The 72089-nt window shown below is 43.5% G+C and overlaps 2 protein-coding genes across 4 annotated transcripts; both read right to left on the bottom strand.

Moving 5' to 3' along the window:
• Positions 1–12956: 12956 nt before the first annotated feature.
• Positions 12957–47530, bottom strand: LOC139392456 (syndecan-2-A-like). The gene is made up of 5 exons (XM_071140450.1): positions 46804–47530; positions 22285–22399; positions 21633–21802; positions 19835–19964; positions 12957–15301 (listed from the first exon to the last, which is right to left on the bottom strand). Exons 1-5 carry the CDS (start codon positions 46861–46863, stop codon positions 15138–15140), a joined length of 639 nt encoding a protein of 212 aa, XP_070996551.1. The 5' UTR covers positions 46864–47530; the 3' UTR covers positions 12957–15137.
• An 18590-nt stretch (positions 47531–66120) lies between these two features.
• Positions 66121–69556, bottom strand: LOC139392454 (probable thiopurine S-methyltransferase). 3 transcript variants are annotated; one of them, XR_011629679.1, is made up of 10 exons: positions 69279–69374; positions 68306–68422; positions 68059–68151; positions 67797–67929; positions 67333–67385; positions 67161–67235; positions 66963–67048; positions 66793–66837; positions 66413–66638; positions 66121–66259 (listed from the first exon to the last, which is right to left on the bottom strand). XR_011629679.1 is itself a non-coding variant. In XM_071140449.1 (9 exons), exons 2-9 carry the CDS (start codon positions 68401–68403, stop codon positions 66520–66522), a joined length of 702 nt encoding a protein of 233 aa, XP_070996550.1. In that variant the 5' UTR covers positions 68404–68422; positions 69363–69556; the 3' UTR covers positions 66348–66519. The 3 variants fall into 3 exon arrangements, 2 of the variants coding, with proteins under 2 accessions (XP_070996550.1, XP_070996548.1); XM_071140449.1 differs by lacking the exon at positions 66121–66259 and having other exon boundaries at positions 66348–66638; positions 69363–69556; XM_071140447.1 differs by lacking the exon at positions 66121–66259 and having other exon boundaries at positions 66348–66638.
• Positions 69557–72089: the final 2533 nt, after the last annotated feature.

Genomic DNA, 72089 nt, shown 5'->3' with positions numbered 1-72089 from the left:
GTTTCTCAAACTAGACACTCCAATGTACTTGTCTTCTTGCTCAGTTGTGCACCAGGGCCTCTCACTCCTCTTTCTATTCTGGTTAGAGCCAGTTTGCGCTGTTCTGTGAAGGGAGTAGTACTCAGTGTTGTACGAGATCTTCGGTTTCTTGGCAATTTCTCACATGAAATAGCCTTCATTTTTCAGAACAAGAATAGACTGACGAGTTTCAGAAGAAAGTTCTTTGTTTCTGGCCATTTTGAGCCAGTAATCGAACCCACAAATGCTGATGCTCCAGGTACTCAACTAGTCTAAAGAAGGCCAGTTTTATTGCTGCTTTAATCAGCACAACAGTTTGCAGCTGTGCTAACATAATTGCAAAATGGTTTTCTAATGATCAATTAGCCTTTTCAAGTGATAAACTTGGATTAGTTAACACAACGTGCCATTGGAACACAGGAGTGACGGTTGCTGATAATGGGCCTCTGTACGTCTATGTAGATATTCCATTAAAAATCAACCGTTTCCAGCTGCAATAGTCATTTACAACATTAACAATGTCTACACTGTATTTCTGATCAATTTGATGTTATTTTAATGGACAAAAAAGTGTGATTTTCTTTCAAAAACATGGACATTTCTAAATGGCCCCAAACTTTTGAACGGTAGTGTGCGTACCCACAAGTTTTATCAACACTGCTTTCTAACTTTATTTGACTGTTTTTCTACATAATTGCTTTATCTCAACAGACCAGAGTGTAAATAGACAATCAAGTGTTTTATTTTTCATTAATTTACCTTTCAAAAGACAGTCAACAAAAAAATCCCTTCAGTCTTTTGGAATGCACCAAAGCAAGCCTGTTAAATGTATACTGTTACATGTATATTACCAATCATAGTTCAAATGTAAAACATTTTTTTTTACAAATTTTATGCCGAACTGCTCATTTGATGAATACATCATTTAAAACGGTCGGACCCTAAAAATATGACTCAATAAATCATTTACGGGGTAACTATCGGGCCTGTTCGCAAGGCATATGGCAGCTCCACAGGACTTAAAAACCTTTGAAATTGCTTTGGCAAGCCGCTCAAGGGAAGGAGCAATAGAAAGGGGGAATAAGTCATTACGGGACGCTCTGCTATACTCCGTCTGAAAACACTTTGGAGCAGCCTTTTTTTCTCTCCACACTGCCTATATGGAATAAGTGTTGATCTCAGTCATTATTGACTCGCCCAGCCATCTCATAACCTAGCTATTGACTGAGCTATTTGGTGCAGCAAATTATACTGCTCCCACAGAACAGCTTTATATTCTAGCACTAGCCATGTGAGTACAACTACTTGGGAAAAGACTAGAGTTACAGAATAGGGTTTTTGATTAAATGAAGAAGTGCTAGTTGTAGCAGTTGGACAGAGGCAATATGGGAATAATAGACCTATCTAGGGACAACCTCTATATATTTGCATACGGTGTACGAGTGCAATATTGCAATGTGGTTATGAATGCATACTTTATGTTTATCACAATTATCACCATCATCATATAATACAGTATGAATGCCGAGATATCCCTTTCTTATACAGTTCTCCTGTGAAACGTTCTCACGTTCTCCCCTCTCTGACTGGACGTTGAGTCAGATTGTTTGTTCAGTGTTCCTGGATAGCTGGGAAGTGTGAGGTGTTCCAAGCGAGTGCCTGAAACCTTCTGTTCGACCACCCGTGGAAAAACACCTCGTACACAGAGTCACGGTGCTGACTTCATTGTGTCTACGCAGCAGCGGAGAGGGGAGGGGAGGGGAGGAATAGGGAAAGGGGAGAGAGCGAGAGAGCGATGTAAAGAGGTGAGACTAAACCATGCTGCTGCACTAGTGTTTTCTTTCAAGTCATTAATCTCTCAGTGGGTGCCCAACAAACACCAGGGCCGGGATGAGAGGGGCCTAGAATCACACAGACCAGTCTTGGCTCGAACCCTGCACAATCTCCCTTCCAAACAATGCAACCAAGTGTTAAATGTACGCATGCCAGCCCCAGCCAGTTTAACACAACATCACATGACAATACGTGGAGCCTCGATGGAGAACAAAAACTCACAGAATACATTATTCATTGAATTTATTGTATAATTCCATAGATATGCATTACATAGTTACATATACTGTATAGCCTGTCATTGATTACAAATGTTTCCCTCAGTTCTAATAAATATTGAATCTATAGTATTAAAAATGAATATTTTTCTCCCCCTTTTTTTCTCTCCCCAATTTCATGGTATCCAATTGGTAGTAGTTACAGTCTTGTCTCATCGCTGCAACTCCCGTACGGACTCGGGAGAGGCGAAGGTCGAGATCCACACAACACAGCCAAGCCGCACTGCTTATTGACACCAAAGGAAGAGGGAAGTGATGGAGAGAGGAGGAGAAAGAAGAGGAGGAAGAGGGGAGTGATGGAGAGAGGAGAAGAAAGAGGAGGAGGAAGAGGGGAGTGATGGAGAAAGGAGGAGGAAGAGGGGAGTGATGGAGAGAGGAGCAGAAGGAGGAGGAAGAGGGGAGTGGTGGAGAAAGGAGGAGGAGGGGAGTGATGGAGAGAGGAGGAGGAGTGATGGAGAGAGGAGGAGGAGTGATGGAGAGAGGAGGAGGAGTGATGGAGAGAGGAGGAGGAGTGTGATGGAGGAGGAGGAGGAGTGATGGAGAGAGGAGGAGGAGTGATGGAGAGAGGAGGAGGAGTGATGGAGAGAGGAGGAGGAGGAGGAGTGATGGAGAGAGGAGGAGGAGGAGTGAGGGAGAGAGGAGGAGGAAGAGGGTAGTGATGGAAAAAGGAGGAGGAGGAGTGATGGAGAGAGGAGGAGGAAGAGGGGAGTGATGGAGAGAGGAGCAGAAGGAGGAGGAAGAGGGGAGTGGTGGAGAAAGGAGGAGGAGGGGAGTGATGGAGAGAGGAGGAGGAGTGATGGAGAGAGGAGGAGGAGTGATGGAGAGAGGAGGATGGGAGTGATGGAGAGAGGAGAAGGGGAGTGATGGAGAGAGGAGGAGGGGAGTGATGGAGAGAGGAGGATGGGAGTGATGGAAGAGGAGGGCGGGAGTGATGGAGAGGATGAGGAGGGGAGTGATGGAGAGAGGAGGACGAGGGGAGTGATGGAGAGGAGGAGGAGGGGAGTGATGAAGAGAGGAGGAGGAGGAGGGGAGTGATGGAGAGAGGAGGAGGGGAGTGATGGAGAGAGGAGTAGGGGAGTGATGGAGGAGGAGGGCGGGAGTGATGGAGAGAAGGAGGAGGGGAGTGATGGAGAGAGGAGGAGGGGAGTGATGGAGAGAGGAGGAGGGGAGTGATGGAGAGGAGGAGGAGGGGAGTGATGGAGAGGAGGAGGAGGGGAGTGATGGAGAGAGGAGGAGGGGAGTGATGGAGGAGGACGGCGGGAGTGATGGAGAGGAGGGTGAGGGGAGTGATGGAGAGGAGGAGGAGGGGAGTGATGGAGAGAGGAGGAGGGGAGTGATGGAGGAGGACGGCGGGAGTGATGGAGAGGAGGGGGAGGGGAGTGATGGAGAGAAGAGGAGGGGAGTGATGGAGAGAGGAGGAGCGGAGTGATGGAGGAGGAGGGCGGGAGTGATGGAGAGGAGGAGGAGGTGAGTGATGGAGAGAGGAGGAGGGGAGTGATGGAGGAGGAGGGCGGGAGTGATGGAGAGGAGGAGGAGGGGAGTGATGGAGAGAGGTGGAGGGGAGTGATGGAGAGAGGAGGAGGGGAGTGATGGAGGAGGAGGGCGGGAGTGATGGAGAGGAGGAGGAGGGGAGTGATGGAGAGAGGAGGAGGGGAGTGATGGAGGAGGAGAGCGGGAGTGATGGAGAGGAGGAGGAGGGGAGTGATGGAGAGAGGAGGAGGGGAGTGAAGGAGAGAGGAGGTTTTTCTGTAAAATAGCCCATGGACCCACTTTGTTAAGATAACAGAGTGCCACTGCCGCAGCGCTATCACCTGGGGCAACAGCCAATCGGCAGCACTTTTCCAGAATCCTATAGGGGTTCCATCTCTCTTTTCTGACCCCCCCCCCCCCCCCCCCTGTAGGTAATGAGATGGGTCCTGCATGCCTAGTTAAGTGTGCACATTATCCATAACCTGATCATGGAGAGATGGAGATAGAGAGAGGGAAAGAAGGGTGGAGAGAGAGAGAGAGTGAGACGGAGTGAGATAGAGCAGGGTGGGAAGAGGAGAGAAAGCATTTCGGGGAGACGTGGGGCCTTTTTGAAGAGGACACGGGCGCTGCACAATCATGGCATACTTCAAACAGCCTTCATTAAAACATTGCCTGGAGACCAGAAACCCCCGCTCCTTCTCTCCACTTTTCTCTCCCTCTTTTCTTCTCTCTCCCTCTTTCTCTCCTCTCCTCAGCTGCAGTGACAGCAGGTAAAGAGGGAGTGAAGGAGGGAGGGACAAAGAGGAGAGAGAGAGGGAGATAAGAGAGAGATCAGCGAGGCAACAAAACGGGGTCTTTGGAGTGGATAATGTATTTTCTTAGGGACTGTTTTCTCTTGTGGTTGCTCATGTATGCCCAGGAATCCTTTCTGATCCTATTTTGTTCTTCTCTATGGTGAGGTTACAGAGAGAACAATATGTGTGCATGTGCTTGAGTGAAGAATTCAAATGGGACCAATGCCAATGGCTAAGGATTGTCGGAGCCTACTGTAGCTTGTCTGGTCCGAGTGTAAAAAAGAACTCCTGCTCTTTCCATGACATAGGCCGACCAGGTGAATCCAGGTGAAAGCTATGATCCCTTATTGATGTCACTAGCTACATTAGTGTGGATGAAGGGGAGGAGAACCGGTGAAAGAATGATTTTTAAGCCTGGAGACAATTGAGACATGGATTGTGTATGTGGGCCATTCAGAGGGTGAATTGGCGAGACAAAAGGCGCATGCATGTGCCTTTGAAGGGGGTATGGTAGTAGGTGCCAGAGAGAATAAGGGTTAGCTTCAGGATAATGTTATGACCATGCACTATACAAGAGGACAGTAAAGTATCGTCCACAAACAGTACAATATTAATAACTCCTTAATCCACACTACTCATAGTATAAAAACCTTTCCTACCATCATCGGGTTCAACATTATATCTGATGAATATCTCATGAATATAGCATTATAACTTGAATGCCTGTTCTACTATTCCTGACAGCAGTCTTCAGATGTATATCGCCACGGGTTAGATCAGTTGAAATTATAATCGGCATGAAAAACGTCGTTTCATTTTCCATTATTTGTTAGCAGGCATTTTGCTTCTCATCGCGACGGAGGTGTACTCCTGAGAGTTGGGGGAAGATCAGTGACTCGGTCCATTGGTAATTCATCAGAGTACAGCAGACTTGATTAGACGTTTGGACGTGGACATGGGCCAGAGGGAGGTAATGAAAGCAGGAGTAGCTCGTCACTTAGCGGCACACGGATATTTGTCACCACTCGATGATACGGCCGAATTGTCGAACGCGATGAAAACAGCTTGGTGACAAAAGTCAGTTAAAAAGTGTCACGACAGCTTCATTCGTCTCATAAATTGACGTGTGGAAGAGAAAACGAATGACACTTCGAATCACCTTTTATCCTTCTTTTTACATGATTAATAAGGCAGAAGAATATTGAAAATGTTTTAAAAGTTTGTTTAAAAAAAAAAAACCAATGTTAATGTCTCTGGGCAGTAGATAACGTGTCCTTTGTGAGAATGAAGATGCATTTTCCGATGTCTTAGGAGAGAAATTTCTTGTTGCTAAGGTAATGAGATCTCCAGGGGTCCGGAGCTCACAAAAACTGTTTGTGATGAATAGATAATTATACATGGGGAGAAACGAAGCAAAGATGGGATCAGCATGTTACACTTATCCCGCTCATTGCATTGCCTCTGTGAGGGGGGTCGACACTATAAAGTTTATCTGATGCAGCTTTGATTCTCCTTCCCCTTCATCTCTATCGGCAGCACAAAACGTACAATATGTAACAAATTTGCAAAACGACAACAATTTGTTGTGGCTGTCATTAGCCAGGTGGCTAATGCTAATGTTAGCTCACTCTAGGGGTTAGGGTTTAAGGTCAGGATTAAGGTTAGGAGTTAGGTTAAATCACTCATTCCACGGAGGGCCGAGTGTCTACGGGTTTTCGCTCAACCCTTGTACTTAATTGATGAACTAAGGTCACTAATTAGTAAGGAACTCCCCTCACCTGGTTGTCAAGGTCTTAATTGGAAGGAAAAAACAGTTAAGGTTAGGGGAAGGGTTAGCTAACATGCTAAGTAGTTGCAAAGTAATTCAAATGTAGTAGCTATGTTGTTGCAAAGGTGTTAACCTTTCACTTGTGAGTTCCAAATATCTCTTACAGTCACCACCAGCGTGACGGAGAGTTTCCAAAATGTGATTGTTACGCAACAGGACAGTTAACCCAAGCCGCCTTCAAACCAAGGCACACTGCCTGCGAATTATATATAGTCTATGTTGCAACTAACAACAGTTTGAATTGAGGTGTGCTTCACATAGAAGGAACCCGGACAAACATCTCTCTTCGACAAGAGCCCAAGCACTTCTCCAGTGTTTCCCCAGATCAAGTATGTAGACATTTGAGCATCTCCTGTCAGAGCAGAACCTGCACAAACTGTGTCCCAATGGCACATTTTCAGTCTGTCGCCCGCATTGCCTTCGTTGTTGTTTTCCTTATTAATAATAACTTTGGACATGTGTGTGTTCCTATCAAAGTAAGTACCTTATTATGTTTTCATTATTGTTTCTGTATATTGGGTTGTCATTTCTACTGTAGCATAACGGCACTGTATGTATGCATGGAGCATAATATATTTACTGTTTTATTCACATTTTCAAGTACTGGTGACAAATCATGCATTCCGCTTTGTGCATAGATTGTAATGGACACATATGATGTGTGTAAAATACTTTTTGGAAGATTGTACTGATTATGATGAGCTAAATGCCAGCTATGTGTGGCGCCATGTTTGTTGATATTACACAATGCATTCCGGTTGTCACGTAAACGTCTGTCAGACCAAAGATGTTCTAACAAAACGAGGTGAAGGGATGGTTCACTTGACTGACTTAGATTGTAACTGTTGTTCCTCAGGGTTGCCAGATAATACTCCAGGGGTATTATTTTTGTTTAACTTGTAAACTTCTCCTGTATTTGGCCCATATTTATTGATGAATCCCCCCACAATACCTTCCCCCATTTCCACCCAACAGTGCTGTTTAGGCGCGTTTGTTGCATCACACATTCTGTTGCTATTGTTCCAATCACATGTTTGCGGTCAACAACGGTCACCTATATGTGATCGTTTACATCAAAGGGTTAATTAGCTAAAATGCTCAAGTTGTCCGTGATGAGATTCAAACACGCAACAATTTGGCTTGCGAGACATTTGTGTTCTACACCTACTCATCCACCCGACCAACTACCCTCCTTTCGTTTTTGCCTAAGTTACCTATCATACTAATTGGAGTGTCTCAGATTGATGTTTACTATGTTATGTCTAGTCTATGAGACCAGTCTGCATGCTGCGGTTACCGAGAACCAGAGTCGAAGAACACGGTACAGCATAGTTCCAATATTGCTTCAGATACCAGAACTAGAGGCCCGTAACTTTACTAAACCCTGATGACAAAATGACCAAGTGTGACTTCTACCATTACCTCTACATATTTTCCTTGTAGCCCTGGATAAACACACCTCGTTCAACTCATTGAGGGCTTGATGATTAGTTGACGAGTTGAATCAGGTATGCTTGTTCAGGGTTACAATAAAAAACGTGTACTGTTTGGTGTACTCGAGGACCAGCGTTAGGAAAACACTGATTTATACAACGAATTTCCATGGGCTCAAAGCTCAAATCCATGACTCTTTCTCTCTCCTGAGCATCCAACTTAATTAGAATATAATGATTATAAACGGTCCTATCAGAAAGGCCTTAATCAAAACAAAACTTTCATTTTTCAAAATAGGCCTCCAATGAGCTGGTGGTATTAAAATTAAGCACACTATCGTGTTCCTTGGTGGAGGGAAGAGGAGAATGCTGCCGTGATGATTTCTAAATCCTATCAGGGGGTACTACGGTGGCACATTGGCATTTATTATCAGTCAGTGTTTAATCAAGCGCCGGAGTGATTAAGTAGCGAATTGAGGAGCTTGTCATTTCTCAAAATTGAGTTTGTTGTGTGTGTGAGCAAGGGATATTATTCGTTATCATCTCACAGCCATTTAATGAGTAAGATTCTAATTCTGTTATTTTTACAAAACTAAATTCTTTTTTTACCATTTTGTTTGACATTTGAACTAACTTTGATTGCCAGATTTACGGCTTTGCTCAAACTGAGACACCGTTTAAAGCTGCATTATGTAACTGTTTGGGCGACCCAACCAAATGCACATAGAAATGTGAGTTATAGATCTGTCATTCTCATTGAAAGCAAGTCTAAGAAGTGTTAGATATGTTCTATATGTGCAATTTCTACGCATCCTGTTCCTATGTTGTTTGCGTCTTTTACTTCCGGTTTTGTACACCAGCTTCAAATAGCTGAAAATACAATATTTTGGGTTATTGAAAATACAATTGAAGTTGGAAGTTTACATACACCTTAGCCAAATACATTTAAACTCAGTTTTTCACAATTCCTGACATTTAATCCTAGTAAAAATTCCCTGTTTTAGGTCAGTTAGGATCACCACTTCATTTTAAGAATGTGAAATGAATAATGGTAGAGAGAATGATTTATTTCAGCTTTTATTAAAAAAATCTAAAACTTGAAAGAGTAGGTGTGTCCAAACGTTTGACTGGCACTGTATGTGTTATATTAATTGTTGTGCAACCTTAGAAGACAACATTCACCGTATCCATACATTTCTTGTGCCTCGTTGGTACAATCAACAGGGAGGAAACAGTAGTTCACCTCCCCACAGGGGCCAATTACAGTATCAGGCCATTTTGCGGGGTGAGACTGCTTTTCTTTTCCTTTTCACTTCCTCGCCTGTCAAAACTTGAATCCAATAAAGTGTCTTCAACAAATGAACAGCTCTTTGAATGACTTTCTCGCAATCCTGAGAATGAAGAAAAGTGGGCAATCGAGAGAAACATGCTGACCGCATGAGTGATGTAGCGGCAACAACAACAGAAAAGGGTGGGTAAAATAGTGTTTACGCGAGAGCATTGCAAACGTGTTATCTGACCTTTAGGGTACTTGTTGTGGCGTGAAGCAAGAAGTGGGGAGTTTGAAGGTGTACCGGAGGCGGTATTGTTGGGAGTTTAGGCCAGAAGAAAACTATTTGGTACATAAATTGTAGGGGCCTTAGTTGTCTTGGTGCGCTTTATAGGGCGGCTGTGGTGCAGTCACACTTCATTACACCATGTTCAGCTGACTTTGGTCTTAGATCTGTCTGGTCAATTCGGATGAAGTATCTGTAACGGCTGGCGTAGGTGGAAGAAGGCGAGGACCAAGGTGCAGCGTTGTACGCGTTCATCCGTTTAATAATGGCACTGAACACTCATTAACAAAAACACAGAGAACAACCGAAACAGTTCTGTCTGGTGCAGACACAAAAACAGAAAGCAACCACCCACAACCAAAATGGGGAAAACAGGCTACCTAAGTATGATTCTCAATCAGAGACAACGAACGACACCTGCCTCTGATTGAGAACCATTCTAGGCCAAACACATACAGTGCCTTGCGAAAGTATTCGGCCCCCTTGAACTTTGCGACCTTTTGCCACATTTCAGGCTTCAAACATAAAGATATAAAACTGTATTTTTTTGTGAAGAATCAACAACAAGTGGGACACAATCATAAAGTGGAACGACATTTATTGGATATTTCAAACTTTTTTAACAAATCAAAAACTGAAAAATTGGGCGTGCAAAATTATTCAGCCCCTTTACTTTCAGTGCAGCAAACTCTCTCCAGAAGTTCAGTGAGGATCTCTGAATGATCCAATGTTGACCTAAATGACTAATGATGATAAATACAATCCACCTGTGTGTAATCAAGTCTCCGTATAAATGCACCTGCACTGTGATAGTCTCAGAGGTCCGTCAAAAGCGCAGAGAGCATCATGAAGAACAAGGAACACACCAGGCAGGTCCGAGATACTGTTGTGAAGAAGTTTAAAGCCGGATTTGGATACAAAAAGATTTCCCAAGCTTTAAACATCCCAAGGAGCACTGTGCAAGCGATAATATTGAAATGGAAGGAGTATCAGACCACTGCAAATCTACCAAGACCTGGCCGTCCCTCTAAACTTTCAGCTCATACAAGGAGAAGACTGATCAGAGATGCAGCCAAGAGGCCCATGATCACTCTGGATGAAATGCAGAGATCTACAGCTGAGGTGGGAGACTCTGTCCATAGGACAACAATCAGTCGTATACTGCACAAATCTGGCCTTTATGGAAGAGTGGCAAGAAGAAAGCTATTTCTTAAAGATATCAATAAAAAGTGTTGTTTAAAGTTTGCCACAAGCCACCTGGGAGACACACCAAACATGTGGAAGAAGGTGCTCTGGTCAGATGAAACCAAAATTGAACTTTTTGGCAACAATGCAAAACGTTATGTTTGGCGTAAAAGCAACACAGCTCATCACCCTGAACACACCATGCCCACTGTCAAACATGGTGGTGGCAGCATCATGGTTTGGGCCTGCTTTTCTTCAGCAGGGACAGGAAAGATGGTTAAAATTGATGGGAAGATGGATGGAGCCAAATACAGGACCATTCTGGAAGAAAACCTGATGGAGTCTGCAAAAGACCTGAGACTGGGATAGAGATTTGTCTTCCAACAAGACAATGATCCAAAACATAAAGCAAAATCTACAATGGAATGGTTCAAAAATAAACATATCCAGGTGTTAGAATGGCCAAGTCAAAGTCCAGACCTGAATCCAATCGAGAATCTGTGGAAAGAACTGAAAACTGCTGTTCACAAATGCTCTCCATCCAACCTCACTGAGCTTGAGCTGTTTTGCAAGGAGGAATGGGAAAAAATTTCAGTCTCTCGATGTGCAAAACTGATAGAGACATACCCCAAGCGACTTACAGCTGTAATCGCAGCAAAAGGTGGCGCTACAAAGTATTAACTTAAGGGGGCTGAATAATTTTGCACGCCCAATTTTTCAGTTTTTGATTTGTTAAAAAAGTTTGAAATATCCAATAAATGTCGTTCCACTTCATGATTGTGTCCCACTTGTTGTTGATTCTTCACAAAATTACAGTTTTATATATTTATGTTTGAAGCCTGAAATGTGGCAAAAGGTCGCAAAGTTCAAGGGGGCCGAATACTTTCGCAAGGCACTGTAGAAATATAACATAGAAAAAAGAACATAGACTACCCACCCCAACTCACGCCCTGACCAACCTAACACAAAGACATAAAAAAGGAACTAAGGTCAGAACGTGACAGTAATGTCCAGAAATGCAGTCATTTAGCTACCTTGCAATTTTGCACAGAACTGCTTAGAACTAAGCTCTTTCCACTGATGCCTAATAATACCATCCATCCATCCATACAACCATTCTAACCACCTCTTCTTGGCACAGATGTTTGGCAATGATAGGTGTTGTCCAGTAAGGTTCCTGTGGTGTTTGACCCCGTTTGTGGCCATACAGATGACTGTATAGTACAGTGCAGTGGCCCAGTGGTGTGTCAGTTGGCTCTGTTTGGTTCACTGAGGTGCTATGGGTCCACACCGGCCCTGGCTTAGCCTCCAGCCATGAGTCCTTATGAGGCTTGACAGCGTGTTTACTTTGGACGCCATTTCCTAGAAGTTTCTGCATGGTTTGGCGCTCACTAACAGTTGATGGCCAGCCTCTTTATTGAATTAGTTCTGTGTCAGAGCGTGAGAGTGAGAGAGGGAGAGAGATAGAGAGAGACGGAGTGGCTTTTGTCCTCTTTCGACATCCACCCAAACCCCTTTCCCTACTCTCTCTCCTACTGAGAGGGTCATGAATATATGTTCCACACTCTGACATATGCACACGGACACTAACCCCAACACAAACATCAACAGAGTCAACCATTCAGGGGGTTATACATTGTGGTCGCACACAAACAGAAGTGGGGAAACTGGATGGATGCGTCGGAGATCCTATTGGATCTCTGCTTTATTCTATTGAGATGCCTCTCTTTGGGATGTGTTGTACATGTATCGCTTTCAGGGCAAATATCACATACTGACGTATAACGACCTTGTCCTGTATAGAGAAGCGTATACGTACAGCGAAACGACCCGTGCTTCAACCAGTGATAGCATGTCTTCCTTGACCCATTGATCAAGCAAGAAAAGACACACAAACTCACATACGGTACTCTCCCACGCTACCAACTATAGCACACCCACATCCCGCATCCTCCCACTTCTTCAAAGAGAATACAAATGGCTTCTTCAATCCCAACACTTTGAAGCATGGAGGTCCTCGCAGCCATTATTCAACTGGAGCGTGAGCAGCCCCATTCTGAATGAACTAACCTTGATCGCATGCTAGTTGTAGTGCGCTGGCACTCTAAGCCAAGATTTCAGATGCTCTTTAACCTGTCATCTATGACGGATCCGGAAGCCTCAGGAGCACTATGTCACTACTGTAACAGATATGGAAACCAAATGCAGGATAATCCCCCAGTTAGGACTTTACATCACCATTATCCTAATCTCAATCCAGAGCCCATTCAGATCAGTTCAGTAAAATGATAATGCTCCGTCCATCGCTCATAAAGATTAGTCATCACACTGATAATCCCAAATCGAAGCCAAATGGTTATTTATCGGTTATTGGGTGGCAATATATGTGCTGACGGGTAAGTAATGTATGTGTTTATGGTATATAGTTGATGTTATTCATTACCTAGATGTCAGCATCTGTAAAAAGGCGTCTTGGGGAAACCAGTATACAGTATTCCTCGGTCATTGATTGTGGCCTGAGGGAGGAAAAACAGTGAAGAGAAAAGACACTGAGATCGATATTAGGCCACAATGTTTATTCAGTAGTGTTGTTTCAACGTATAGGTACAATACTGTCTGCTTTTGTAAGACAAAAAAAAAAAAATGCCAGTCATTATCATCACCCCCCTGGTGTAATGTACGCACCTCCCTATTCTCTCCAAGAGAGCGAGTACATTTCCAAATGGTAGGCACTTTGAAGGTTTAAAACATTGGTGAATATACATTTGTGTATATATAATATATCTTTTCATATACTAATAAGCAATTGGACTCAATGGTCAGAGCTCTAATAGAAATAAAAATATATATTTTTTTAAAACAAAGAAAGAAATGTGGCCATAATGGGAATATGTATAGTGATGGTGAGAATACCGTCTTTGGGTTTTGTTTATGCAGTTCAGTACCTTCCTTTCTATGATAAGCTGAGAGAGAGGGGGGGGGGGGGGGTTGCAGGTAGAGGGCAGAAGCTTGAGGGTATAGCAGAGTGGGGAAGGAGGAGGAGGAAGGGTTGCATGGAGGAGGATGGCCTCAGATTGGTGGTAGGAGTTCAGATGACAACGTCTATTTCACATTACCGTACAGCTCAGCATCTCAAAAGGCAACTTCACTATCTGTTGTACCTTTCTCCTCGTTGCAGGTTCATGCAGAGGGGACCGTTTTAATGAGAAAGGGTGACGGCAACAACAGGTCAATCCTGTACCTTTGTACCTTTGTCGGTACATGTTTTGTGCTTGGTAACCAACCTCACACTGTCTGATAATCGCTCTCAGGAAAGCTCTTCCCCGGTAAACAGAGCAATTCTGCGGACCAGCACCTGTATTGGGATTAGCTCAAATCGAGATGCATTGACTGACCACAACACTTGAAGCTTTAGAAAAAGGATCCAAAGTTCCATTTCACTCTTAACAACTGGTACTGAACCACTGGGAACATCGCCGCCATCCGCACAGAGCTGACTCATTTCAATTGGCAGCTGGTGCGTGTCCAGTAGTACATAACAGGCCGCCAGAAAGGATCTCCTGACTAAACCAGCGACACGGGGAGACAAAAACACTGGGCGCGCTGGCAACACAGTGGAGTGAGACAAAGGGGAGGGGCCGACAGGTCCATTGGCTCTGGTCCAATCTGATTACCATGAGGAGATGGAGAGAGTGCTGGGGGTGAGAGTCAGAGGTGGTACAGGCAAAGTAAACTAGGGGGAAATATTGGGGGTGGAAGGGAGCCAACGCCCCTGAGCCAAATTTAACCCCAAATATACTAAACGCTCTGAGCTGAACGAGACCAGCAGAGGAGCAATGCAGTGAATGTGCAATGTGAAAAGTTGTATGCAATTAAATAAAATGACATAAACATCCACAAGACACACTGTAAAGTAGATCGTATATCTTTTTCTTGAGCCCCTGCCACATCTTCGCTTTTAAAGACCAATTCCCGATTATAAACACGTACGCTGTATAAGAAATGGTTTTGACCAAGAGAAACATTGAAAGAAAACAAAACAAGACAAACAAAAATTAAATTAAACGCTCACTTTCCACTAGATGGGTGTGAGAGCAAGAAAATAAACATTGTAACCTGAAGGGAGAACATTTACATTGACCGTTATCAGCGTTAATATGAAGACGAAAGTACTTCATGAAAACTGCAAAGGCATTTTTTTTTTTTACATCTGAGAAAAAAAAAAGATAAATTAATGAAATACACATTTTAGAGATCAATGTCAGACATGCTAGGACAAAAATGAAAAAAAAAATATGAAGTAGGATTGATACAGAATAATTATATTCAATTATTTCCACTTTTAAAAATATTCTTTACAAATACACACTGCTACAGTTAAATAGTAGTCAGTGACTAAAAACAGCTCCTTTGACAGAAGACAGATGGAATCAGTTTTTCTCACCTTTACAGATTGTGTTTTTTGTTTCGTTTTTTTCAGCCTTTTCAAATAATACACAAAATGTTTAAATACACTGAGATTTGCCATAAAATAAGCAATGCTTGGCTTTTCATTTAAAAAAAGAAGAAAGAAAATGTCTTAATTACAATACTCTATGCAAAAGCTTTCCTTTATGTATTTTTTCCTCAATAAATGTTGAACTTTTTGTTGTTGTTGTTGTAATTTAACAGCTTTTGTCGTTGTCATGGACTGCCATAAACTGTCACTGTGATTTGTCAATCTTCTCGCGAGGGGCGGGGCTTTAGGCATAAAACTCCTTGGTTGGGGCCTTCTGATATGCTGCCCCAGAGGGTTTCTTCTCTCCCAGGTCGTAGCTGCCCTCATCCTTCTTCCTCATGCGGTAAACCAAGAGGAGGATGAGGAAGATGGCAAAGAGGAAGCCAATAACTCCGCCCGCAATGACAGCTGTGGACAGAGAGCAGGAGAGATCAGAGGTTAGAGGTCAAAGGCTATTCAGAGGACACTGAAGCTTACAGCATCTAGAGAGGGAACTTTGAATGCACTGTACCCTTTCGTAAGCAATCTACCTGTCAAGCTACTCAACATTACTCCCAGATCTGCCCTTTTTTCTTGTGTGCTAATTCTTTACATAGGCTTTCGTAATTGTCCCATTAATACTTGTATGAGGTTTCTTTATAGTCCTTAATCTGTTTTAGGGCCCTCATGACGATACAATCTCCCCTCTGCTTCAGTTTTATTTCAACATCTTGGACTGGCCCCTTGGCCCCATGGGTAAAAAGTAACCTGCCACTCTTACAGCAAATTACCCTCCTGGAAACCGTGCAGTGCCTCGGTGTGGACGGATAGATGTACAGGAAATGACGACAATTAGAGTTGTGGGAGCCATGGGGGACAGGAAGAGGAAAATTAGAGGTATAGAGGACAGGAGGAGGTTAGCTTGCCACGTCTGTTTGCACAGTGGGCTGGGCCTTCTGGTCTCTGGGTTTTACATTGAGTTAATCCACAGTATTTACAGGCTTGTCCAGGCCCGGGTTTCAGTGGATGTGGCCAACGTGACAGTAATTGAAAACAAATGAAAAAAAGTAGCATACCTAGCAGACAGACTTTGATAAGTCAGGGCCTCACATGTCTACAGGGTAGATCATTTGAACAATTTTGAAATACACTAGTTAGACAGATATTCAAGTTTGGGTGTAACATTTAGAAATGTCAAACTTTGGAATAAACATAAAAATCGAAATGCGCAAAGGCAACTAACTGGATGGATGTTTGTTGGATACACACTACATGACTAAAAGTATGTGGACAACTGCTCGTCGAACATCTCATTCCAAAATCATGGTTATTAATATGGAGATGGTCCCACTTTTGCAGCTATACCAGCCTCCACATACTTCTGGGAATGATTTCCACTAGATGTTGAAACATTGCTGCGAGGAGTCGCATTTCCAATTCATCCCAAAGGTGTTCGATGAGGTTGAGGTCAGGGATCTGTGCAGGCCAGTCAAGTTCTTCCACACCGATCTCGACAAACTATTTCTATATGGACCTCGCTTTGTGCACGGGGGCATTGTCATGCTGAAACAGGAAAGGGCCTTTCCCAAACTGTTGCCACAAAGAAGGAAGCACAGAATTGTCTATAATGCTACATGCTGTAGCGTTAAGATTTTCCTTCACTGGAACTAAGGGGCCTAGCCCGTATCATGAAAAACAGCCCCAGACCATTATTCCTCCTCCACCAAATGTTATGCATTGGGGCATGGAGCGTTCTCCTGGTATCCGCTAAACCCAGATTCATCCGTCGGACTGCCAGATGGTGAAGCGGGATTCATCACTCCAGAGAATGCGTTTCCAATGCTCCAGAGTCCAATGGCGGTGAGCTTCACACTACTCCAGCCAATGCTTGGCATTGCGCATGGTGATCTTAGACTTGTGTGCAGCTGCTCGGCCATGGAAACCCATTTCATGAAGCTCCCTACGAACAGTTCTTGTGCTGACGTTGCTTCCAGAGGCAGTTTGGAACTCTGTAGCGAGTGTTGCAACCGAGGACAGATGCTGCTCCTAGATGTTTCCTCTTCACAACAACAGCACTTACAGTTGACAGGGACAGCTTTAGCAGGGCAGACATTTGACGAACTGACTTGTTAGAAAGGTGGCATCCCATGACGGACGGTGCCACGTTGAATGTCACTGAGCAATTAAGAACGGGCCATTCTAATGCCAATGTTTGTCTATGGAGATTGCATGGCGGTGTGCTTGATTTTCATACACCTGTCAGCAACGGGTGTGTCTGAATTAGCCAAATCCTCTCATTTGAAGGGGTGTCCACATACTTTTGACCATGTAGTGTATTTCCAGCACAACTATATTGACGTCCGAATTCATCCTCATCCATTTCACTTCTTCCCAGGAACTAACAGACGGCTGTCACAACAAAGCAGAAGTAAAGTAGCAATCCATTTGTAGCACACGACATGTGTATCTCTGACACTGAAGGGAAAACTGCATCAGTGAGTGTGATTTCCAGTCAGATCATTTCCCTATTTCGCATTTCACTAGAGCCGGGGAATTAACACTAAATTGGAGCAAACCGCACTATGAACTCTGGAAGGTCCCACTGAGGGGTAATTTAGTTTATATATTAAACTGGTTATTTTCAGGAGCTGTAGAGAGCTTAGAGAGCTTGACAGACGTGGGGAGAAATCCCCCTTGCCCTTAGATGTGTGTTACTGCACCATTACTACCCTGACCTATTAACAGCACGATTAAGGAATGATCAGGAAATAAACTAAATGTATAACATCAATGTTAAAACGACTGTATTATAGATGATTAGGTGTTTTCATCAAGAGTCCCTTTGCAGAGCATAGATGAAGTTGCTGCACAAGTGCCTAAAGATAAAGATGTAGCGAAGATGCAACCAACTAAATGTGCCTGACATCAAGCAGACACATTTTGGCATCGATCCAAGCATGGCACCTGACCTACTTCATAATCAAAGACGTACTCAAGAACTCAGTGGAGAATTCAAACGGCAGTTCAGTTACCTGACAGTAGCTAGGTTTCCATCCAATTGGAGACAGATTTTAGTGTGAGTATTCAAAAATCTGCATAAAAACATGTACTGAATTAAAAAGCAAGTGAAATGGGTTTCCATCATATTTTGAACTCTACTAATGGTGTTGTCACAAAAACAATTGTGTTATACAGCGAATGTGCTCACTCTGGACTTGGCAAATGCCCTCTAGCCAACAGCACGCAGATACAGTGCGGATAGGGTACCTACAGTGCCTTCAGAACGTATTCAAACCCCTTGACTTACTCCACATTTTGTCATGTTACAGCCTGTATTCAAAAGGGATTAAATCCATTTTTTTCTTTGCCATCTACACACAATACCCCATTATGCCAAAGTAAAAACATGTTTTTTACATTTATTTGAGCAAATATCTCATTTACATAAGTATTCACACAAATGATTCAAGCTCTGTCAAATTGCCATTTTCAAGTATTTTAAGCCGAATTAAGTCAAAACTAACTGGGCCATTCAGGAACATTTAATGTCGTCTTGAAAAGCAACTCCAGTGTATATTTGGCCTTGTATTTTAGGTAATTGTATTCCTAAAAGGTGAATTTGTCTCCCAGTGTCTGTTGGAAAGCACTGAGTGTACTACTTTTATAAAGCCAGCTTCAGTTAGCTTCACATTCTAGCTCAGGCTTCATCCGTACTATGACTCTAGCTGGCTTGTCATATGTGGCTAGGATTTTGTGCTTTGCTCTATTCCGTTTTTTTAAAATCCTAAAAAACTCCCTTGCTGATGACCAGCATACCCATAACATGAAGCAGCCACCACCATGCTTGAAAATATGAGGAGTGGTAAAATTTTAGCAGTTTTACTTTAGTGCCCTATTGCAAACAGGATGCATGTTTTGGAATATTTTTTATTCTGTACAGGCTTCCTTCTTTTAGTATTGTAGAGTAACCACAATGTTGTTGATCCATCCTCAGTTTTAAGCTTTCACAGCAGTTCACAACAGTTTAAACTCTGTAACTGTTTTAAAGTCACCATTGGCCTCATGGTGAAATCCCTGAGACGGCTCTCCGGCAACTGAGTTAGGAAGGACCCCTGTATCTTTCTAGTGACTGGGTGTATTGATACACCATCCAAAGTGTAATTAATAACTTCACGATGCTCAAAGGGATATTCAATGTTTGCTTTTTCATGTTTATCGATCTACCAATAGGTGCCCTTCTTTGCGAGGCATTAGAAAACCTCCCTGTTCTTTGTGGTTGAATGTGTGGTTGAAATTCACTGCTCGAGTGAGGGACCTTACAGATAATTGTATGTGTGGGGTACAGAGATGAGGTAGATATTCAAAAATCATGTTAAACACAATTATTGCACACAGAGTGAGTCCATGCAACTGATTATGTGACATGTTAAGCAAATGTTTAGTCCTGAACCTATTTGGGCTTGCCTTAATGAAGAGATGTATTACTTGATTCAAGATGTTTCAGATCAAAAAAAATCTATGAATTTGTAAAAAATTCTGAAAACATAATTCCACTTTGACATGACGGGGAATTGTGTGTAGGCCAGTGACACACAACACCTCTATTTAATCCATTTTAAATTCAGGTTGTAAAACAAAAAAAATACAAAAGAGCGAGATCATTTGTATTTGTCAAACAGCAGCCAAGTATCGATCGCCATGTCACCCGAATAAGACCCTCGATATATATTTGAAAATAGCATAAAGCTTAAGTACTTTAGGCGCATAAAAAGGTTAGATGGAAACCTGGTTGGTCATATAAGAAATTCAACCTAATTTCCTATTTAAAAGCTCACAACTCATAATCAACCTCTAGTCGATCACAAACAGTAGTCTAGTGTAGATGTGTAGACGCAGGTGCAAGGACTGCATCCTGTGTCCACTGTCCAAACCACCAAACCCCAGTGTGGTTTCTGTACATACCTGCCAGCACCTCTGTTCTCTGGAAGAGGTTTTCCGAACGCACCTCGATGGGCTCCAGGGGGGAGCTGGGGACGCCGGTGGTGCTGGTGATCTGGTTCTTACGCTCGTCCTCTGTGACGGGTACAGGGGGCTGGGAGGAGAGAATGAAAGAGTTACAGATTGAGGGATACATACGGGTTCTGTACCAACATAATGGCCTGGAGCCTCATTTGTCAATCGTCCGTAGGCACAAGTCTGGGCGTAAATCAGCCGCGCGGGATCATTTCCACGCAAAGTGCGAGATTTAGCTACTTTTCCTTGACAGTGTGCGTACGTTTACGCACAACCGTGACCATGTGTACGCATAGTGCCAAGTGGTGGAATAAGGAAATTGCTTGTCAAGCGTAGAATGTTGAAAATGTCATAATAAGTAATAATTCAAGAAAACGTCATTGTATTTACATTTGACCACGTCAGTGCATTTGTACGATAACGATCCATATAAAGTAGAGTCATTTGTTAAATTAGAGGCACGTGTGAAAGTGAAACTATTGTTGAAACTCTATAAAAGTCTAAGATGATGGGAAATCGAATGAGAGGCTAATCTTGCTCTGTTGGAAGATTCAGCACACGCTGCATTTTGCAGAGGTTGCGTTTTTCGAGACGTGCTATCCACCCTTGTGTTTTTGGCAGCGGGCACTTATTCAGCGGGCGCTTGCCAATCGGCATCTTTCAGCCCTCGATGAGCCAATGTTTTGGATGCAATTCTCAGCAAAACAAATGTACAATCTCCAGACACCATCGCACAACAGGTTGAAGTCAAGAGGGATTTCTTTACCATCAATGGGTTCCAAAATAGGACCGGAGCAATAGAGGGCACCCACGTGGCCATAAAAGCACCATCCCAAAACGAGTTCAACTCTGTGAAACAGAAAAGGCTTCCACTCTTAATGTGCAGGTGATCAGTTAAGTGATGCGCAAAAGACGCTGCTGAAATTGGTGGCACAAGGTGGCCAGGTGGTACGCACGACTCCCCCCTAAACGCCTACAGGAGGGCGCTGTTGAGGATGAGGGCCTTATTGGTGAGTATATTTTCCAGCGCTAAAAGCAACTAATTGTCCTAATGGTCGTCTCTTTATAGCTGTGTTTTTACTTCTAACGGTCAAGCCACAACTGAACGAGACAAATAAAACCTTTTGGTTGTTTTTTTTGATTTTGCAACGTTGTATTTCATGGTACGGCGTTGTATACTCCCCACGGGCTTTAAAGGGGTGATATTTTGACCATATTTGGAGACCATCCCTAGTCTCTTCAGATCCGTAATGATTTGAAGGGGCTAGGGGAACAGGAAAGGGACCACTATTGGCAACAAACCTGTGTCCTTGACTTGGCTTAACGGGAAGTGACTGCCCCTTACCTAGGAAATAATCCCCCTATACACCATGGTGGGTCCAGGAGTTGATAGTGTTCCAAAATGTGAGATTATGGCTGTTGGTTCAGTAATCCAGCATAACGTACCACAGCCCAGATCAACATCAGTGGTCTAGATGACTACTTGATCCTTATTGATCCTAGAATTCCAGCATTGGGGTCAATGCATGTTCAACTATTATCTGGGGGTGGTGAATTGAAAGTCCCTCAAAGAAAATAGCAGGCAATTGTCAACCCGTTGATTGTACAAAGGAATATCTACCATATGCAGCAGAAAAGGACTGGTCATAGGGCAGTTCGGGCAAATGCTCAATGGGCTGGTCCATCTTTAGCTCAGTGGGCCGGTCTAAATAGTCTGGTGTATGGGTTGGTTGTTCTGTTCCCTCACCTCTGTTCGGACTGGCTTCCTGGGCGTTTGCATTGGCAGGTCCTCTCTGGGTGTGGCTGTCTCCACTCTAGGAGTGAAGTCTTTGGTGGAGTCCTTGGTGGGTTCTGCTTTGGGGGCAATGTAGAGCGTGCTCACGGTCACCGCCTCCTCGAACACCTCCTCGCCAATGCCTGCAGAGCAAGATAAAGAGATAGCACTGTTTGTACTACTTCCCCGGAAGTCAATCCCTTTCACTTTAATGTCTGCTGAAGGCGAAAGGTCGTTTGAGTCTGTGTTTAAGTGAAATCCTGCTTTTTCATAAGACCATTTTTTTTTAGAAGTACGTTACATTCGCATTCCTAATTCAATTGCAACAGACAAAAGCCACCTCCTGATATTCTCGAATGGGATGAGGTGGAACTAATGTGAGGTAAAAACAAGAGTTCGCTACAGTTGTCATAGCACTTTGTTACAGCCTGCTTTACTTTGGCCGCCTGCCTGTCGCTAAAAGGTTTCGTAAAAGGTGCTTCGATACCTAAGTGAAACCTCCGTTTCGACAGACATGCCTGTTCTGGGTGAAAGACACAGTATACAGCAGTGACTGTTTGTGTCCGCCAGCCTGCCTCCCTGTGCGTGTTGACCCAGTTGAAGGCTACGGTGACCAGACTCTTACCTGACCCTGACCCCGAGTTAAAGTCGTCGTCGTCCTCGGGGTAGTAACCCCCGGACCCTGTGTCGTCAATGAAAAGTTCGTCCACTTCGGAGGACGACTTGGCCGCGTCCGCTATCTGAAAGGGAGAACAACAGAAACATAAGACTAAGGATTTAGACTGTAAAGAGACCACTTTTCAGTGTGCGAGTCTGACATAACTTTCCTGTAGCCACCACTTTGTCTTGGAAAATACTTCTAGCGGTGAACACATTCATGGATACTACGGTCTCACCTTTGGTAGGAGGCCCTGAGTTTCATTGAAAAGTGAACGCCAACGCTCTTATCACTGGACTCAAAGCCGTAGTTGCCCCAAAAAGAGTTGCATTGGTAGTTTCGGGAACTACAGAATGTTCTGCCAGGTAGGACCATTGTAATATGCTTGAACATCGTAGTCCGTGTACCTCCGAGGAAACTTGTCTACACAAAATGCTCTGGATTATATCACTGTCTCAAGAGACATAACACCCCTCTCTAAACAGATGAGCATTAAATTAGACGTCTAGCCCCGCCCGCCATCGTTGCCGGGGGGTGAAAGTCCATAGAAGTGTGTGTGTTTGTCTTACAGCTTAAACGGAGTAGCCAATAGGGAAGCTGAAATTGAACTATGCTGTTTGTGTGACATCAGGCATCAACCCCCTCGAGACTATAGCATGCTGGTTAATAAAATGTTATGTCATCCATCCTCAATTTCCTTTACACACAACATCATAGAAACTCTGTGTAATGACTGCACATTGGACAAAACATTGCCATTGCTGTGTGCGTGCATGTGGAATAGCTGGGTAGCTGGGTAGGCCCCATGGAAACCTCCATGGCAACCTCCAACCAACCTCCATTCAACCTCACTCAGAGCCCGGGTGTGATGTCCCCTCCATACTGATGCTACTTAAGAAAAGGGCCACAAAAGAGGGCCAACAATAAATCATCCCAGCGTTGCTAAGGTGCTTGTGTGGTGGTGGTGCTAGGTGCTGATAAACCTAAAACTAAATGAACTGGGATTCGATTTTACACTCGGTGCTTTTCCAGAAAAGGCCGGGGAAGAAAGAGTTTTGGAGGGCCTGACATAAGAGATGACTCTTTTCTTTGGAAGGAAGCTGTGATAAAGGTAGAACAGTAGTAGGTTTGTGTTGTTGGTCTGTCTGTCTGTCTGTCTGTCTGTCTGTCTGTCTGTCTGTGTGTCTGTGTGTGTGTGTGTGTGTGTGTGTGTGTGTCTGTCCTTGCAAGGTTGCCTTTTTTACTATGCCTGCAATAGATGAACAACACACCCACACACACACACACACACATTATTCAATACATCACAAATATAAAGAAAGAAACACTAAACAATGACACTGCTATAGTGTACAAAGGGCAAGCACACAGTGAATCAAATCAGATATTAATTCTAGAGCGGAAATTGTCAGTAAACTCCTGCCCCCTTATCACTATTAACATTTTGAACCTTCCAGGAAGACTTGCCTTTGAATTATTCTCACAAGCTGGGAGTTCCAAGCCTAGAACCCCATAACAAAGAAGTGCCATCCCCATAGAAACATTAGGCTACTAGTAATTCTATTTCTACGCCATTCTCGCGTGTATGGAAACCCTCTTCTCCTTCCAGATAGTGTCTTCTGTGTTTGTTTACTTTCTTTCCACAGAAAGTGAGAGGCCAGACAGGGCACCGATTCTCTTTCAGCTCCTCAACTAAATGGCAATTAGGCTATTACAGCCTAATGCTGTTCCCCCTCGTGGTGCTCTTCACAAACAAAGCCTGCTCTACACATGATCTGACTACTGCGCACTGGCATTCTTTCAACTCAAGACATAAAGGCTTTCTTCCAAGCAGGCTTTTTCTTTATAAAGACGAGGGCTCTAGAGTACGGACAGACATCTGTTAAGGCTTCAAGCACGCACACACACACACACACACACACACACACACACATATTTGAAATATACTTTATTTGAATCCACCAATCAAATTTGCATTAAAAAAAGGATCCAAACATTTCAAAGGTCCCTGTATGTATGACACTCAAGGGTACAGAAAGCACATCCTTCTCCAAATAGCCAGGCTGCCCACGACAGATGAAACAGAGCAGTACCTAGCCAAATGCTTTGCCCTAGTTTTTGTCAGGCCCGCAGTCTGGAGGCCACGCGCCGCACGCCTGTGTACGTGGCCGAGACTGCCAAATATCAGCCCCACCAGCTTGCACCTCCACCCGAGACTGTCCAAGCGTGCCACGCGGGGCTGGTATTTAAGAAGCTTCCTGGCAAAGGCCTGCTCCATGGAGCCGTCAAAAGAGCAGCCCACTTCCAGAATGAGCCCTTCCCCCCTGGCCTCCCCCCACAACAACAATATTTGACACACAGGAACACATCATCATCATCATCATCATCGTCACACCGCTTCCCCTTACACAAGAATGTTTCTGTACGTGTGCTGGTGGTGAGACTACTTCACCTCTCTGGCTATCAGGTCAACAAGGCGGTCATGTCTAGCAACGCACCAATCCTTTAATGACCAGCAGCCATTCACAACATGGGCAATGGACTCCATTACATTTGACTCATGTAGAATACAAAATGGGTCATGGTTTGCAGGGTTCCAGAGTGGTAGATTATATTTTGTTGGTAGGACTTGCAGCCTCGCCTTGGATGAGATGCTCCATCATGGGTGACAGAAGCCTCCACGACAACACCAAGATCTCACCACAACTGCATCAAGAGGCCGTCACTGGCTCAGTTTGCACATCGGTCCGTGTCCACCTGAGCTCCACTCCAGTCTGGTTACACAGGTCGTTGAGGTCAGGTTGAGGTCAGGGCAGTCTGACCAGACACCAAAGCCCGCAGCGGGAGTGTCCAATTTCCCATTGACATTCCTCCAGGAAGTTGTCCTCGGTGTCCATGGCTAGTGGAACCTTCCTCCCCTCTTTTCCCTTGCATTCATTTATGTGAAATTTGTTAAAAAAAATTAAAAAAAAGGCTATTTAAATAATTTTTTATTCTAGGTCTCTATAGAGTACGGACAGACATTGGTTAAGGCTTCAAGCACACGCACATGCACCCCCCCCCTCCAGCTATGACCCTAACTAACACAGTGAGAGTGAGAGCGGTCGGATACAAAACATACAATCCCTCTCCACTGGTATGAATAAAGGGGAGAAAGCCCGTAGAGAATTCACACAGCCAATCAGAGCCTTAGCCGAGACCCTAACAAGCAACGAGCAGCACCTAGTCGTGCGCCTGACCGACTGACTGACTGACAGAGAGACTTCGATAACAAGGGTCTAGCAGCACTGTGGCTTCTATTAGAACTGAACTACAGCAGTTCCTACTGTCTGTCTGCTCTTCATGAACAACTAGTGGCCAGCAGGAGGCTTGGTGGTGATGCAGTCGGTCTCCATAGAGACCTTGTCTAAGGAAAGAAACATAATAGACAAGAGGAGGAAGAAGAGAGGGGGAGGAGAGAGGAGAGGCAGAAAGAGGAAAGAGGAGAGAGAGAGAGAGAGAGAGAGAGAGAGAGAGAGAGAGAGAGAGAGAGAGAGAGAGATTATGTGCTGCAGTAGACAATCTGTTGCCAGCAGGTTGCTTTGCTAAAAGCCTGTCAAACCACCAAACCTATGCCTGGCGGTGTCTGGAAGCCAAAGAGGCTCTCTCGATGGCTTGGGCAGTTAGCTGTGAGCTAGCGCTATTGTATGTATGTGTGTGTGTGGCGGGGGTGGGGTAGTTACAGTAGGGGATGGGTGGCTAAGGGTCGTGGGGGTAGTGTAGGGTAGCTTGGATGAGCCATCTTGCCCCATCTCTAATCCGCGTTGACACACTGCATTCACTTCTTACACGGTCAATATTAACTCACCCCGAGACAGGGGAGACGGGGGAGAGACGGGGGGAGACGGGAGAGAGACGGGGGAGAGAGACGGGAGAGAGACGGGGGAGAGAGACGGGAGAGAGACGGGGGAGAGAGACGGGAGAGAGACGGGGGAGAGACGGGAGAGAGACGGGGGAGAGACGGGGGAGAGACGGGAGAGAGACGGGGGAGAGACGGGGGAGACGGGGGAGACGGGAGAGACGGGGGAGAGACGGGAGAGACGGGGGAGACGGGGGAGACGGGAGAGACGGGGGAGAGACGGGGGAGAAAAAGAGTGTTCCTCAAAGGTATGCAGACACGCATGAATACACTCACACACGCATGAGCTCACACACACACGGACACACGCGCACACACACGGACACAGTAAGGCTTCACAGGAGTGGAAAACAAGAGACAGGGGACAGGGGGCAGACACTGCCTCAGACATTCTTCGTCGGTCTGGTGCTCTGCTCCCGCTCTGAAATATTTCCTTAAGAGTACCTCAAATGAACTATGAGGGCGAGCGACACCCATGACATCAGAAAGCACTTGACTTGCAATGCCGTCCTTTCATGTTTCATGAGAATATCCACTCATGCCACCTATGGTACCTCACAGTACAGTGTCCAGGCCATATTAAGCCTTCAATGGTCATTGGTCAGTATTGTCCTCTTCTGTAAGACCATTGGCTACCGCTGTACTATCAAAAGAAATCGGTCTCCTCTCTCCTCTCATGGTAAATAAAAGTAGGGCCTGCTGAACGTCGATGACTTTCTGAATGAGAAAAGGCCTGGGTGTCTCTGTGTTAATCTCTAAATAACAAAGTGCAGGTAGCTGTGGGTTTATCTGTAAACTCAGCGAGCCGCAGATCCATACGGCTCAATACTGCCACCACTCTGGCCTCCTTCCCGTCTCTCTCCCACTGGCACGTTTACAGGTTTTTTGGGTTTGTTATAGGCCCTGAATGGATGGACGGCTACGGATTTTCCCTGTGGCCGACCTGGCTGGGAGGAAAAGATTGGGGGGTGACTGGGCGAGAGCAATTAGCTTGAGTGGGCTAAAATGGCTGGGTTCAAGATGCAGTGTTTCAATAGTGAAGTGTTTCAAGAAGTTAAGAGTTGACTCTTGCTATTGGTCCTATGTGGAATTTAGTGTGTAACTTATTGCATTAAGAGATACCGACAACAACAACGGACTGCTAGGTTGGCATCGGTCGGTGGCCATTTTGTAGGATAACGCTAGAACCTGCTAACACTAAACAAACTAGCAGGAAGCTAGCTTCATAATGTATGTTTGCTGGTGAGGATTTGTTTGTCGAATGCATTTGGGGGGTTGAGAAATGAGTTGAAAAATACCAACGCTGCACCAATGGAGGTGGAGTTCAAACAGTGACCCACAAAATAAACCAAATGCTTGTGGTGGTGGGGGAAAGGAGGGGGAGTAGGGTGGTGGGGATGGGGTCGTCTCTCAGCCGCTCTTCAGAACCTTCAACTTTTATTGCCCTCCCGGGGATCATAATAAGGAACTAATCGATCGTCTTTGAGACACTGGAGGGCAGGGGCTGTTACAGCAGGAAGTTGACACAAATCAAACTCCCTAAAACCAGACTGTGTGACCTAGAGCTATTCCAGGAGTGTGGGGGACAGCTTTGTAGCGTGTGTGTGTGTGTGTGTGTGTGTGTGTGTGTGTGTGTGTGTGTGTGTGTGTGTGTGTGTGTGTGTGTGTGTGTGCGTGGGGGTTGACATTTACCATGAGAAGCAGCCTAATCCAGGAAACAGAATCTGTTCATCTGGCTCTGTTTCTAGCAGCTCACTTTGCCACATGTTCCTTTTTGCATCGCGCATAATAGCACAACATAATGCATTCATGATAGGGATTTCTGGTTAATGATTGAACTTCTTATTCTTTTTTTAAAGTATATAAAGTAGAGGTCGACCGATTAATCGGAATGGCCGATTTCAAGTTTTCATAACAATCGGAAATCTGTATTTTGGGGCGGCGATTTCCGATTTTTTAAAATATATTTAACTAGGCAAGTCAGTTAAGAACACATTATTATTTTCAATGACGGCCTAGGAACGGTGGATTAACTGCCTTGTTCAGGGGCAGAACGACAGATTTTCACCTTGTCAGCTCAGGGGATACAATCTTGCAAGAGTACAGTTAACTAATCCAAAGCTCTAACCATTGCACTCCACGAGGAGCCTGCCTGTTACGCGAATGCAGTAGAAGCCAAGGTAAATTGCTAGCTAGCATTAAACTTATCTTATAAAAAACAATCAATCATAATCACTAGTTATAAGTACTAATCCAGTTTAGCAGGCAATATTAACCAGGTGAAATTGTGTCATTTATCTTGCGTTCATTGCATGCAGAGTCAGGGTTTATGCAACAGTTTGGGCTGCCTGGCTCATTGCAAACTAATTCGCCAGAATTTTACGTAATTATGATATAACATTGAAGGTTGTGCAATGTAACAGGAATATTTAGACTTATGGATGCCACCCGTTAGATAAAATACAGAACGGTTCCGTAATTCACTGAAAGAATAAACGTCTTGTTTTCGAGATGATAGTTTCCGGATTCGACCATATTAATGACCAAAGGCTCGTATTTCTGTTTGTTATTATGTTATAATTAAGTCTGATTTGATAGAGCAGTCTGACTGAGCATCAGCAGACCCGTAATCATTCACTCAAACAGCACTTTCGGGCGTTTGCCAGCAGTTCTTCGCAAGCACAGCACTGTTTGACTTCAAGCCTAATGGCTGGTGTAACCGATGTGAAATGGCTAGCTAGTTAGCTGGGTGTGCACCAATACTGTTTCAAACGTCACTCGCTTTTAGATTTGGAGTAGTTATTCCCCTTGCGCTGCAAGGCCGCGGCTTTTGTGGAGCGATGGGTAACGCTGCTTCGAGTGTGGCTGTTGTCGATGTGTTCAAGGTTCGAGCCCAGGTAGGGGCGAGGAGAGGGACGGAAGCAATACTGTTACACTGGCAATACTATAGTGCCTATAAGAATATCCAATAGTCAAAGGTATATGAAATACAAATGGTATAGAGAGAAATAGTCCTATAAATACTATATTAACTACAACCTAAAACCTCTTACCTTGGAATATTGAAGTCTCATGTTAAAAGGAACCACCAACTTTCCTATGCTCTCATGTTCTGAGCAAGGAACTTAAACGTTAGCTTTTTTACATGGCACATATTTTACATGGCACATATTTTTACATGACACACATTTTTAAATGGCACATACATGGCACATATTGCATATTGGCACATATTACTTTCTTCTCCAACTCTTTGTTTTTGCATTATTTAAACCAAATTGAACATGTTTCATTATTTATTTGAGGCTAAATTGATTTTATTGATGTATTATATTAAGTTAAAATAAGTGTTCATTCAGTATTGTCATTATTACAAATAAAAACATTTAAAAAATCGGCCGATTAATCGGTATCGCGGGTTTTGGTCATCCAATAATCGGTATCGGTATCGGCGTTGAAAAATCCTAATCGGTCGACCTCTAATATAAAGACTTTAAAATCCTAATTGGAAAACGAAAGACCCAGTTGAGAGGAGCTAGACAGACGAGTGCTGACAGTATATGCAGTATATACCTTTTGAATCCACACCGTTATCACTCGTAATAAACTGAAAGGTAAACACTGAAATGAACACAGCTGAGGTGCTCTTTCCTGTTTCAAAGCGGTGCCACACTTGCGTTGACATGAGGGGTTACCTTTTTATTTTGTGGTGCTGTGGACGGCGGAGAGCAGACATTTACGGCTTCATTAGCAGATCTTTATGTCCTCGTAAAGAGTGAGTAAACGGTCTGAGACTGTGCTGAAATGAAAACCAGCAGACCTTGCTGCTCTATGGACCTGGATCAGTTCACCCCATACTTCTGGGTAAATACGCTCAGTACTTTCAGAACCATTTGACCCGTTTCAGTTCGCCACAAAGGTAGGACATTCGATACCCTCAAAAAGGCCTTCAAGTTCCGACACGGGGGCATTAAAAAGTTTCAGCGTAAGCTTTGATTTAGTCATCCTAACAAACAATGTGTCACAGTCCAGTCAAGCACCTCAAACCACCTCAAACTACATCCATATGTGAACAAACACAAGCTGCATAAGCAACATTTGTTACAGTTTGACTGAAATAAGTCCCGCCTCGGGAGTTTTGGCAAAAATGCTAGTCTCACAAAGGAGAACAGAGAGTTTGACTAATTCCCTCCTCACATACACTGAGGATTCATCTACCTCAGACTGCATAAATAACACGAGGCAAGAATCATAAAGAAGCCGATAACACAGAGACGGACAAAATACTTCTTCTTTTTTTTTAAACAAAATACTTTTCTTTTGAGCGAGTGACAAAACAAATCCAACGTTTTTCCTACAGACGCCCAATAAGACACAACACACTCCAGCTATGACTTCCCCTACTTCCTGAGTGGAAGAGAGTCAATTGCATGGTTTCCAACGAAAAACAGATGCGCACTGATAGCCTGGCCACGGGACAATAGAGTAAACTTCGCTTTCACCCCTACCTGTGCAATCCTATTTACGCCGTTCGGCATGATAAAATAAGAAAAGCCAATGTGCCCCAATCTCGCTGCGGTCTCGGTGTGTGCCTGCGAGCGCTCACACGCTGCGACACATTATGGCTCATTTACTTCCATCTCAGACCATGAAATAGTTTACCAGAATACCAATTAAAGCCTGTCTACTTGACTCATCCGCAGAGGCACCTGATGAGCCTAATATAAAGTTAATGTAACCCTTCAGTGAACCCCCCCCCCCCCACACAGCACCCATAAAATAATAAGAAACAACGTGGCTCATGTGGTTTCAACATGTAGAGTTTTCAGTGAATACCTCAGCTCTGTGGCATCTAAGCCCGTAGTCCGTGACAAGAGTTCTTTCTGCACACAGCCCTCTACGGATTCCCAAATCCACCGTTCGGTATACTACCTGCCCCCGGGTGGGAATTGGGAAATTCCTCAGCCCCGTTAAACAGCTTTGATATGCACTGGAAACCCAAGCTTCTTTGTCAGCTCGGAAACCCAATATGCTGGGAAATGGGCTTCACCTGCGAGTCATTTTTGTGAGGAGGGAAACTGAAAGATTTGCTGCAGCACAACAGGTTCCTTCCCTCAAGTCACAGTGGAAATAGGAGGCTGTAACAGGCATGGCTGAACAGAAACAAGCACGGGGTAGTTTTAAGTGCTTAGGCCTGTATAAAACAAGTCTCATATTCAATAGACCTAAGACCACTAGCTATAACAAAAAAAGGTATCAGTAATCTAGAATTCCTACATCCAGGAGTGGCGTTCTGGCTTGACTACCATACATCAAGTCCACTATCCTCACAAATACCACTGGGCCAGTCAAAATGGTGCCCGTATCAACATGAATGGTACGCCTCTTCAGGGGGCAGCTCTGTGAGGGGAGGATGTTGCTTGTTCAACAGGGGTGGGGAGAAAGGTTGAAGGGGGGCTTAGAAAAGTTTCAATCCTCAGCAAACCACTGACCCTCTAATTGACATCGTCTGAAGTGGAAAAGTAGCGTGCCGTGTTCGCAAATTCACCAATTGGCCGGTTCTGACTTGTCGGAATGACGTTGGAGACGCGCTAGCGTTCATATCACACATCCCTGACTAACCCAGCAACACATTCCTTCTCACAAAGGAACGTTTCAGTAAAGGTTTGAACGGTCCTTCCTTTCACATTCCAGCTCGCAGAAAAGTAACACATTATCAGCGACAAGGCAATGACCGTTGGTCCTCAAACGTCTCCAGTGGAAATGAGCATGAGGACGAGAGTGGAAGAGCGGTTAACAAATGTGATCTTTAAAGGTTATATAGACTGAATTAGTCCTCCAGCCAGTTAATCATTGGCTCATATCACCTAAAGAGAGGTTGATGAGGGGGGGAGAGAGAGAGAGAGAGAGATAGAGAGAGAGAGAGAGAGAGAGAGAGAGAGAGAGAGAGAGAGAGAGAGAGAGAGAGAGAGAGAGAGAGCACAAAAGAGAAAGAATATGAGGGGACATTTGAACACACACATTTCCACAGGCGTCATCAGTTTCACCTTTAATTAATAGCCAGGCCAAACCTCTACTGATGCACTTTTGGCTAGAGGCACATTAAAGCAAGATGAGGCGCTTTCAATCTCAATCATGGGGAAAATGAGAAGGCCTGCCCCGCGGTCGGCTCTAGACGCTCCCGCTGAAGAAAATGTGCACTTTCCCAAGAGCTCATTCCCCAAGTCTGAGTAACCTTCCCATGACTCATTGATCTTAATATAAAACAGATCGGATTTCCATTCCTGTAGTAAAATCCCTGGGGGCCCGGGTTGGGGGAGAAATGTTTAATTTGCCTTCTGGCCTCAAAGACGTAGATTACACCTTTCTGACTTCTCCTGCAGCACATTAATATTGTCTTACTTAGCTTTTAGCCTACAGGTGGAAGAGAGGACTGCTTTTTCTGGTAAAATAAGGAAATTAATACTTTTGCTCCCAGGCAGGTATAATTGGCTCTTCGTCATGGGGGCCTGTACACATTAGGCAGAGTATACAGGATGGATATTGCAGGAAACAGGCCTTGGGTTCTGTTCAAAGCGCTCATCTCTTTGGCTTGATATGCAACACTCGAGCGCGATTGGGCTCTCCCTGAACACGGGCCACAGGCTCAGCTGGGCCGCGTGTGGTCCAGATTCGGAGCGCCGTACCGTTCCGCCGGGAGCTGTCAGCGACTGAAAGGCATTCCTCCCTGATGAAAAGCTATCGGAGGATGAATGCTGAGAGGACTTGCCAAGTCCTCTTCTCGGAGAGGGAAAACAGGTCTTCGCTTTTTCCTTATATCTTAATATGAGCCAGAGGGAGGGAATGGACGAGGATGGATACTTTCACCAAAGATTCATTGCTGATTACTGCATTGCTGGAATAAGAAGAGGGGTGTGTTCTTTGACTGTGACACGAACAGCGACTGGACCAAATCCTCTCAACAGTATTCAGCTTTATATTCCAAGGACTCGATTCAAACTGTTCACATGAAAACAAGTTACGTAAAACAGGAGCTAACACCTGGGCCGCGGGGGGGGGGGGGGGGGGGGGGGGGGGGGGGGGGGGGGGGGGGGGGGGGGGGGGGGCAGACCTTTACAGTGCACTGCCACGGTACACAAACCTCCAAACACGCGGAGAGGCACAAACACATGAAGCGGCATGCGGCCTCACATGTACATAAGCACAGGGACACATGCTCCCTCGCGTGTGCACTCCGATTTTTTGTTCATGGGTCTTTACTGTACAGGGTTATTAAATTACCTCTGATCCATGCCACTGTTGCCATCGTGTCACAAGGCACTTCTCATTCACGCTTCAAACAGTCTGCGATCCCCTTCAGCGTGTCAGGATAAAGGCATGGCTTCAATCAGCATCGCTCAAAGCCTTTGTGTTCGGTTCCCCCGGGCCTCTAAAAGAGCTATGGCATCCAGGGAGGGGGGCGTGATGGATAAATTACCTGCTGGTTGAATCCAGATTCTAAGCCTCGGCCAGAGTGGTGAAAAAAGTGGCTGTATGCGCCTTTGTCCGGCTTCCATCCAGGCTTTTAAACCTTTTCTTAACAGGAAACTCATGAGTTCTTCAGAGCCAGCTCATTAACCCCATGCAGCCAGGAAGGGCCGTGACATGAAAGAGCTTCTAGGAGCGATGGGTCAAAGGTGACCTGACCACAATGTCATATTGTCTTCCTCACAACATAAAGCAGAAGAGTGGCTCAATGGGGGGGGGGGGGGGGGGATTTCCTTGTCTCTTGGTAGTCAAGGCGCAATGGAGATTGCATGTGACTTTTGACTTTTTTTGTCTTTTTAATTGATAACATCCAATGTTATAGGCATGGACAGGCAAGTTTTGCGTTGACGTAACAAGATTATTTTCCAAATGTATTTAGCATTCAGAGTTTAGCGTCATTTCCAATCTTATCCCTTTCCTTTACCGTAAGAAAACTTAAGAATGGACCGGTGGGATGTGGAAAAGTTCATGCTCTTTCACCCACACTCAAGCTCATTTACACATATGGCCTTTTCCCCACCCACTTATCTATTTGTGCCGAAAAAATTATGACCTGCCAAATTCCTCCAAAGCTCAGTCTATCTCTCACTGCCACACTGCTGCAAATGGGCCTTTATCTGGAGAAATAAAAGCCATATGTAGGAGGGAGGGTGGACGGGTGGGAGGGGCGATTTCACTGCTTCAGTGGCTGATCTACTTCAACCCTCACAGCACAGCAATTAAATTCCCATCCAGCCCTTCCCTTAAGAGGATTTGAGTTCAGGGGGGGGGACAGTACGAAGAGGGTGGGCTGCAAGAAATAGGGAGGGGGAAAAAGGAGGTGGAGATAGAGTTGCCATAGGGGTGATGACGCAAGTTCCTCTGAGAGCATGATGTTGACTATGATGCTGTGTTGACTATGAGGCTGACTATGATGTTGACTATGATGCTCACTATGATGTTGACTATGATGTTGACTATGACGTCTACTATGATGTTGACTATGATGGTGACTATGATGTTGACAAGGATGTTGACTATGATGCTGACTATGACGTTGACTATGATGTTGACTATGATGCTGACTATGAGGCTTACTATGATTTTGACTATGATGCTGACTATGATGTTGACTATGATACTGACTATGATGTTGACAATGATGTTGACTATGATGTTGACTATGATGCTGACTATGATGTTGACTATGATGCTGACTATGATGTTGACAATGATGTTGACTATGATGTTGACTATGATGTTGACTATGATGCTGACTATGATGTTGACTATGATGTTGACTATGATGCTGACTATGATGTTGACAATGATGCTGACTATGATGTTGACTATGATGCTGTGTTGACTATGATGCTGACTATGATGTTAACTATGATGCTGACTATGATGTTGACTATGATGCTGACTATGATGTTGAAAATGATGCTGACTATGAGGTTGACTATGATAGCTGACTATGATGTTGACTATGATGCTGACTATGATGCTGACTATGATGTTGACTATGATGCTGACTATGATGTTGACAATGATGTTGACTATGATGCTGACTATGATGCTGACTATGATGCAGACTATGATGTTGACTATGATGTTAACTATGATGCTGTGTTGACTATGATGCTGACTATGATGTTGACTATGATGTTGACTATGATGCTGACTATGATGCTGCCTATGATGTTGACTATGATGCTGACTATGATGTTGACTATGATGCTGACTATGATGTTGACTATGATGCTGACTATGATGTTGAAAATGATGCTGACTATGATGCTGACTATGATGTTGACTATGATGTTGAATATGATGCTGACTGTGATGTTGAATATGATGCTGACTGTGATGTTGAATATGATGCTGACTATGATGTTGACGATGACGCTGACTATGATGCTGTGTTGACTATGATGCTGACTATGATGTTGCATATGATGTTGAATATGATGCTGACTATTATGTTGACTATGATGCTGTGTTGACTATGATGTTGACTATGATGTTAGCTATGATGCTGACTATGATGCTGACTATGATGCTGACTATGAGGAGGAAGGGGAAAATAAATGGCGAGAGGTTGATGAAGGGAGCGAGGACACACAGTCAGTACCGGCAGAGGGAGGAGGCAAGAAGCAGGAGGAAACACTAATGGTGTTACGGGAGGGACGGATGACTCAGAGCGAGGGCGTCAGGTGGTGATCTCTGATCACAGTATACAGGGCTAATACCAGCAGAGGACACAAACTGGCGCTGGCACAAAAAAATAACTGTAGCATCGACCCGGTCTCAGCACAACCTGCAAGAACAGTGATCCAGGACCAGGGGGGTTAGTAATTACCTGGTCGGGGTAGCCATGCCCTGTCGCTACGTTCAAACACTGATCCAGAGACAGGTCTAAAGTTTCACACTGAGGCACCAGATCTCACCGCAAGCTACAAATGTTGACCGCACTATGAGGTAAGATGGGAAACAATAACAACCTTAAAGGCATGCTCAAGTCAAGCGGCAACTTATGAAGAGTGGGAAGCCAATATTAATGTAATAGCCGATTAATGAGGCATGATCCCAGCAAGGCCCTGGGAGCTGGGATAGTGGCCTTATGGGTTTGCACAGTCAGACTACTCAACAGTGCATCATAGAGACATTAAAACATTGACCTAAACCTCCGACGGCCAGATGCTCGTAGAACAAAGCTGCTCTCTAATGCAACAGCTTTAAATATGTTTTGGTAACTCTGCGGTGCTGGGGACACACCTACTACCCTTTCACACAGTTACACAATTACTGGGTGGATTATCAGTTTAGGAAGTCACCCGGGGTATAGTGGCACATGCTGAAGATTAGCTGCTATAGCCAGCGTTCAGGGAGCGATTCACAGGAAGAGATCAAACACCACTCCACAGAGAGGAAGCCATTTGAATGTGTGTGTAACGCTTGACAGAGCACTACAGCTCCATCCGATTCGGTCTCCACATTTGTTGAAACAAACTGCTCCACAACAAAAGGGAAATCATTTCCTCCCCGTGTTTTACATGTGCAACCCAGCTGCTGGGAGTCAACTGGAAAACAATGTAGCCGCAGTTAGTTCACAAAGCAAGGGGTAAACGACTCACAAGGCTCTGGACAATATCATCGACACATTATGTAGACAACTTTTGTAAAGCAGCCGCAATAGACCAGCCTTTTCCGGTCTCAGTTTATTATCAAATGACAAAGGCCATAAGCTACCCTCGGACTATAAATATCAGGGCTTTTACAAAAAAGCAGGTTGGCTTGGATTCTATAGCGCTTTTATGTGACTGTTCAAAGCAGCGCTTTAGCCCTGAGCTCATGTTTGAGAAAGATGAGGCAAAAGGTCTCATTCATATTCCATTCTGTGTAAATAATTGAGTTTGTGGCTACAGAAATAGGTCCTGTGCGAGTAACCACGGCTTGGCTTCGTTCTCAATCTTTAATGATTATGTGGCAGAAAGAGCATTTTCCCCCGTCAGGGCCCCTTGGAGAAGCCCACTTTATCAAGACATAAAACACACTTTTGAGACAAGAGACATACCCACGCACGCACGCACACACAGCCAGAACTTCCAAAAAGGACCGTTTTGTCCTCCGTCGGGAACCACTGATAGTCATCACTGACAAGACTGTGCGGCTAAAAACAGCTTTAATGTATCTGCCAAACCTCACTCTCGCTACGCAGCCCAATTACATCCCTCTGCTGTAATTCCTGAGGAATGTGCGGTTCGGAAGTCCGCCGTCTCGCTTTCCCTGAGTTCCTGAAACAACACAAGGTCACCCCGTGCTCCACCCTCTGTCTTACTGCCTCCATATGGACAGGCAGAAGGTGCTGAGGATACGGTAGAAGAAGCATTCCGATTGGTCCCAGAGACACACCGAGCGCCTGTATTCATTGGTTACCAGAAAGTTCAAACACAACATTAGAGCCTTTGAATGGGTCTTGGTAGCTGGTATGTGGAACAACTTTGAAATGCTGGTCCTCTAAGCAGGAACAGAAGATATGTAGAGCGCTGAAAAGCTGGAGAGCAGAGATTGTGGTGGTACACACCACACTAAAGGGGAGATGCTACTATACCCCACACAAGTACAGATGTCTTTAAAGTATTTGCAGCCTAGACCCCAACAAACCCTGTCAAGATGCCTTATGTGGTCAATAACTCACACATAGTGATGGGAAGCCACACAAAAAGACAAAAGGGTAACAGACCGCTTCAAAAGATGCCATGAACTCCAGAACATTCCGAGGAGGTTCGGAAGACTGTAAATCTGTACGTAATGTCCAGGCCCGGGCACTGGCTGGTAGGGTAGGTCATTGTCTGGAATTTTACTAAGCCTTGGTGTTGGATGCATTCTGGGAGACAGCCACGAGGCTCTATTTTCTCTAGAGGATATCCTGGGTCTGGAGTCAGGGAAGTCGGCCATCATTCCAGCCAGCCAATGAATCACTTGATTAAACAAATGATTGTCATCAAAGTCATCAAGCCTCACGCCTCCGGGCTAACCGGCTTAAGCATAGCATGACAATGCCAAGATTAAAAAATAAATTAGCTTTGGCCCAGTCTCTCCGAAATCAGGGATGGGAGAAAACGGAGATATGATATACACACTATCAAAGGTGACAGATTGGGAAAGTGGATTTTCAATGAGGTCACTGGGGGCCAGAATTTGTGGAACGCCATCCACAAAAGTCTTGTTTGTTTTGGAGGCTTTCCTTGAAATGTTCCACCCATTAAGACTTTGCCGTCGTTTCAAAAGGAGAGTGAGGAAATTAGCGTGTCAGTGACATTTGCATTTAAAATCAAAATGGATTCCATCTCACACGGTTCTTTAACGGCTCCTCCCCCCGTTTAATAAAAGTGCCCTCGTTCTCTCTCTCGGTAACGGGAGCGTTTCGGGACACTGGACATGGCTGGACACCTGAGTCAGAGATGGCACCATATCAGGTTTTGTTCAGCTCTATAAATTATACAAGTGTACCATTTTTCATGCTTCTATACCAGCGTGAACAATTTTCCAGTTTATCTACTGGACTATTTGGACAGTGTGTCTGCCACCACTGGCCTGGAGAATCAAACTAAAGCACATCTGAAAAGGGCCTTTCAGTCATGACAGGAGATGCAGGAAGCTGTATACTTGCTTCTAAAAACGCCTAAGATTGAGGATAATAGAATGTAACTATTTTACAAAACACAAAAAGGTTTAAAATGTCTTTGTACAACTGAACCAAATCTGAATTGACGCATTTTTCCGGAGAGAGAGAGAGTAAAACATAGCTGTGCCTTGGAGGGCAATTATTATTTGAAAAACATTTCCCTACGGTACGGTGTACCTAGACAGAGAACTAAAGTACTTCCTGTTTTTCTCAAACTGTTCCTATGACAACCACAACTCTTTGCTGAATATTCATGACTGCTCCATTAAATTCAATGCCAATGAGTAGAAACGTTTACACATGACCTCAGCATTTGGATGAGAGGTGCTATTTCGAAAGCCTCTAAACGAATCTTTACGGAAGTGCCTCAAAACCCTCTGGAATCTGTGGGATTTCTCATGAAAACAACATGAAATTACAGTGTTGCACTGAATCAAGTCAGGGTTTATAATGGAAACACCAGATATTAAAGTGCATTTTTCTGCTTGGCGGAGCACAGTACAGATATCAATTAGGTGCTTTTTTATAACCGATAAAACATGCTCGGAAATATGAGTGAGAACAGACGTGGGAAATGTGGCAAGATGTTTTCCAGCGCATTCTTGGGAGCGGGATGGAAAAATTCAATTGAAGTCACGACTTCTTCATATATCCCCCATTTGCAGATAACACCCCACAGATGAAGCACATTCCCACTCGGATCCTTGTCTATACAGGAGAACAGAGCCAATAGGGAGAAGGAGAGGTTTCACAGGCAGCAGATATACACAACAACCTTGACCACAAACTATGAAACTCTGCGCCAATAAGATTTCTGTAACTTAGTGTGGCGGTCGTGTGCCCAAATCCGAGCAAGGAGATGGAGAGTGTCGGTCAAAGTTTCTGTTTTTAATGAAGTGACATGAGAGTAACTCCGTGCCACATAAAATACGATGTGTACACCGTCACTCTAACGACGTACGCTGAGAGTGATGGTGAAGCATGTTCAGGGAGTGAGTGTTTTAATAAATAAATGAAACCAACATGTAACACAAACAAAGCACAAACATGACCCGGGAACAGAAACAATGACGACTGGGGAAGAAACCTAAGGTTTCTCCATCCGCAGGACGCCGACCAAGATGACGATCCTTTGGATCAGGAGCGGACTGGTCACCTCTGCTGAGGCGCGGGAACCTGTCGATCCAGCTGAGGCGCGGGAGCATGGTGACGTAGAGCTCCGGAGAGAGCACACTTGACAGTACCCCGTCCCCGGCGCGTTCGGCTCCAGCTACAGGACCTGGGAATCTGGAGAGAACTGGTCGCCTCCGCTGAGGCGCAGAAACCTGACATACCGGCTGAGGCGTGAGAGCCTGATGAGCCGGCTGAAACCTCCCGGGTTGCCTCGGTCGAGGCACGGGAACCAGTTCACCCAGCTGAGGCATGGGAGCCTATCGAGCCAGCTGAGGCATGGGAGCCTATCGAGCCAGCTGAGGTATGGGAGCCTATCGAGCCAGCTGAGGCATGGGAGCCTATCGAGCCAGCTGAGGCATGGGAGCCTATCGAGCCAGCTGAGGCATGGGAGCCTATCGAGCCAGCTGAGGCATGGGAATCCGACAAACCGGCTGAGACCTCCCAGGTAGCTCCGGCTCCAACACCTGGACCCGACATCACCTCCAACACAAAAAAAACACTTCCTGATGCTTCCCTTTATTGAGTCGTCATTCTGTAACGATGTACGCCGAGAGTCGGGAAGCAAGTTCAGGGAGTGAGTGTTTTAATAAATAAATGAAACCAACACGTAACACAAACAACGGACAGACATGACCCAGGAACAGGAACAATGACGACTGGGGAAGAAACAAAAGGGAGTGACATATAAAGGGCAGGTAATCAAGGAGGTGATGGAGTCCAGGTGAGTGTCATTGTGTGCAGATGCGTGTAACGATGGTGACAGGTGTGCGCCATAACGAGCAGCCTGGTGACCAAGAGGCCAGAGAGGGAGCACACACGTGACAATCACATACAATTTTGAGGTTTCATCTGACCTCACTCAAAACAACGATCGAATGCGTTGCATGACAATAAGTCCAAATTGCGTTCCAAATATCAACGGGAGATAAGAGCATGCAATTGAATTTTTGGATCATTCATTTGTCATTTCATTGGAATGATTCAAAGCAGAAATGGCTTTTTTGACCCAATACAATGGGTATTTCTCTTGGCAACTGAGACTTACTGGGGATAGTGTTAGGCAGATGTGGGATCATGTGCTCAGGCCAAACACTTAACTCTCATTACTGTCCTAACTAGCCTAATCCAGCGCCATCCTGCTCCGGCACATAGGTCTGCCCCCCCCCCCCCCCACCCCCAAGTCAGACATCCTCAAGCATTCCTAGCAGTAAAGCACCAGACAGAAGGAGCCCCCTTCGCCAAAAGGGAGACCAAATTCACACTCTCCTCTTCATTTAAAGTGTAACCAGGCTGCAGGCATGGTAGTACAGGAAGGAAGCAGACAGGTTAAACACAGGGTCTTTTCCCTGCTTTCCTTTTCTTCGTCACAACCACAGAACCTCCACCACAATCCTCTGAAGGAACTTTTCATTTGCTAAGCTAATTAAGGGGAGAGAGAGAGAGAGAGAGAGAGAGAGAGAGAGAGAGAGAGAGAGAGATGGGCTGCTTTATAAACAGTTGCTGTTTTCAACAAAAACTTGACATCCACGTTAAGAAAGGTGGGGAGTCACTAGTTTGTCAAATTGTGGCTCCTTACTGTCTACACATGCACGGTGGCAGGGGCCAAAGTTAAACCATGTGTGCTGCCTCTCCCTAATGTGTTTCCCCAAGCCTAGAAGGCTGGACTTTGTCTTTAATAAAGACAAACAAATACACACACACACACACAACCTCAGCCTCATGAAAAATCCCTTCCAAAAAGTCAAGAGAAGAGAGGGTGGGGGGGGGGAAAGCTGTTCCTTTCAAACAAACGCACACACGTCCTGCAGATGTCCGCGAAGCGTACACAAACACTCCCTTCTTGAGTGTCAGCAAAGCAGAGCGTTGGTGCTGCATCTCCCGTCTTAAAAAACAACAACATTCTTTTCAGCTGTCTCAATATGGAATAATAATGCAACTGTTCTCAGGGTAACTTAAGACGCAGCGGTAATGACAAACAGCGTCTTAGCCTTGGGGGTGGGGTCGACAAAGCAGGGCTGCGTGCGTGGCTGATGACAAAAGAAGAGCGCATGGGGACAGATGCTTTCCTTCAGAGGCCCAAGGAGCCCGGGCCTGCAGAGTCCATTAGAGATTGCATAACGCTTGGCAGATAGGGAGATTGAAAATGCTAACTTTGAAGGGTAACACCCCTCACCCCGTTTGACCTAAAATCATGAAATTAGGTACATAGGTCCCTCTCCTTACAAGGAACAAATGTCTCGGGGACCCATAAGGTCAGCCATGATGGATTTTCCGCCATTTAGAATTTTGGGCTAAACTTTTAAAACGCTACTCTTCTGGCAACGAATGACCGATCTGCACGAAACTTGAAGTGTGGCATCATAGACAAAAGGTCTCTCGATGCAATATTTTTCCAACTAGTACCTAAAACCACAGGGCCACTATTGACCAATAAACATTCACGTGGTGTTGGTCTGGCACATAAATCAGTCAATGATATTCATATTGTAACAACACAGTTGTAAACACTATAACTGGCGCTATAACGGGACAAAATGTATATTTTCGACTCCGAGTGATGACATTTGGCTCACATGCTCAGGGATAGGAGTCGAGCTAACCCACGCGATATCACAGACACCGCTGGCCTGATTTTGACAAAACTTGGGTGAATGATGAGTCTTGCCATAGAGATCTGGCATTTACAAAATTACACTGATTGGCCCAACGGGGGCGCTGCATCATTTGTGGGGGGCGACATGTTTACTGTTCATTCTTGTTTGTTCAATATTTCTTAAATGATAGATGATGCACTTTTTTTTTTTTTTTTACAAAAGGAGGATGGGATAAAGCCCTCTTATAGTCACTTTAAAAGAGACTGCGAGTCGGGTTCTAAAACTGCGCAGAGTTGGGGTGTACAGCTATTCAGGTCAGAACATTCAGAGAAGTTGCAAGAATCTACAGGTATATCAATAAAGTTGGTTGAAAATTGTATACCGTATCTAGAGGAATAGGAAATGGGAAAAGGCTTGGCATCGGTGGTTCTGGGCCTGCTAGTGAACGCAGTTTGTGTATTGATGTTGCTATTGTCTTCTTTAATACAGAAGCCAAAGACAGCCTCAGGTGTGGAGCTTGGCAGGAGTGTGGGGTGATCCAGCGGTCAGCTAGCAACCTGTGCTACTCGGGCACAACATTACTTCAAATCAGTGAACACAGAACAAATTAGGTGCTGTGTAGTTCTACCCATGGATACATCTCCCCTGACCTCGTTGTTTTACGTTCCAGTGTTATTTAAGGGCACGGGATCATAAAGCATACCATGCACATCTATAAACACATCATAAACATTGCTTTATTGCTACATAGCATTATTGCAACGTAATGTAAGTAAGCATGCATTTATGGTGTGCTTATAGATGTGTAAATCCTTATGATATACAGTTTGTAAACAATCACATATTTTGTTATATACAAAGTGTCTAGATAACCTCAAAAGTGGAATGGAATGTTTGTGTTTTTCCCACTTATTTTCCTTGAATGTCCCGAGATTCATTGGCCAATTCCATTTTTTGAGTTATTCTTTTGAGGTCCTGCATCAGACACTGAGACAGTGCTACCCTCACATAAATCATCAATTTGAAAGGAGGTGAGCACCCACGCTTCCCACCAATACCTGACAAAAATTGACATGCTCCCACATCTGGCAACTAGCGGGAACCCAAAACATAGCTAGGGCCCAACCTTCTTCGCATCCGGGTTACAGGAAATGAAAACTGGGAGAAAAAAAATCCCAGCGGGCATTATAAATCACCTTCGACTACGGTTCTGTCCAAATTGACACACTATTCCCTATACGTAGTGCACTACTTTTGATGAGGGCCCATGGAGCTCTGGTCGAAAGTAGTGCACTATACACGGAATAGGTTGCCATTTAGTCCCATGTTGCTCAGTTGGTAGAGCATGGCACTTGCAACGCCAGGGTTGTGTGTTCAATTCCCGTGTGGGACCAATATGAAAATGTATGCACTCATTACTGTAAGTTGCTCTGGATAAGAGCATCTGCTAAAGGACAAAAATGTTAATGTAAATAGACAATTTGGGACGAAGACCCCAGCTGAAATGTCTTATCTGAAGGGTACAGTAATAACTGTGCTTGAAGGAGTGTGGTAATTAACTGCAGGTTGGCATTTTTTGTTATGAATCTTGCCCTGTAGGCAGCTCTGTAGAGTAGCTGGCACAGTCACAAAGTCATAAAATCTGTTTTTAAACATAACCCTAACCTTAACCACACTGCTAACCCTGATGCCTAACCTTGAATTAAGACCAACAAGCTAATTTCCCCACAGGAATTTAAACAATAGAGCCAATTTTGACTTTGCAGCTGGCACATCTAGCGGAATTCGCTCAGTTCTTCCTCCAGGGCAAGATTCATGACAATAAACGTCAACCTTATAATTAACACATAGATTTGCCTGGTGGTTATCAGCCAAACCACTTGATTGCCATGTCAACAGGGGTGCCAACATTGAGAATCAATGTCACGGGTCGAGTTTCATTGAGGCGGATATACGCCTCTCACTGCTGCAGGGTACACACAGATAGAGAGAAGCGATAGATTGATAGGGGGAGAGAGAAGGAGGGGGTTTATGATAGTCAAACATACATGGTGCTGTTGCAATGTATGTGTGTCGTTGCCATGCCCACAAAGCCATGGATCAGACCTTGGTAGGCTACAGCCCAAAGGACCAAGGGGTCAAAGAAAATGACAGGTTGAGGGGCTCTCTTCACAACTGCCTGATGACTATGTTCTTCAAAACAACAAAAATACAAAGTAACATGGCCACTTCTGTGTTTTTGTGAGCTTTGACTTTCTCTCCAATAGTATCCAATGGAGGGAGACCCTATGAGTCAAGCAGACACAAGGGCTTCTGGATCTGAGGCTCATCTGTTAAAAACATGCCCTCTGGGGGTGACTTCATGCAAAACAATGACTTGTTAAAACAGCTAATTGGACAACCATTCCGAGAGGAACGGAGCCAAGTGACAAGACCTGTAAAGCCACAGAGAAAGCAGTGGGACACTTTGAATGAGAGTTCAGTTATAGCACCAAATACATGGAAGACACAAATGCTCAATTATATTTTTCCAAGTCCATTCCAGCATTCTAGACAATTTGTGGGATAATCAGTGGGCCCCAATTATATTACCAAACATGAGGATATAGAAACAGCATGATCACATAATAGTAAGTTTGGATATCTATAATAAAACAAATTCCATACATGTCTCTAATATGTTTGGCTCTCATGCTGACTTTCCACTGTAACACCAGTGTTACACTTAAGCAATAAGGCCCAAGGGGGTGTGGTCCAAGGCCAACATACTAAGTCTAAGGGCTGTTTTGAGCACGATGCAATGCTGAGTGCCTGGATTACAGCCCTTGGCCGTGGTATATTGGTCATATAGCACAAACCCCTGAGGGGCCTTATTGCTATCGCAATCTGGTTACCAATGTAATTAGAAGAGTAAAAATACATATTTTGTCATACCCGTGGTACCAAGGCTTTAAGCCAATCAATATTCAGGGCTCGAACCCCCCCAGTTTATAACAGTGTATAACACCCTTATGTTGCAATAGGGAAATTGTGTTTTGAGGACTAGTGAAGAGCAGCATCAACAGCATCGGCGTCATCAAAACAGTACGTCTTGTGTGAGGTGTTAAAGTTCACAGTTAGCTACTGTTATCTAAATGCCAGCTGAAAAGTACCAGTGGCCTGGCTTTGGCCCCACGCCGGAGCCATGGTCCAATGAGACACGGATAGAGCCCGTGTAGACGGGAACAGACAAGTCTGAGCCTTTTGGGCAATACACTAGGTAAACAACCTATTGTTACACTGCCATAAACAACTTATTTAGCTCTCACTGAAGTCTTTGTGAGCATTATAGTAGCTTATTGGGTTGCCTGGAGTTGTGTCTCACTCTCACCAAAACGGTCAACTGAGCTGGGCACATAACGGAACATAACGTAGCATAAGGATGTATATAACTAGGTTATACTTTCCTGGTTTAGTGTTTGAGTAGGCTAGGCACGTTTACGCAGCCAAAATGATTTTTGGAAAGGCTGCATGCAGCAATAGCGTTTATTTGCATTTCACAATAATAACCTATGAATTGGCCATTACATCTAAACGACAAAAAGCTTCGTAAATGGAACCAGGCTGGGTTTTATGAACTCCAAAGGCCAACTGATAACAGGTAACGTTAGCTTATAATAAGCAGTGATTTGTAAAAATAAAATAAAATTGTCATTTCCATCCAGAAAGGTTTCCTCTATTTTTGACCAGCAACCTGCCACGTACGTAGAAATGATAGTTTCGGGAAGATGTTCAAATACAGAAATTAAACTAGACAAATTGTAAAAAAAAAAATGAAAAGAAAATGTATCTCTTCAAAGCAAACTCTGAACGTTGAAACATAGACAAACTTGACCGGTCAAAAAAAAAATGTAACATTGACTACAGTTCAAGTAATAGCTCTGTCCGGAATTAAACTCGCATTGCAATATGACCGGCTACAATGTGTCACATTCAGGACAACAATGGGCTACAGTCACAATTGCTTCAAGTGCGTTACGGTATAACATACAAGTGTGAGTGGTCCCAGATTCAACGTTGTTTCCCCCCCATTCTAACGTTACCCCGCAAGCAAATCGATATGGTTCACTTTTTTAAAAACTTACCCTTTCCCCCGAGAGAAAGGCCGTCATGCCGAGGGTCAAAATTATCCAAATGTTCCTCATTATTCCTTCAGTGAAATGTGTAGATACAGCCAAAATACCAAATCGTCTTCCTTCTCTCCCTTCCCTCTTCTGTTTGCGACTATCCCCCTCTCCCCTTGCACCCTCGCTCCGGTCCTTTGCGTTTCTCTCACTCTAAGAGTGGAACACCGGATACGTGTTGCGTTTTCTTATTCCGCCACGCACTTTTTCCCTACCAAAATATATATGTATATATTTTGAGTCAAATTGCTGCGTAGGACATTTGACTTGGTTGTTTCACAGTTGAATCCGGACTTCTGTTCACTTATAGTACAGTTCCGTTAAACTCGCTACGATTCGGCCATTTCACACTTCACAGAAAGTCAACAGTATGCAGAGAGAGAGAGTCGGGAAGAAAACACAAGGACAGATAGTGCAATGATTGACAGTTACTCCGACCATATGGGTGCATCGTTCAAGCCAAGAGCATTGCCTATCTGTATATCACTACAACGCACTGCCATCAAATGAAATGTCCTATTGCTTGCATCTAGATGTACTTTATTGACGTTTCTGTCATTTAGCAGGCGCGTGTATCCAGAGAGACTTTCAGTAGTGAGCGCATATTCTTTTAAGTCCAAGTGCCAAATGGGTATCGAACCCACAACTGTAGCATTGCAAGCACCAAGTTCTATCAACTGAGCTACACGGGGACATGATACACTTAGAATATCACTTAATAGCTCACATAATGATAAAATATTGATTCATGTTCCAGAAAAGTACAGTTACCATTAGTCAACTATAATATAATGTATCATCTTAAATTGTGGGTTATAATTATCTGCATTTTTTAAATCACTGCAGTCATGTCGTCAGGCCTTATCGTTCCCCTTTAACAAAGTATTACTTTACTGAAATGACTGTGACAGCTTGAAATTATAATTGTGCTACTAACTGTTTTTCCTGATGGCCTCGATAGTCAGTCCAGTAGAGGATCATTTTAAGAAATGTTCCAGTCTGTCCATTTCTATGGTTAATTTCCATGCAAAGTCTCCCCCTGCTGGTATAATTCACTCCTAAAGAGATATGAAATGGGATCCAGTTTCAGTAGGCCTACGGTATGAATCATACAATCATATCAAGCATAAATGACAGTATTTGAATCTTGAATGAGCACTTTGTTTCAATTGTTTGACATTCTCATACTGTGAATGGCAAACATGGCTTCTAACTTACAAGTAACCATGCATTCATACTTTTAATCAGACTATATGCTTGTATATTGCCTTTCTCGCACAAATCAAATCCAATTTGATTTGTCACGTGTGCAGAATACAACGGGTGTAGATTTTACAGTGAAATGTTTGCTTACGAGTCCTTCCCAACGAGTAAAACTTGTTTGTATAAAAATAGTAACCCAAGGAATAAAATACACAAGAATAAAGCTATATACAGGGGTTGTTTAACATGATTTTTGAATGACTACCTCATCTCTGTACCCCGCACATACAATTATCTGTAAGGTCCCCCAGTCGAGCAGTGAATTTCAAACACAGATTCAACCACAAAGACCAATGCCTCGCAAAGAAGAGCACCTATTGGTAGATGGGTAAAAAATAAAACAAGCAGACAATAAATATCCTTTTGAACACGGTGAAGTTATTAATTACACTTTGGGTGGTATATCAATACACCTAGTCACTACAAAGATACAGGCGTCCTTCCTAACTCAGTTGCCGGAGAGAAAGGAAACCGCTCAGGGATTTCACCATGAGGCCAATGTTGACTTTAAAACTGTTAATGCCTGTGATAGGAGAAAAATGAGGATGGCTCAAAAACATTGTAGTTACTCCACAATGCTAACCTAATTGACAATGTGAAAAGAAGGAAGACTGTACAGAAACCAATATTCCAAAACATGCATCCTTTTTGCAAAAAGGCACTATAGAAATACTGCAAAAAATGTGGCAAAGCAATTCACTTTTTGTCCTGAATACAAAATTATTGATTGTTCAGGGAAGAGTACCACTCTCCATATTTTCAAGTATAGTGGTGGCTGCATCATGTTATGGGTATGCTTGTAATTGTTAAGGACTGGAGAGTTTTTCAGGATAAAAAAGTTAGTGAATGGAGCTAAGCACAGGCAAAATCCTAGAGGAAAACCTGGTTCAGTCTGCTTTCCATCAGACACTAGGAAATTAATTCACATTTCAGCAGGACAATAACATAAAACACAAGGCCAAATCTACACTGGAGTTGCTTACCAAGAACACGGGAATGTTCCTGAGTGGCCAAGTTACAGTTTTGACTTAAATCTGCTTGAACATCTATGGCAAGACCTGAAAATGGTTGTCTAGCAATGATCAACAACCAATTTGTCAGCACTTGAAGAATTTTGGAAAGAATAATGGTCAAATGTTACACAATCCAGATGTGGAAAACTCTTAGAGACTTACCCAGAAAGAATCACAGCAGTAATCACTGCCAAAGGGGATTCTTATCTAATCAAGATATATTAATGTTTACGTTTTCATAAATGTTTTACCCACTTTGACATAGACAGAGTATTTTGTGCAGATCGTTGACAAAATACATGACAATTAAATCCATTTAAATCCCACTTTGTAACACAACAAAATTAGGAAGAAGTCAAGGTGTGTGAATACTTTCTGAGGGCACTGGATTCAGTCTTGTTAGTGTGCATAGAGTCAATGCAAGATAGGGTCCATGTAGATAGTCTGTGTAACCTTTTAATTTACATTTTTAGAAGCCTTATGGCTTGGGGGTAGAAACCGTCTCGGAGCCTGTTGGTCTGAGAGCCAATGCTCCTGTACCGTTTGCCGGATAGCAGCAGAGTGAACAGTCTGTGGCTTGCTGGCTGAAGTATTTGGCCATTTTTCGGGCCTTCCTCTGACACTGTCGGATATCGAGGTCCTGGATGGCAGGAAGCTCAGCCCCAGTGATGTTCTGGACTGTCCGAACCACCCTCTGTATCGATTTGCAGTCGAGGGTGGTGCATTTGCCATACCAAGTGGTGATGCAGCCAGTCAAGATGCTCTTGATGGTGCAGCTGTAGAGCTCTTTGAGGATCTGAGGGCCCATGCCAAATCTTTGCAGCCGTCTGAGGGAGAAGAGGTGCGGTCGTGCCCTCTTCATGACTGTGCAGGTGTGTGTGGACCATGTTAAGTCCTTAGTGATGTGGACGTCTCTGACCTCCTCCCAGTAGGCTGTGATCAGGCTTACCACCGTCATGTTGTCAGCAAACTTGATGATGGTGTTGGGAGTCATGCGTGGCCACACAGTCGTGGGTGAACAGGGAGTACAGAAGAGGAGAGGCAGTGTGAAGTGCAAAAGAGATTGCGTCATTTGTGGATCTGTTGGGGCAGTATGTGAAATGGAGTGGGTCCAGGGTGTCTGGGATGATGGTGTTGATGTGTGTCATGACCAGCCTTTCAAAGCATTTAGGCAGGTTACCTTGGAATTCTTGGGAACAGGGACAATGGTGGTCAGCTTGAAACATGTTGGGATTACCGTCTGGGACAACAGAAGCCATGTCACCTTGCTGCCAGACTTTTCTCTCAGCTCAGTCTCACTATCGGTTGAGAAAGGACACTGGCAAACTTCTGAGGAGGATTTCTGCATAACACTGTTTAAATTAGGAGTACAATAGACCTATACCCTTTCGTAGTCAGCACTGTATAACCCTCAACTTTATGAAACACAGTTTTCCTCTTTCCTAATCACGAGCAGGGTGCTCTGCTTTTGGTCGTCCGCTTCAAACAGAAATCCCTTAGCATCCCCTGTCATTGTTGAATATGGATTGTAATTACAGGCATGACTAGTCCTTTACAAGAGGTGACATGCGTCAACTGCAAACTATTTCAGAGAGCATAGACTTTAGGACCGCAACGTTCTGAAGAGCAGAGCAAGGGCCTAATGCATGGAGAATAGAGGAGGCTTTGTGGGAATTTATTGAACTATGAGTCAGAAACTTTTAGTGAGTATAGTTCCAAGTTGGGTGGTGTTGTTCTTTTAGTGAGTATAGTTCCAAGTTGGGTGGTGTTGTTCTTTTAGTGAGTATAGTTCCAAGTTGGGTGGTGTTGTTCTTGAATGTGGTTGTGCTTTTTATAGCAAGACGAAACCAATACATTAGGTATCAGGACAAAGATATTTTATGGTGAAAGGTTAACTACACCATCAACTCTGAGTGAGTATATTTAACTCATAATAATGCTTACCAGAATTGACCAACTTAGGGTTATCTTTTTTTGATAACTTTGCATACGGCCTTGCAACTATTAACTTAGGTTTATATTTTTTGATAACTTTGCATACGGCCTTGCAACTATTAACTTAGGTTTATCTTTTTTGATAACTTTGCATACGGCCTTGCAACTATTAACTTAGGTTTATATTTTTTGATAACTTTGCATATGGCCATGCAACTATTTGGCCCACAAGTTGAATGGCCACACTGCCTTAGTACCTATACCATGTGTCATTTTTCTCTCTACTACTATCTCAATAAAACTGATCATCTTTGATAACCACTATGTCATTACTTAGCTATACGTGGTATCTGCAGATAACGGTCTGGAAACAATGACTGAATTGTAATAATTAAAAGGCCCCTGTTCCCACAGTATCTGTGTAACTTAATATAAAGTGTGACCCTGTATCTCCTTCCCCTTGCTTACTTCTTAAGGGAATCTTCTGTGTTCAGAGTCTGGAGCATGGCGCAACCTAGCCATTGCCAAGGGTGGTGGAATGAAATCTATAGGGGGATTTGGCTCCTGCCATCATGCCCTCCTGGTCGGATCCAGCCCGTGTAAAGGAGGGTCCATGGAGGGATAACCCTCCAGCCTCCCTCCAGCGGCCCCTTCCATCCCTGCACCCTGTGTCCCATCCCCCAGTCTCCAGAGCAGGCTTAGCTCTTGCTCTGGCATCCCAGATTACCCAGCCAATTAGAGTGAAGGCAAAGCCCCTTCTGCCACAGTGGCTGGTGCAGTCGCAGCATGCTGAGAAGCTATGGCCCTGTGTTATACGAGGATAGGACACAGGCAGCACTGACTGGTAGACATGCAAGTCACCCTGGGGGAAAGAGTCATGGCAGCTGTCTTACGTCAAATGGATATAATGTATAAGTCAGTATGAAAGACGCAGGATTTACATACTGTAGCATGAGATTTACTTAGCAGTTATACATTTTATGGAGGATAGTGATGCATTGAATACATGCCATGGTATTTTGTGATCATTATATATGCTTTGAAACTGAACCATATACAATGATGGATTGATTGTACAGTAATACTGAAAGAGGAAATCATATTTCGTTATATCTCAAACAACAGCACCACCTGGTGGCAAATAATAATAGTTCCGAACATCCAAACGCATTTAGACAGTCTACTGGGGAAAACCGTAAACAGGATATAAAAATTATATTTCAAGTGATAGCCCAGAGGCAAAAGTCTTAAATGTTGAGAAAAATAATACAAAAATAAACCTGCAGGCATATGTTTGGGAAAAAGCAGCTATTGTCTGTATTTTTCTCCGCCTCGGTTCAAGGCTACAATGTGAAACTCAACACACACACACAGTAGCAGTGTGTGGGTAAAATCTCTGGGTTAAGCCTAGCCAGGAAAAAAAGCCATAATATTTTTTACAACCTGTTATGATAATTGCGTATTTTCCTCTATAACCCACTGTGATATATATAAGGCCGAGACAACAAGAAGAGAACAGTCACACAGTGGGCAGAATCATTGGTGGAAAAAGTACACAACTGTCAAGATACCTTAATAGAAAATGACTCAAGTAAAAGTGAAAGTAAAAGTCTAAAAGTATTTGGCTTTAAATGTACTTAAGTATCAAAGTAATAGTAAAAGTATAAATCATTTCAAACTCCTTATATTAAGCAAACCAAATGGCACAATGTTCTTGTTTTGTTCATTAATCAATAGCCAGGTGCAAATTTCTGTTCTGCTGAGCGCAAAATTGAACGTTGAACTCTGTGCAACTTCCAGCGTGCCTTTACTATGAACACTGAGGCTGTACCCACTTTAGGTTAGAGTTTTAACAGTGGCCAAGTAGGCTACTGTGGTTATTTGATCCTAATGTAGACCTACCAGAGTGACCTACCACCAAAAACAATGGAGAAAATGCATCCTATAACACTTTAACATGGAAATATCTGTTCTATCATTCGGCCTACAGTAGCAGCCATTGTGTGGTGTTCAACGTAGACCTACATTCCATGAGACTTTTGTAAACAACATGCAGGGCTTGACATTAACCTGTTTATCCACTTCACCTTCAAACAAGGTGACTGAAAATGTTGTTTTGTTTTGTGATGCAAGAAACCACTTTACAAAATAAAATGCATTATTATTCCCATACCATTATTACAGAGAATAGGTCAAATTATAATACCCTCTGCCTATTGGTTACTTAGCTTATGCAAGCCTGTCTCAAAATACAACACTGCCCCTTTAAGACAAAAAAATGCTCTTTACCTGACTTGCTTTTAAAAGATTTCTAGAAATGTACACGTTTTGTGCTCTTGTAGGAAGCAATCACTCCCCTATTGCTGACTACAAATGTTCTATAATTGGACTCACTAAGTAGCAAAGGATATGAACAAAATGTGCACACCTGGCTACATGCAGCTCTCACTTTGATCTCAAAACAAGCACATCTACTCACGACCACTCATGCTTTAAACACAGTCCAGTTCAAAGTGAATGGCACAGATCCATATATGGCAAGGATCTATTTGCATATAGGCCTACTGCAGCTCTGATTGTTTATGCGGCACCGGTCTATGTAGAATACGGGCTGAGTTGTCCATGTCAATGCAATAGAATCCTACTCCGATGCGTTCTGCCTACAACAAAATATCTTGCATAGTTAGTTTTGTTTCGGTAAGTTGCATTGAAAGTGACTAATATTGCATTGATTCTATCACAATTGCCACAGTAAAGGGAAACTTTGATAGTGTTAACAGAGAAAACACTAGAACAGTGGTCACCAACTTCAAGATCACTTTTTGAGTCAACTTAAAAAATGGAAGCCTATGCAACATTAACCAATTAAAAACAGTGCTCTAGCAATGAGGTTTGTGCAGTCAGCTATAGGCCCAATACATTATCACTGCATATTGTCTTTGCTTGAATTGCCCTGCCTCTGCATTGTTGTTCAGAACATTTAAAAACATTATATTTCAACATTTGAGGTAGGCTATATGATCACACCGGTAATAGATCCCTTGTTTTATTTGTGAGGCATAGCTGAGTGAGCAAACATTTAAATAATTAGCTTTGATTTTACTGGGCTGATGGTCAAGCTCAGCGGAGGGAGAGAGCAGCAGACTGAGGTGATTATTTCGACCTCAAGCACAAATTCATGTTGTTACTCCTATGAACAGAGAAAGTGAAATATTCCTTGATGTTAAAAAAAAGACCCAAGCTGCTAATAATAACAACAACAACGCAAGCCTATAGACACACTTTCATACTCATTCATTACTGCTGCAGTACTTGTTGTAGTGCTGAGTGGGAAAAGGAAGGACGTGCCTTTTAGGACTTATAAAAGTGTTGAATACAGCGTGTTGACAGTGCTGGGCAGTGGAGGCTCCTCAGAGGAGGAAGGGGAGGACCAATGAACGTTTTTCAATTAAGATCTACAGTAGCCTCAGCAGCACTCTGTAAGGTAGCACCATGTTTTAGCCAAAGGACAAAACCTAGGAGGCTCATGGTTCTCACCCCCTTCCAAAGACTTACACAGTAATTATGACAACTTCTGGAGGATGTCCCCCAATCTTTCAGAGCCCTTGCAGCGTGAACTGATGGTGTCCAACCAATCAAAGGATCAGAGAATGAATCTAGTACTGAAAGCATAAGCTACAGCTAGCTAACACTGCAGTGCATACAACGTGGTGAGTAGTTGACACAAAACAGTTTTTAACAAATTAATTTCTTCCAAAATTAAGAAGAAGCAAGAGAGCGAGAACGAGAAAGAGAGGCAGAGAGAGAGAGAAAGCTAGCTATATTTGGTTGTATTTTTTTCCCCACTTAGCTAGCGAATGCAACTACCTAGTTTACTCAAATACCCAGCTCAAACAGAGAGGGATGCTATGTTAGCTAGCAGCTGGCTATGGCTATCCAACACTGGACCTCTTCCAAGTCAAAGTAAGCTTTTGGTGGTATTAATTTATTGCCACCGGTCTAACTGCTAAACTGCTTTCTGACTGTACACTGTGTTGCATGATTGTAGGTGGTTTACCAACGCGTTAGTTCTGGTATGTTGACTATGTTGTGACAAAGATGTAGGCTGTGTGTAGCAGTTACAGGGCATGATATGGTTTGGCTTGGAAAGGTTTTTTCGCCTGGTCACACAGCTAATGTGTTGTGCACTGAAGTCCACAAGGAAAGGGAAAAGGTGAGAGGAGAGCCCGTAGACAGTTGAGAGAAGGAATTATGTGTACAACATGCAAAGTGATCATGCTGTTTTTATGTGGCTGCTATGAAAGTGAACTGTATTCGGGGGTGTATTCATTCTGTCGATTCTGTTGAAAAACATTTCTTAAACGAAAGCAAATGGAACGAAACGGGGATAAACATACCTGAATTTGTCCAATAGAAACTCTTGTTTGCAACTGTTGGACTAATGATTACACCCTAGATCAGCTAGATGCAGGCAAGAGTGTGCAAGGCGGTATTGAATGTGTCACTGTCTGTCACCTTGATTACTCAAAATTCGCTCGATATGGGCACCTACGTTATAAACTTTCATTCATAGACTAGGTTGTAGCAACCTCATGATGGGTACAGGGAAAAGTAGTAGCATAAAACCAGCTGTGCTACATTGAGCTAGGTGAATGGAATAATGAATGTCCATGGTACTGGAGTGTGTGTGTGTGTGTGTGTGTGTGTGTGTGTGTGTGTGTGTGTGTGTGTGTGTGTGTGTGTGTGTGTGTGTGTGTGTGTGTGTGTGTGTGTGCGCGCGCACAAGTAGAAAAAACATGTTGATTCACCCTACTTGTAGAGGAACGCCTATGCAATCTTCCTCTCTGTCATACAGTAGCCGACCTACTTTTAGTCTTTGTTGTCCTAGACTAGGCTACCAGGCTAAAAGGCATGCCAGCAAGCCTAACCTAATTTCATGGCCGACGATGAGCCAACTCGTTCACGTTAGCCTAATATATCTAGTTGCATGTTGAACTTCCATCCTCTCAGGCCAGGGGCACAATGTATCCCCCCAGAGACTTTATGGTTGGATCAGAATTGCCGTTATAATCATTGGCTGGTACACCAAGTCCACAAGTCCAAATCCCTATCTCCATCCATGGCTAATTTAGGAAAGGGACGATTTTATCTAACTAGCTAGCCACCGGAGGACAACTTCACAACGAGATGGAACAATTTGTAAAAATTCTATCAGTGCTTTTGATGCAATATGATTTGTGTGAAGTTAAATAAAAAATGGCTTCACTTGACACTTTTGTTTGGTGCGCCAGGACCATTCACAGTAGAGCTCACTCAGTTTAGCTCAACACTGATTGGCTATAATTTTATTGAAACATTATCAAGGGAGTCCAAATGCTTCCTGGCTTCTCTTGCTAATGAATTCAATGCTACAGGCGGCAACAATGTCATACTCTTTTTGGCCAGACATACTGAGACAGAGGGATGCTGTTTCGCTCAGTTGGATGCTTTCTCTGGTGAGATACATTCAGCCACTTGCGAATTGAAGGACAATTATGAAACACAAAGATCATAAATACGCGCCACTGCACACAAACACACACGCAGACACACAAACGCGCACATACTATCACTCTGTGTCTGAGGGCACACTGTCACGTAGAGTAGGCCAGAAGGCTAAACTGAAAAACCTAACCTCCATCAAATAAAAAGATGGCGGCGCCGCAAAAGTACTTCTGTGCTTCTGGGTGTTTATTTACATAGTGAATACGGAAGAAAAACAACAGTACTGCCATCCAAAGTATCCATTATGGGGCAGCTATAAAAAATGTAATTAAAATAACAATGCTGCCCCATCAATAGCTCAATCCAAAATGGTCCCCCCCTTGAACTGAATGGGAAGCCCCTCCCATGAGAGCATACCCAGCACTAATTAATTAAGCAATTACCTTCATCAAAGCTTACATTTCCCACTCAGCTAAACATCATGAATGATATACATTGCAACACGTTTCTCATGATACAATATACCAATATAACATTTACAAAATCCCATCCCTACTGACATGGAGTCTTCCAATAAGCTCATTCACATGAACGAGCCATTCGGGACAGGCACTACAAAGCCAGCCCGATTACCGTACCTCTGGTCCTTATCCCAGCATACCCGGAAGCTACAGAGATGGAGAGAGAGGAACAGAACCAAACAAACAGCGCGCTCATCCATAACATTGATAAGTACAATAAACGTTGCTTAAATTAAACATGAACGCTTGTCTGTATATTCTTTATGCCATGAACTGTTACTGACGGGAGGAAAGAATAAAGTGTGAAATGTATGTACTAAGAGAGTTAACGTCTCTATCTTAGTACATACAACTCTCATTGTTAATGTAGCTAATAACGGAGCAGGGAGGCGCGATTAATGTGTGTGTGTGTTGGTGTACTGACGGACTTCTCCGTCACACACTCCCTCTGTGGGGGCCCGTGAGGCGACTGTATTGGCACGGCTGAGGCTGCTGCGTTGAAGGTGTTCTTACTGCTTCTAACATGGACGCCGGGGTCTTCATCGTCATCATCCTCTTCCCCCTCCTCGTTGTTGGCTCCCTTGTGCATGAGGGTGGTGCAGCTGAACTGGCTCAGAGGCTTCCCTAGAAACCCAAAGCTAGGAAAACAGATATTAAAGTTCACACATAACAGACATAAGTTCAGGGGTGTGGCAATACAGTGCATTTGGAAAGTATTCCCTTTGGCACATTTTGCCTTATACTAAAATGAATGTAATTTTTTCCCCCCCTAATCAATCTCCCATAATCTCCCAAACACAATACCCCATAATGACAAAGCGACAACAGGTTTTACATTTTTTTTGCAAATGTATCCAAAATAAAAAACAGAAATACCTTATTTACAGATTTTGCTATGAGACACAAAATTGAGCTCAGGTGCATCCTGTTTCCATTGATCAGCCTTGAAATGCTTCTACAACTTGATTGGGGTCCACCTGTGGTAAATTCAATTGATTGGACATGGTTTGGAAAGGCACACACCTGTCTATATAAGGTTGACACAGTTGACAGTGCATGTCAGAGCAAAAACCAAGCCATGAGGTTGAAATAATTGTCCGTAGAGCTCCAAGACAGGGTTGTGTCGAGGCACAGATCTGGGGAAGGATACCAAAACATTTCTGCTGCATTAAAGGTCCCAAAGAACACAGTGGCCTCCATCATTCTTAAATGGAACCACCAAGACTCTTCCTAGAGCTGGTCGCCCGGCCAAGCTAAGCAATCGGGGGAGAAGGGCCTTGGTCAGGGAGGTGACCAAGAACCCAATGGTCACTCTGACAGAGCTCCAGAGTTCATCTGTGGAGATGGGGGAACCTTCCAGAAGGACAACCATTTTGGTAGAATTGCCAAACGGAAGCCACTCCTCAGTAAAAGGCAAATGACAACCCACTTAGAGTTTGCCAAAAGGCATCTAAAGGACTCACAGACCATGAGAAACAATATTCTCTGGTCTGGAAAAACCAAGATTGAAGTTTTTGGCCTGAATGCCAAGTGTCCCATCAGGAGGAAACCTGGCACCATCCCTACGGTGAAACATGCTGGTGGCAGTGACTGGGAGACTAGTCAGGATCGAGGGAAAGATGAATGGAGCAAAGAGAGATCCTTGATGAAAACTGCTCCAGAGCACTCAGGACCTCAGACTAGGGCGACGGTTCACCTTCCAACAGGACAACGGCCCTAAGCACACAGCCAAGACAATGGCTTAGAGATGAGTCTCTGAATGTCCTTGAGTGGCCCAGCCAAAGCCCGGACTTGAACCCAATCGAACATCTCTGGAGAGACCTGACAATAGCTGTGCAACGCCGCTCCCCATCCAACCTGACATAGCTTTGCAAAAATGTCTAAAAAACAGTTTTTGCTTTGTCACATTATTGGGTGTCGATTCATGAGGGAAATGTTTTTTTAAATCCATTTTAGAATAAGGCTGTAACAAAATGTGGAAAAGGTCAAGGGGTCTGAATACTTTTCGAATGCACTGTACAAGAGATATTCAGAAGTTCAATAGAATGTTTCCAGTGCATATTATCAGTCTCTTACACCTCTAGTTTGTTCTTCAATTCAACCTTCTGATATAGCGAACATATTTATTCCCTAGCCTGGTCCCAGAACTTTATGCTGTCTTGCTAACAATTGGAGTGACAATGGCCATAGGAGTTGGCAAGACAGCACAAACAGACCTGGGATGGGGCTATTCCCTCCCTGTGCTGTGACTGTTAGCTACCTGACAGAGGTCAGCTGCTCTTTGAGCTCCCCCATCAGGGTCTCTGGGTTACACAGCGTGGCCTGGCTCTGATTCTTGAGTCTGTTGCGGTGGAACAGGTGAGGAGCCTTCTCCCGCGGATAGGGCAGCAGGGATACCATGACTGGGGAGAGCTGGGTCACGAGCTTACTCAGGGTCAGAGGACGAAAAGCAGAAGACTGAGGACCAATTCCAAACGGGTGCCTATTCCCTAGGCACTAGATATTCATTTGTTTGGGTTTGGGCATAAGAGTGAGGAGCAATCCTACAGTGGGAGGACAAAATCACACGAGTCATACTGTAGAATTTCCTTAACTTCTTATGGTTGCAGGGGCAGTATTTAGTAGCTTGGATGAAAGGAGTCCAGAGGTGCCCAGAGTAAACGGCCTGCTCCTCAGTCTCAGTTGCTAATATATGCATATTATTATTAGTATTGGAAAGAAAACACTCTGAAGTTTCTAAAACTGTTTGAATGATGTTTGTGAGTATAACAGAACTCATATGGCAGGCAAAAACCTGAGAAGAAATCCAAACAGGAAGTGAGAAATCTGAGGTTGGTATATTTTCAACCCAGGCCCTATTGAATTCACATTGGGATATGAATGAAGTTGCACTTCCTAGGGCTTCCACTAGATGTCAACCATCTTTAGAAACTTGAATGAGGCTTCTGCTATGTTGTGGGACTGAATAAGAGCTTAATGAGTCAGCTTACTGGCAGAGAGCCATTTCCTGGTCATGCGCATTCCACATGATATCGACTTGCTTCTGTAGACACAAAGGAATTCTCCGGTTGGAACATTATTGAAGATTTATGATAAAAACATTCTAATGATTGATTCTATACTCAGTTTTAAATGTTTCTTCGACCTGTAATTTAACTTTTTGAAGTTTTTGCCCAAAGTTTTTGTCCAAACGCACGAGCGTTTGGATATGTGTACCTAACGCTAACAAAAGGAGCTACTTTGACATAAATAATGGACATTATCGAACAAATCAAGCAATTATTGTGGAACTGCGATTCCTGGGAGTGCATTCTGATGAAGATCATCAAAGGTAAGGGAATATTTATCATGTAATTTCGGGTTTCTGTTGACTCCAACATGGCATCTAATTTGATTAATTTTCTGAGCGCCGTCTCAGATTATTGCATGGTTTGCTTTTTCCGTAAAGTTTTTTTGAAATCTGACACAGCGGTTGCATTAAGGAGAGGTATATCTATAATTCCATGTGTATAACTTGTATTATCATCTACATTTATGATGAATATTTCTGTTGAATCGATGTGGCTATGCAAAATCACTGGATGTTTCTGGAACTAGTGAACGTAACGCTCCAATGTAAACTCAGAGGCCTGTAATTTTCATCATAGGTACACTTCAACTATGACAGACAAAATCAGAAAAAAAATCCAGAAAATCACATTGTAGGATTTTTAATGAATTTGTTTTGGCCTGGACCTGACAGCATAACAGCAATAGACCTCAAATTACTTACAGAACTGTCTGTCAGATGTTAGGAGCTGACATTAAACATCCTGTCACTCATATCTGACAAGTCTTAAATCTGTCTCAATCAGTCCTATGAGTCCTATGGGATGGGAGGTAGCTAGACATCATTCAAGGAGAGATGGCTTTCCAAACCAAACCATTTGGTTCTTTACTGCAACATGGAAATCACTCAACATTCAATGTGGGAGTGGATAGATAGCCACACACGCACCCACGCCACCCTAGCCCTCCCCCACTCCCCACACACCTTTGGTCTGTCCTTTGTGGCCTCCACCCTGTTCCTGAGGGTGGAGAACGCAGCAGGAGCCCTACCTCCTCCTGGATACCCCTTGGGTCCTTCCTAATGAACGTAGCAGAAGAAGCCGTACAGACACTGGGACAGACCGAGCAGATAGCCAGGTAAAGGTAAAGGTTACCTGAAAAACAGAGCTGAAATGCTACAGTTGGATTGGTGCAGCTAGTTTGTTTATGTTTACTGCTGTCAGCACCATCTTCAGGAGACAGAGGTACAGTTAGCCATCCATCCATTCATTCAGGCAGTCAGCCAGCCAGCCTATTTCTAGTAAAACACAGAATCTGGGTTTCTGTCACATCATCATTCCTTTTTTTTTTTGAAAAGACATTTACTAAGGTCATAAGAGCTATTCTGGTCCTAGATGCAGACACACCGGGTGCTACGTTACCCTATAATAACCCTGATATACTATACCACCACCGCTGGTTAAACAGTACTGCCTGTCAAAGCAGTAGCCTCTGTTTGAGTCAACATCTCCTCTGGAATATACAGTCGCAAAGGTCAAATCCCCACTCTGTGGTGTTTGGTACTAACCTCATACAACTGCCTCTTTATAGGTCAGTGCCACGTCTCCTGTATAAACAAAGCACTTAAAGTGATAGTTTAGCGCAGTAGGTGAAATGTTTTGTGCATGGAGGAGGTTTGGCCGCTACACACAATTTCTGGACGTTTTAGATGTGGTGTATAATCTACGTACATATATTATTCTGAATATAGGCTTTAACTGCTAATCGCATTGGCTCTAAGCATCTTCTTAATAATAACCAAATTAGTATATATCCCCTCCAGCCTTGCTGCGCGGTGACTGACCTGCCATACTCATTAATAAGTGAATTAGATAATAATACAAAATACATTTATATACACCTACCCAAATAATAGTGCAAAAATATGTGCACAAAAATAAGTCCAGAAAAGATTGTAACATTTGCTACCGCTGTAGCTGCCTGTTACCTGCTAACCTCAAGGACTTGGGTTTCATCATCCCGGATACATTGCCCAGGTGGATGTATGCTGATCTGGTCATATGAAATAACCATTGTCATTACTGTAAAATGAATCGTTAACACGTTCACGAGTGAGCGTCGTTATTGCAGCAACACGTGCCCGCTTTGTTAAAACGTTGCATTCGAGCCCTCTCGGGCAGTTTGTTGTTCTATTTGTGGCACATCGTACAATTGCTACATTGTAACATTCACAAAAACTCAATGGCAACATTATGTCAACCTTGTCACGTTTTACAAACTTACCGTTTCCTTCTTTTGTGGCTTCGGGCACGTATACATTATAAAATAACGCTTATCTTCGTCCCTGACTCCCTGGATTTGTTAACAAAAAATGTAGGCCTATGGGTGTGTTGGTAAATTCAATCTGGAGTGTCAGAGTGCGTTCAGAGTGCGCTCAGAGGGCGCTCAGAGTGCGCACTGGGGGTTAGTAAATTCAGAGCGTTGTCAGATGCGTTGTTAGATTGTCCGTTGGCTAAATTCCGAGCGTTTCGCTCTCTGAGCGTCCAGAGCGCATACTGGACGCTCTGGCCTAGGAGTAGGGTTGACCCCAGCGTTCTGACCTCACAACGGCTGTCAAGCACCCAAGCTAACTGGATATCTTTCTGTCTTCTTCCAGACACAAATGAGAGAACACCTCTCTGCCCATTTATCTTGCCCTAGCAGAGCTTTTTAGGCTGTTTTCATGTTGGCGTTGTTGACTGTAACTGTGCTGCTGGCAACAATTGATTATGCTTTTTTTTGCCGACGTTTACTGACACGGTCCATATTCAACGGGTGTTGAGCGTTCATAAATCCATCAGTTATTCTGCACTCTGGCACACTCGGACGAAAGTGCTCTGAAATCGGAGTAGATAGCCAGAGGGAATTTACGAACGCACCCCTAGTATCGAGGCAACAGCAAATCGGTGTCTAGTGGGGAACAGAACGTGACAGCACGCGAACAAAGAGAAGTGCAGAATCCAGTGTATTGGTTAACAATGAGGAACCTATGCATTTCAAGACAGGTCAGAATTATTATAACAATTGCTGTGGAGTATCTAATGCATGTTCCTTGCTTTCATTGTAGAGAATTGTTTAGTTCTTCAACAGGACACAATATCTATAATACAAATAATAAAAAGCAAAGGCACACGGGTATATTTAATTTTATTTTAAATGCCAGACATTTCAAAAACACTGTAAATTCAGTTAATTTCCCATATGAAAGAATTGACTTGGCATATTTCGACATGAGGTCATTTCCAAACTGTCAACAAAGCTAATAACAACATCTAACCTTCACAGAACACCTAATATCCTGACAATCATTTTCAATGCGCTATTTCGCTCAGACATCTCTCCCTGTCGTCCTATGAAGACATCCAAGCCCCATTCCTTATCCTTCACGCCTGGGAGAGCACCTGAAGACTGTATAAACTCAATATCACAACTCCTCCCTGGAATACATATCAACTCAAATGAATATTGTGAAACTACCTTGCCACAATTCTCTCCTACAATATCTTCTCATATTTCACTCAATTGTTTTTTGTGTTAAATATCAAATTCAGTTCAATGACAGGTATACAAAGGAATATCAATAAAGGTACTATCAATGACAAACACAATTGTATTAATAAAACTCACCAGAAAGTCTGTTTACACAAGGCACATAAAATGAAGGACATATAGAGAGGTGTTAACGAATGACAATGGAAGGTTAATAAACTACACGCATACTCTACTGTATGTTTGAATAAATATGCTACTCACATGCATCTAGAACAAATGGAAGACAAATATCATTTGAGCTGTTATTTCAGGGGAAGATCTTACCTTCAAACTATTAAGATTTTTTTTTTTAATTGTCCAAGAAGTATCGTCAGTCCTTGTCCACGGACGACATGATCAGTGCTGCATACCTGTTACAGACGTAACTTGTGTCAAAACAATTTAAGAAATGCGGGGAAATGGATTACTGTTCAAATTATCTTTACCTGGAGAATTTGCATTGGTCACACCGGTACAAGGATAGCTTTCCATCTGAACGTTTCAGTTAAGGCATAATCAATGTGATCCATCTGAACGTTTCAGTTAAGGCATAATCAATGTGATCCACAAAAGGAGTAGATGGAAGGATGGACACGCAAACGAGATTGGCCCTCAGGAATGCAAACCGAAGTGCATGGTCTTCTTCATACCTTGTAAACCTTGGCACCAGGTATTGCTGGGACCACTTCTTCACTGTAGATCAACTTCTGATCTTCAAAGAACTGCCTGATACCCATCTCAGCTATATCCACACCAACAACTGGGTGTCCCATATCTGCAAGCCTGCGTATCAACAGGTAGGAGGAGATAATTCAGGCATGTGCAAGTTCTTTCTAAATAAAAATAAATAAATAAACATGTCTATGGTTATAGAAGTGTAATATTATGTTTGTGTGTGTGTGTTGAATTTCCGCAACCTACCATTTCATATCAACGGCTTTCCCACATAGTGGGAAGAAAAACCGGACTCCCTTCCGTTCACAGAGAACCTTGTCAATATAGCTCTCCAACATCCTATTACATAAGAAAAATGAGCAATGTTGTACCACTGAAAAAGGCAGTGAAAGGCATCTCAGTCATTTCACACAATAAGCCTATTCAGATGACAGACACATCTTTAATGATTACACTCTGTAATTCCCTGAGAACTACAGCTAGAGATTCAGTAATATGAAAAGAAAAATAAGTACTGAGAGCCAATCTCTCTCCCTCTTTCCAACCTTGTTCCCATTCTCCCAGAGTCCTGACTCTATACGCTTGAGCTTCCATTCTGTAATACCTTCCACCCGCTCAGACAGCAAGAAAATAACAACAGAGGAAATGGGTGGAATGCCAGACCCAATCACATTGCCAAACTGAAATTTTACTGCTGATCAATTCAAATCAAATGTTATTTGTCACATACACATGGTTATCAGATGTTAATGTGAGTGTAGCAAAATGCTTGTGCTTCTAGTTCCGACAGTGCAGTAATATCTAACAAGAGATCTAACAATTCCACAACAACTACCTAATACACACAATCTAAAGGGGTGAATGAGAATATGTACATGTAAGTATATGGATGAGCGATGGCCGAGCGGCATAGGCAAGGTGCAATAGATGGTATAAAATACAGTATATACATATGAGATGAGTAATGTAAGATATGTAAACATTGTTAAAGTGCCATTATTTAGAGTGGCATTGTATAAAGTGTCTAGTGAGCCATTGATTAAAGTGGCCAGTGATTGGGTCTCAATATAGACAGCAGCCTTTCTGAGTTAGTGATGGCTGTTTAGCAGTCTGATGGCCTTGGGATAGAAGCTGTTTTTCAGTCTCTGGGTTCCAGCTTTGATGCACCGGTACTGACCTCGCCTTCTGGATGATAGCGGTGTGAACAGGAGGTGGCTCAGGTGGTTGATGTCCTTGATGATCTTTTGCACTATCCTTCCAAACACATACAGGCAGCTATAAATAACGAGTCATCCAGAGGCCATTAACCCATAAAATGTCATTTCTTTCTTCATAAGTGACAAATCAAATATTGTATGTGTGAAGCTGGATGATAGTACCATTGACATAAGTCATAAGTAGATGTACACATGACGAATTCAATCAAGAGCAGAGAAGTATATGTAGCCAGTGATGTATATCAATTTGGAAAGTATTCAGGCCCCTTCCATTTTCTGTATTTTGTTACGTTACAGCCTTATTCTAAAATTGATTAAATAAAAGTGTTCCTTATCAATCTACACACAATACCCCACAATGACAAAGCGAAAACAGGTTTTTAGACATTTTTGCAAATGTATTAAAAATAGAAAACATAAATACCTTATTCACATAAGTACTCAGACCCTTTGATATGAGACTCGAAATTGAACTCCGGTACCGTTTCCATTGATCATCCTTGAGATGTTTCTACATCCTGATTGGAGTGCACCTGTGGTACATTCAATTGATTGGACATGATTTGGAAAGGCACACACCTGTCCATTTAAGGGCCGAAAGTTGACAGTGCATGTCAGAGCGAAAATCAAGCCATGAGGTTGAAAGAATTGTCCATAGAGCTCAGAGACAGGATTGTGTCGAGGCACAGATCTGGGGAAGAGTACCAAAAAAAATTCTGGAAGTCTGGAAATGTATGACTTTTACAATACTGTGTTTACTAATGAGTAAAGAACATGGGTTTATTTATATAAAAAACGTATTTATTGACATTTCTTCATTACATCATAAGTAAAAATGATTCACCCAATTCAAGTCACATCATGCCACTAAAAAGCTGAAGACAAGCCACTGAGAGTATTTTTTTCAATATGTCCGTATTTGAAACCTAAATAAGAGTCATCACTGGTTCCTCAGTTGGTCTTTAGAGTGATGAGATGCACTTTTTCTGTGAAGAAGTCCATGCCCCGAGCCTTCTCTCTGTCTGTAAGGGCATCTAGTGACTGCAGCAACTCTATATCACAACTCTTCCCTGGAATTAAAGACACAATCACACATGGAAACTAATCTCTATATCCTCCCCGACGATGTACATATCACATTTATTTCTATGTAGTTTGATCTGAAAAATCAAATACGGACAGAATTACAATAACAGAGACAATCTCTGCCATGAAATAACTTACCAAATAGACTTTGCACTTGCTCGTCGGGCACAAAAAAAGGAGGACCTAAAGAAAAAAGGGGTATTCATTTTTAACTCGGATGTACTTACAAGTGACACGCAAGTACTCTGCGGTCTAATACAAATAGCATATCATCATTAGCTACAATGCTAGCTACGGGAAAAGCTTACCTTTGTATACTTCCGGGTTGTAGAGCAAAGTGTCCAAGAGGTATCGGCAGTCCTTGTCCATTAACGACGTGATCAGAGCCGCGTACCTGTTACATACAGAAGCGACAGAGTTTGCCATCAGCCAAAGACTCTTCACATCATGCCATGCTCTGTTCTCAAGTTGACTTTCAGAAGAAAGTGAAGTTCATGTGGTCATACTTCTGTCTGTCCCGTGGGTTGATGGCCACCAAGGAGCCTCTGTCCCAAATCCCTCCAAACTGACCCTCAATGGCACTGTTATACAAAGTGAGAGGATGTCATACTGTAAATGGCCTCCTCCTTCTGACCCAGTCAAAAGAGAAAATGTATTGATAATAGTTTAGACTCTTACCTGGAGAAATTGTATAGATCACATTGGTACAAGGAGATATTTCTCTCTGAGCTCTGTGGAAGAAAAGCATATGAACCACACAAGTTAAACGCACTGCAACGTTAGCTCTTTCGCTATTGGAACATGACTGTGCATATTGGCAGCAGAGTCTTAAAATAATTCTATGGACTCCTTTCACAAACACCAATCATTATCTATGCTGGATCTGTAGCCGGTATGAATAAAATCCAAGACTTTGAACTTCTAGGGTAAGAATGCATTGTTTCCCCTATATGCCACCACAGCAATTGTTGGTTTTCATGCGTAGATGTATGCCTCAGGACGACCACATCCGCAGGAAGAACCCCACACTGCCACCGCTGCTGAAAGAAAATCCTCCAAGACCTTGTAACATCTCGTCTTCCACATACTCCTCCATTGTAGCATCATAGCAGCCAACCCAGGCGCTCTCTGGCACACAGTACCTTGTAAACCTTGGCTCCAGGTAATGCAGAAACTGTCTCTTCACTGTAAGTCATGTTACTCTCCTCAAAGAACTGCTTGATGGCCTTCTCTGCAATCTCCACCCCTACAACAGAATGGCCCATATCAGCAAGCCTGGAGTCGAACACGTGGTAAAAGGCAGTAAGGTCAAAGGTCATTTATGGATGTTAATTCACGAACTGTGACTTTCACTAGTTAATGTTAATTGAGAACACACGTTTGTTTGTAATGCACACCACTTACCATTTCATGTCCAGAGCTTTCCCACATAGAGGGAAGAAGAACTTAACCCCCTTCCGTCCGTCGAGAACTTTCTCAATATTACTCTCCAGCATCCTATAAATATAATCAAATTCGTCATATGAAATTTACCTTATGGGCCTAGGAATAACATGCTGGCAGAGGCATGTTAAACAAACATGCATTTAATACAAGCATGAATTCACTCTTTAATCCACGTCATTGTAAGGTAAATCAAAGAGATCCTTACTTGTTTACGTGGGGCCGGTGCCAGCCTGTTTGGTCTTCCCTCCACCGTTCCTCCCACTCTCCCAGGGCCATCACTCTGTCCGCCTGGGCTGACAACATTTTGTTTGTCTGACACCAACTAGAGTTGGTCAATGAGGGGGAACAAAGAGAAAGGATAGGTGAAAATGACCTCTTTCACACAACTGATCCAGAGAGGGAGTTCACGGGTGGTATTCTATGCACGCCCACACACGCGTAAAAACAGTCAATATGGACTGTGTCAGGCTAATTGTATAGAATTGTGTCATGTCATTGTGACTCATGATCATTACGTGTGAAAGACTAGGGGTGTGCACTTTGAGGCAAAAACTACAGATACGGTTGGAAGACTTTGGGCTTTTCATATAAAAAGGGCTCTTTGTTTACCTACCAATGTTTAGGGTCATTTGTCAATTGCTCGGGTCAGTCTGTTGAGATATCATCCCTAAAGTGGATAACACTACTAAAGGGATATGGAGTAGTCCAGACTCCAGACTGACCTAGTACTGGTCAATCATATGCTGATCAGCAAAAATGTTTATTGAGGTGTGTCAAAGACCAGTGTAGGCCTATTCATGAGCAGAATTGCCTCGTTTGACACGGGTGGCCTAAACATGATACAAAGAACAGCTATCATTCAGGATAAACCATAATTTCACAGGCAACTTTATAGGAAATACAACAGCATGGTATTTTGTAAAAGAACCTCCCCCTATAACACCGATCACCAGAGAATGAATTTCATAATCTTGCTGTAGACATTTAGAAATGAGTAAGCGGGCGTATTATTACGATTGTGTTACGCAAGTTTTTAGTAGGCCCAAATAGTAGTCCTGTAAACAGAGCAGCAATTATATCGACTGCATTAGTGACTTTAGCAGTGTGTATTGAAAATAGTTTGCCGTGCGCAGTCTTTCTCTAAGCCAATTCCGATTCGACATAACGTATCAGCTTACCTCGGCTTCCCGCCAAGCATAAACATTACGCTGACGAACATAACTGAACTCGACTCGTACAACATGTCCACGGTCGTCGCTTACCTTCTCAAAAATGTTGATATCGATTTATACGTGATCTTCACCGAGCCACAGCCAATGAGTGGCACTACTGGTGTGGGAGGAGCTTTTGTCAACACTGCTCTCCACGTGATCGACAGCGGATGTTCATTTCAAAGGTGATTTTTTCCCCCGCTCAACTTTCGTCCTCAGCCACGCAAAGGCTCCGCAGAGCAGAATACAAAATGTACCCTAGTACAATTTATGTGACAGTATTGTATCTCTTACTAGTTTAAATATGAAATCCTTGCTCGAATCCCACTGAAAAAGGAACCATTCTGGAGTAGTCATGACAAATATCGGCAGCAGTTCATTTTAAGGGATCACGTAATTACACTGTAGCACAGGTATTACAATTAATTGTAATAATTCAGTTACACTGTAACAAAAACATGTGGTAATCGCAGTCTGTAATTACTGGGATGTAACAACGGAATGCTTGTTATCATGCTTGTTACAAATGTTAAAGTTTTTGAAAGCATCTCAATACCCATATGTCAGCCTTCCCAGGTGGTAAGTGTTAGCCAATTGAAAACCGACTACCTCATTGACACAATTCTGCAATAAAGGGCTCTGGAGTCTGATGCCCAGGCCCAATGGCAAAAACGGGTTCACAAACGGTTCACATGAAAAACGACTTTAAATTGTTACATCTTTAAAATTACTTGAAGCATCATTTCAACAATTTTAGACCCATTAATAAAAATTGTGAGATAGTAATGCTAGATAGTGCTTGTCAAATTGTAAACCTATTAAGATTAGTTGAATAATGGTTTATAAATCCACTTAAAATGGTCAAAGACAAATTCTTATTCCATAATTTAACCTTACAAGAGTTTCACTCTTTAGGAGCAGTCTCCCTTTTGGAAGCATCATGTCAAGATCTGCCCATCTGCACAACACGCTCAAAATAAGGACAACCTACAACGTGCCCATTGTAGGTGAGATATTGCCCAATGAAGTCGGTTACAACGCCAAACTGCAGTCAATTCAAGACCCTGGTGAGGGCAATGAGCACGCAGATGAGCTTCCCTGAGACGATATCCTTTGGTTGTTTCCTCAGCTGTCTGGGTGGCTAGTGTCAGATGATCCTGCAGGTGAAGAAGCCGGATGTGGAGGTCCTGGGCTGGCGTGGTTACATGTGGTGAGGCCGGGTGGATGTACTGCCAAATTCTCTAAAATGATGTTGGAGGCTGCTTAAGGTAGAGAAATGAACTTTCCATTTTTGGGAACAGCTCTGGTGGACATTCCTGCAGTCAGCATACCAATTGCACACTCCTTCAATACATTTATGGCATTGTGTTGTATGACAAAACTGCACATTTTAAAGCTATGCCTAACAAGCTATACACCTAAACTACAGTGTTTTCGGAAAGTATTCGAACCCCTTGACGTTTTACAAATTGTATTAAGTTACAGCATTATTCAAAAATTGATTAAATGAAATCCTCATACATCTACACACAATACCCCATAATGACAAAGCAAAAACAGGTTTTTAGACATTTTTACAAATGTGTTAAAAATCAAAAACAGAAATTCCTTATTTATCTAATTATTCAGACCCTTTGCTACGAGACTCAGAATTGAACTAAGGTGCATCCTGTTTCCAATTAATATCCTTGAGATGTTTCTACAACTTGATTGGAGTCCACCTGTGGTGAATTAAACTGATTGGATATGATTTGGAAAAGCACACACCTGTTGACAGTGCATGTCAGAACAAAAACCAAGCCATGAGGTTGAAGGAATTGTCTGTAGAACTCCGAGTCAGGATTGTGTCAAAGCACAGATCTGGGGAAGGGTATCAAAATATTTCTGCAACATTGAAGGTCCCCATGGACACAGTGGCCTCCATCATTCTTAAATGGAAGAAGTTTGGAACCACCAAGACTCTTCCTAGAGCTTGCTGCCTGGCTACACTGAGCCATTGTGGAAGAAGAGCCTTGGTCAGGGTCAGGGAGGTGACCAAGATCCCAAGCTCCAGAGTTGATCTGTGGAGATGAAAGAACCTCCCAGAAGGACAACCATCTCTGCAGCACTCCGCCAATCAGGCCTTTATGGTAGAGTGGCCAGACAGAAGCCACTCCTCAGTAAAAGGCACATGACAGCCTGCTTGGAGATTTCTAAAAGGCACCTAAAGGACTCTCAGACCATGAGAAACCAGATCCTCACGCCAAAGATTTAACTCTTTGGCGTGAATGCCAAGCATCACGTCTGGAGGAAACCTAGCACCATATCTACAGTGAATTATAGTGGTGGCAGCATCATGCTGTGGGGATGTTTTTCAGCGGCAGGGACTGGACGACTAGTCAGGATCGAGGGAAAGATGAACGGAGCAAAGTACAGAGAGATCCTTGATGAAAACCTGCTCCAGAGCGCTCAGGATCTCAGACTGGGGCAAAGGTTCACCTTCCAACAGGACAACGACCCTAAGCACACAGCCAAGACAACACAGAAGTGACTTCAGGAGTGGCCTAGCCAGAGCCCGGACTTGAACCAGATCGAACATCTCCAACCTGACCGAGCTTGAGAGGATCTGCAGAGAAGAATGGGAGAAACTCCCCAAATACAGGTGTGCGAAGCTTGTAGCGTCATACGCAAGACAATTTGAGGCTGTAATCTCTGCCAAAGGTGCTTCAACAAAGTACTAAGTAAAGGGTCTGACTACTTATGTACGTTTAATATTTCCATTTATTATTTTTTATACAT

The sequence above is a fragment of the Oncorhynchus clarkii genome, chromosome 32, assembly GCF_045791955.1.
Source record: "Oncorhynchus clarkii lewisi isolate Uvic-CL-2024 chromosome 32, UVic_Ocla_1.0, whole genome shotgun sequence".
NCBI classification, from domain to species: domain Eukaryota; kingdom Metazoa; phylum Chordata; class Actinopteri; order Salmoniformes; family Salmonidae; genus Oncorhynchus; species Oncorhynchus clarkii.
This window is presented reverse-complemented; position numbering and strand designations above follow the sequence as displayed.

Excerpts from the sequence above, each read along its gene's own strand:
- LOC139392456 (XM_071140450.1), bottom strand. The coding sequence starts at position 46,863 with ATGAGGAACATTTGGATAATTTTGACCCTCGGCATGACGGCCTTTCTC. Across the intron at positions 19,965-21,632 it reads GGAAGCCAGTCCGAACAGAG|CCCCCTGTACCCGTCACAGA; the intron begins GTGAGGGAACAG and ends CTCTCCTCCCAG. Across the intron at positions 15,302-19,834 it reads GAGAACAGAGGTGCTGGCAG|CTGTCATTGCGGGCGGAGTT; the intron begins GTATGTACAGAA and ends CTCTGTCCACAG.
- LOC139392454 (XM_071140447.1), bottom strand. The coding sequence starts at position 69,343 with ATGTTGTACGAGTCGAGTTCAGTTATGTTCGTCAGCGTAATGTTTATG. Across the intron at positions 68,423-69,278 it reads ATGCTTGGCGGGAAGCCGAG|TTGGTGTCAGACAAACAAAA; the intron begins GTAAGCTGATAC and ends GACCAACTCTAG. Across the intron at positions 66,838-66,962 it reads CAACCCGGAAGTATACAAAG|GTCCTCCTTTTTTTGTGCCC; the intron begins GTAAGCTTTTCC and ends TTTTTTCTTTAG.